The sequence below is a fragment of the Macaca fascicularis genome, chromosome 6 (genome assembly GCF_037993035.2).
Source record: "Macaca fascicularis isolate 582-1 chromosome 6, T2T-MFA8v1.1".
Lineage (NCBI taxonomy): Eukaryota > Metazoa > Chordata > Mammalia > Primates > Cercopithecidae > Macaca > Macaca fascicularis.
This window is the reverse complement of record NC_088380.1, coordinates 122156228-122211937: the sequence shown is the minus strand read 5'-3', so window position 1 is coordinate 122211937 and position 55710 is coordinate 122156228. Positions and strand designations below refer to the sequence as shown.

General features: G+C 37.7%; 2 protein-coding genes across 2 annotated transcripts; both read left to right on the top strand.

Annotated features, from left to right (window-relative positions):
* Window positions 1–2924: 2924 nt before the first annotated feature.
* On the top strand, window positions 2925–14121 carry TMED7 (transmembrane p24 trafficking protein 7). Its single transcript, XM_005557548.5, has 3 exons — window positions 2925–3357; window positions 6989–7234; window positions 11155–14121. The coding sequence occupies exons 1-3, from the start codon at window positions 3166–3168 to the stop codon at window positions 11389–11391; spliced, it is 675 nt and encodes a 224-aa protein (XP_005557605.3). The 5' UTR covers window positions 2925–3165; the 3' UTR covers window positions 11392–14121.
* A 9124-nt stretch (window positions 14122–23245) lies between these two features.
* TICAM2 (TIR domain containing adaptor molecule 2) lies at window positions 23246–46787 on the top strand. Its single transcript, XM_015451416.4, has 2 exons — window positions 23246–23654; window positions 44117–46787. Exon 2 carries the CDS (start codon window positions 44176–44178, stop codon window positions 44881–44883), a length of 708 nt encoding a protein of 235 aa, XP_015306902.1. The 5' UTR covers window positions 23246–23654; window positions 44117–44175; the 3' UTR covers window positions 44884–46787.
* The last annotated feature ends 8923 nt before the right edge of the window (window positions 46788–55710 follow it).

Below are 55710 nucleotides of genomic sequence, written 5' to 3'. Positions count from 1 at the left end.
GAACATATCATTCCAATCTGTATCTTTGTCTTCAATATGCCATTCCCCTCCTCCCACTCTGCCCCCTGTATCTTTGTGTCTGTGCATCTGAAATCTTCCCTTCTCTTATAAGGGGTATTAGTCCATGTTCATACTGCTATGAAGAAATACCCAAGACAGGGTAATTTATAAAGAAAAATAAGTTAAATGAATTGACTGTTCCACATGGCTGGGGAGGCCTCACAATCATGGTGGAAGGCGAAGGCGGAGCAAAAGCACATCTTACATGGCAAAAGCACATCTTACATGGCAGCAGGCAAGACAGCGTGTTCAGGGGAACTGCCCTTTATAAAACCATCAGATCTCATGTAGCTAACTACCTGTTACAAACATGAACAATGCATTATACGTGCATTATATGTTTATAAACACGATTGGTACATTATAAACACGAATACTGTTTTATGGGAAACATAAACAAATGGGAAAAACCTGCCCCCATGATTCAATTACCTCCCACCTGGTCTCTCCCATGATACATGGGGATTATGGGAACTACAATAAAACCATCAGATCTTATGAGACTTACTCACTATCAGGAGAACAGCATGGGAAAAACTTGCCCCCATGATTCAATTACCTCCCACTGGGTCCCTTCCATGACATGTGGGGATTATGGGAACTACAATTCAAGATGAGATTTGGGTGGAGACACAGCCAAACCATACCATAAGAATAACAGTCTTTAGATTTAGGGCCCACCCTAAATCCCAGGATGACCTCATCTTGAGGTCCTTAACTTAATTACATCTGTGAAAAGCCCTATTTCCAAATAAAATCATATTCACGGAGTGGAGGGGTTGAAACTTTGAACATGTATTTTTTAGGGGGACACAATGCAACTCACCGCACACATTTACATAAATAACACCTTTTAATAAAAATATTTTCCAAATAAAAATTTAGCAAGAAGAGTGACCTTATTTTCATAAATCTTTCATAATCTAGATTTACAGAAGAAGCTGGGTGCTCATTTCCTTTGATATTCACTCTGTTGTGCTGTTTTGGTTGAAATATATAATGAAAATCCAGCTTCACACAGATCATTACATACCCTCTGACAGCGTTTCAAGAGGCCTCTGGGGGTCTTCAGAGCAACACTTGAGAACCACTGCTCTAAAGCATATACTCTATAAATATATGTAAAGTGAAATTTCCAGGCGGTGGCTATATATTCCAGGCTATATATATATATATATATGCACACACACACTGAATATAGGTGTGTGTGTTATGTGTATACATATATTCTACCTTATTAGATAACAGCACATTGTTTTCCAACTTAATTAACCAATTTGCTTTTTCACTAGCAGTGTATAAGAGGTTTTGTGGCTCTGTAAGTTGACCAATATCTGTTACTGTTACACTTAAAATTTTTGCCTATCTAGCAGTATGTAATGTATTGCATTGTGATTTTAATCGTATTCATCCTTTTGTGTCTGTTTGTTTGTATTACCATTTGATGTATGAAGAAACTGAGGTTTATTTAGAAGATCAATGTTACTTGTCCCGGGTCACATAATTAGTAAATAAGAACCCATGTTTTCTCTTTTCGAATTCAGATTTCTTCCTACTCACTAAGACAAATAATGCTTCGGTTTCTGGCCCATTTCTCAGGAAGGCTCAACCTTCCCCAGATCCCCACCCAATAACTAAGAACCTTGACTTCAAATCTTCTCCCCTCATTTCCCCACTGTGGAGACTTTGGGCACTTCAGGCGGCTGGAGGACTGCACAGCAGCCCTGCATCTTCCTCCCTTCATACCCCACTACCCACTCACCCCTACTCTCACCCTCTCATTTCCCTGTCTGACTGCTTTCTATCTGCCTCTATTTCCTTTTCATAAAACCCTCTACTCATCTTCTGCTGACTAGACCCTCATCTAATCATTTAAAAAGGAATAATATCTAATTCGTGTGTATAATGTATGAGAAAATGTATAATGCACTATAAGAATCATCACCTGTTAGCTGTTATTATTACTTATTAATACTATTATTTTTAAGCACTTCAACACAAATCAGTGGTGTGATCATAGGCAGTTACTCAATGTTTTTGATACTCAATTTTCTCATCAGTGAAAAGGCGTAATAATACCTTATGAGGTTGTTTGAAGGATGGAATGACATAATATATGTAATGTGCTCAGCACAGTGCTTGATGATAAGGCGTGCTCGAAGACGTTTAATTTATGTAACAAAAATTCATCTAGTGCTTGCTATGTACCAACCACTTCTAAGTAGTTTTTCCAAATATTGAAACTTTGTAATAATTCTCTATGGTAGGTGTTATTATCTCCATTCTACAGACACAGACTGAGGCAGAGAGTTTAAGCAAGTGGCCGGACGTCACAGCCAGTACATGGCAAAACTCCTGCAGTCTGCTCTTAGAATTCGCACTCCTTGTCCAGCTCCTGTCCAAATATTTATTATTACTTATGAGAAAACTCTGCAAATTGCAGAGGGCTCTACCACCAAAGATTAGCACCCTAGGGCAAAATGAGCCCTTTACCACTCCCTCGATGCTCCCCAGCGCTAAGTTCCCAGCGGAGGTTGCAGTGAACCCAGATGGCGCCACTGCACTCCAGCCTGGGTGACAGGGCGAGACTCTTGTCTCAAAAAAAAAAAAAAAAAAGCGAGTGAGTGGAGCGTAATTACCCTCGCCAATAGCCTGTAACCACCGCGGCCGCCACTCCCCTTTTCCTGGCCTCGCTCCTCTCCACCCACGACTCTGGCCCCGCCCCTCGTCCCAGGCTGCGACGGAAGAAGAGCCAACGCCTCGCGGGCTTCCACGTACGCACTCTAACGCCTGTCCCCGGAGGAGAACACATCCGGGTCACGGGAGCCGGTGTCTCAGGCTCCGCCCCTTCCCCCCCAAGGGCTAATCCCCACTTCCGACCCTCATAGTCCTTTTCCGCTTCTCTTTCACCTCTCCTGGTGCGCCCCTCTGCGCCCCTCATAGGAACCCGGAGGGTAGCTCTGATCCCGAATCTCCCACAGGCGCGAACCTGCTCTGCCGTGTATCTTTGCGGGGCGGCCTGCGCTGAGGCCTGCCGCGCACGGTGAGTCCGCGCAGAACTGACCCTGCGTCTTGCAGCTCGGTTGAGGCCGCCGACTTCTCGGGATGCCGCGGCCGGGGTCCGCGCAGCGCTGGGCGGCCGCCGCGGGCCGTTGGGGCTGCGGGCTGCTCGCACTGCTGCTGCTGGTGCCTGGACCCGGAGGCGCCTCTGAGATCACCTTCGAGCTTCCTGACAACGCCAAGCAGTGCTTCTACGAGGACATCGCTCAGGGCACCAAGTGCACCCTGGAGTTCCAGGTATCAGGGGCCTAGCAGTCCCTGGGCCCCAACTCGCGGCTCCAGGGTTGGGGGTGTAAGTTGAGGGATGGCACTTTCCTGTCCGTGTTAACCCGTTCTTAGGCTAATTCAAAAATCGCTTCCAGGTAGCTGATGCCCAGCATTTGACTTTCCTCTAATAAACCTGGAGTGAGAGATGTTAAGACCGGATGTTAAAATGTATGAATTCCAGAAATGCTCCCTCTAGCATTTCTTTCCATTCTCATATTTAAGGCCTATTGAACTTCCTTCCTTAAAATATTCCCTTAAAGAAAATCATTTATATTCTATAGTACCCAGTGTCAACTCTCTAATCCACACTTCCAATTTAATTGAATTTGAAGTATTTTATTATACTACCTTCCAGAGACTGAGTTTGACCTCTGAGAGCTTGTATAGACATATATAGTCATAAAATGTTAAATGCAACAATAAAGGTACACACTAGGTATAGTGCTGGCAGAAGACAGAAGGATCATTGGGAAATTTAGCTGAGGAGCTGATATTAGAGCTGAGTCTGCAAGGTAAGTAGCCGTTGTTCGACAAGGCAGCAGAGGAGAGAAGAAGGGGCCCTAGGCAGATATGTTCATGACAGTTCCAGCAGGCCTGAAATTAGCCTGAACTATATTGCTAACATTTGTGCATGACAGTGAAATACACTGAATAATAATAGTTTTGTGACTATAGTTACATATATTGTCACAAAACTATATATTATTAGCTTTAATGTAAAGCTATTATAATAGCTTTGTGACTGTGAGTCCAAGGGCTTTGGGGGCAGTTTGTACCAGTTTGTCAACATTATTTATTGGTAACAGTGAGATTGATGATTTGCTCCTGGTCTTGGTGAGACCACACCCCCAACACAGAGCTCTGTTGTTGAGACTAGCTTCATAGCAGGAATATGCCTATGTGACCAGCGAAATATTTAAAAATGTGGTCAAGACTCCATTTTGTGTTCCTTGGTTCCAGGGTGTTTTGTTTGCACACTTGGGTGGTTCCAGATCTGAGCGAGTATGTGTCTGGCCACAGACCTAACAGAGGGAAGACAAAGGAGCCCACACCTGACCTTTTCAGACCTCTTGCTGTGAGACAGCCTTTGGCTGTGATGTTTTATATTCTTTTCCTTTTGGGACTCTTTTCAGTCCCAAGTTAAATTCTTAACCACTTTATTATACTACCTCCCAGAGACTGACTCTGACCTCAGAGAGCTTACATAGACATATATAGTAATATAATATAAACTGTAGATTTATGACATTATAACATACAGTAATAAACTGTAGATTTGCAAACACTGTCATTTTGAGCCCTGTGATTCTTCTTTAGCAAACCCTGTTGAACTGCACCGTCAGTGCAGATGTAAAGCAAAGACTTGTTCAGAGAATTTCTGGTAGTGTGGCATTTTGGGAACATAGAATGAGTAAGGCTGTGAATAAAAGAGGTTCTGAAGCTACCTGGGAGGAAGAACAGTGAATAGTATACCATTGTTAACAGGTTTCGATTTTTCTGCAGGCCACAGGTAATTATCAAAAAGTTTTTAAGTGATTGCTCAGTGGGGAATGAGGAAGGATGAGGAGATTGGCACCCCTCCTTCCCAGGAGACATTTGGCATCATGTTAGAAGGGCAGCTACCTGCATCTAGTAGGTAGAGACCAGGTATGCTGCTTAACGTGCTGTAGTGCACAGGACAGTACAGGGTCCTACAACACAGAATTATTCAGCTCAAAATGGGAATAATGCCAAGGTTGAGAAACCCTGAGTTAGAGGGAGAAGATATTGGGTAGTGGGAAGACCTTTTAGGAAGTTGTGGCAATAGTCCTGTCTGGATTGTGGTTTAGGAATGCGATGAATTTGAGAGGGCAAAAAGATTGAGAGATTTGTGTGATCGTATGGATAGATAGGGACACTTGGTTTGGGATGATCCTCAGTTTCAATAGTAGGTGATTGGACAGGTTTAAAGGGATACTTAACAAGATTACTTGTTTTAAGTTTGATGGAAGAGAAGTGGGGTGATGATAAGTTCTGGTCCTATTCAGTTTGTATGTATGTGTTTGATTATTCAAAATACAATGGTCAGGTATGAATAATTCAGTATAGTAAAATGAAGTTATTATTTTCACTTGGAGAAAAAGTTACTTTTTGGTGAGGATGGGGATTGGTAAATCTCCAATTGATAAGACATTTTTATATCAAAACATTTTATCTGTATATTAACATTTACATATTTTTACAGTTTCCTAAGTGCATAATTATTTTCATTTGATTATCAAAATGATCTGTAACATAGTTCAGTTAGTATCTTCTCTCTTAAGTGAGAAAAGGTCACACGTCACAGATCCTTCTTTTAAATCCACAGTTTGAACTCTGTTCTACTGACCTAGAATGTCAGTATGCTAACCAAGAGGGTTCAAGGTTGAAAATAACAGTCTTGTGCTACCCAATCACATGGTGGTTTGGGAACCCTTCATTCAACCCAATGTCTCTTCCTAATCATCTCTTTCACAAGTGTATACGTTTCCTCTGTTTCTTCACCTCTCTCCACTCCCTCTTTCTTCCTACTCAGTTCTTTCTCATGTAAGGAAGCCTTTCTCTTTAATCCTTTCCCCCTTTTGTCTCTTAAAATACTTATCCAGTTACCGCAGGAAAAATCTCTCCCTCCTCTGTTCGTACAACCCAAATGGCTGGAAGTGTAACTGATTAAGCATAAGCCCTTGAAAGTAGTTCTGCAGTTCTGTTCAGAACTACCTCCAGCCTTCCATTCAGTATGTTTGCCCTTAAGTACTGGCTTTCTAAATAAACAGACTTGTTGTCCTTTATGTTACTCATTTTTGCTTTAATGACAAGTGTTTCAGCAATATTTTGTTTAATCAGTTATGTGTCTCCTGAAAACAAGGTTGTAAATGATTATATACTTTTAGAATAGCCCACTCCATTACTCAACTTGTGTAGTTCAAAACAAAATATATATCAAATTCCATATAACTGACTATAAAAGAACTTAATAAACACAATCCACTTGTAATTTGGCAGTAAAATGAACTTAAGTTCTATGATAGAAGTATGAATGGGGTGTAATCCTAAGGACTGGCCTACCTTATTACTTCACTGTGTGTGTGCTTGGATGATGCTAATAGGAAAGTGGGTGAGAAAATTTTCAGAAGGAAAATATTGCAGACAGTAAGCTTAGAGGTTAAGAATATGACTTTGGAGTTCAAGTTCTGCCTTTCCCACTTAACTGGATGAATACTCTTAAATGGGTCGCATATTTAACATCAGTTTTTCAGTCTGTCAAATGGAAGGAAAAAAGTCTCTTGTAGGGTTGCTGGGAGAATTAAGTGATCTAATAGAGCTACATTAATTAGCACAGTTGTCTGGCTAGTTCAAAGTGAATAAAAGTTGGAGGAAACTTGTTCAGTTTCTGTAAAGTTTAGTTGAAGTAAAATCTCCTCCCAACTTCCATCCACTGGTGAACATTTAAAAATGTAAAATTGTCTGTGATAGTAAAAGTCCTTTGCCCATTACCTTATTGCCATTTTATTAGGAAATCTGATTAAATCTGATTAATTTTTCAAACTTTTCACAGTAATTTTTTTTTTTTAATCTCTTACAGGTGATTACTGGTGGTCACTATGATGTAGATTGTCGATTAGAAGATCCTGATGGTAAAGTGTTATACAAAGAGATGAAGAAACAGTATGATAGTTTTACCTTCACAGCCTCCAAAAATGGGACATACAAATTTTGCTTCAGCAATGAATTTTCTACTTTCACACATAAAACTGTATATTTTGATTTTCAAGTTGGAGAAGACCCACCTTTGTTTCCTAGTGAGAACCGAGTCAGTGCTCTTACCCAGGTAAATAAAAAAAATCAGCAATATAATGTTGGTATATTTAAAAGGAGGAAAAAAGCATAATTTAATATCATGCACTAACTGATGAGCATGGAGTTTCGAGACTAACAATCTTTAAAATCTATCTTAATTCTTACATAGTAGGCATTTCACAGAGAACTTCAAACTTCTATAGTGAAAAATAATGTTGAAAGATTTTATGAACTTTTAAGTGTAAAGAGAAAGAAGCATCAAAATGGGAGGAAGATCACTAAGGTAGAAACATCAGTGGTAAAAGAAGTTTGGGAAGGCTGAGCAGTGTTCCAATCTTCTGAAGCATTTTCTTTAATCCCTAAAGGAATGTTGCTGTCATACTCAGGCTGGTATAACTGGAAGCAAAATGATGCCTACATTAGTAGAGAAATAATACCACATGATAGCCTTTATACCATTACTTAGTGTTACTCAAGCTGCTGTAACAGTAACTTGTGCTGTAACTTTAGGTGAAATATTGAAGATTAATGGTAAGTCATCTCACAAAAATAGTTACAAAAGCTAAATACGGATTTATTTTGGAGAAATAGAGAAAGCGTAAAAAATTCAAACCCAGTGAACAGCTATTGCTTAGGTGATGAGGACTGCTCTCTATTTCTAGTTCAAATACAGCAAAATCCAAAATGCTTCAAAATCCAAAGCTTTTTTTTTTTTTAGCTCCAACCTGATGCCACAAGTGGAATATTGTACATCTGATCACATGACACATCATTGAACATATCATATACAGTTGCCTTAAGGCTACATGTATAAGGCGTATATGAAACATAAATGAATTTCATGTCTAGACCTGGGTTCCATCACAAAGATATCTCATTATGTGTACGTAGATATTCCAAAATCTGAAGTTCCAAACAATTCTGGTCCCAAACATTTTGGATAAGGGATACTCAACCTGTATGGGCTTAGATCATATCTAAAAGTTACTCAATTAGGCATGAAAAAGAATTATTTACCACTTATTTGTTAAAAATCTTAAACCGATATTTTAGCATTCCCAATTTCTATTTAGTCTCTTGGCCAAAGTCATGGTGAAAGAGACAGCTTTAAGAATGTGTAAAAGCCTTAATTCATAAACCTGTTGTAAGAATTAGCAAGATAAATTCAAATACTCTTAATTTTAGAAATGTTCTCTTTATTTTAAGGTCCTGTGGGAAAGACACTTTGCTTTGTAAAATGATATTTCTTTGGGGCCATTACCTTAACCTGTGTCCATTGCTTCATGAATTTTAACTTATATAAGGTGGCTTGTTCTAAAAACCTAAGTGGGTAAATACAAGAAATGAATGGTAATAAAGCATTTAGTATCATACCCTTCTTTATCCATGCTACATTTTTAATTTTTCTTAGTCTTATTTTTCTACTTTCAAAAAGATAATGTCTCATATAATAGGGATAGTTATAAAGCAACTTTTCATACTTTAAAATGGAAAATTACCAGCTAGGAATGCAGAATAAATGATAAAGAGTTTTACTCTCACCATTTTTTGCCCATTGATAAAATGATAGATTTAGAGTAGGCAATGATCACCAGTCACTACCAAAACCATTAAGTAAAAGGCTGGTGGGGAACTTAATACTGAGTGGATCAGAGTGAATGATCTTTCACAAATGGAGAGACAACTAGACATTATGTGCCTTATGAATAATTTGCAGTAAGAAGTACACAACACTGACTACTAGGCGTTCCCACCCAGAACATTGCACCTGAATCCCATCAAGTCTCTAGCTCTAAATGCCAGTTTACAAGAAATACAGAGGATAAAGGAATAGCATGGGAATGCAATCAGCAAAATCCAGTAAGTGGGAAATGCCACAGGATAGGGGTAGATGGCAAGGAAAAAAGAAAAAAACAAGGACAAAAGCCTAAAGATTAACGAAGACTTGTATCAGCCAAATGATTGTGTTAACCTTACTTGGATTCTCATTTGAAAACCAGTTTTGAAACAGTAGGGGAAATTTGAACACTATTTCCTGACTTTAAGGAACTGTTTTAAATTATTTCATGTGTTACAATACTATTGGGGTTATGTTTTTAAAAAGTGTTACCTTTTAGAAATAAAGTATAAAAGTATTTGTAGCTAAAGTGATAAAATATCTGAGATTTGCTTTAAAAATAATCGGGGAAAATACGTGGGGAATGTAGATGAAGCAAGATTAGCCATATGTTAATCTTTATTGACATCATGGAGGTTCATTATACTTTTCTCAATACTTTTGAATATGTATGGAAGTTTTCACTGTAAAAGTTTTTTAAAAATCACATCTCAGGCCAGGCGCGGTGGCTCACGCCTGTAATCCCAGCACTTTGGGAGGCCGAGGCGGGCGGATCATGAAGTCAGTAGTTCGAGATCAGCCTGACCAACATGGTGAAACCCTGTTTGTAATAAAAATACAAAAATTAGTTGGGTGTGGTGGAGTGTGCCTCTAATCCCAGCTACTCAGGAGGCTGAGGCAGGAGAATTGCTTGAACCTGGGAGGTGGAAGTTGCAGTGAGCCAAGCAAATTTTTCATTCCTAGGGGCCCAAAGCAAGGACAGCAAAACATTTGACTCTTCTAATAGGCCAATGCAGTTTGTTGGCCTCATAATTTCTTACATTTTTTTAAAAGCACTTTTAATAGAATATTTTAATAATTATTCCTTTCATACTTACTTTGGCAGAACTTTATTAAACGTTATTTTCTAATGTCTATATTCCTTAACTAAAATTAAACTTAGATTTGTTTTTAAATACAGGTTTGTTGCATAAAATAATAATAAAACATATATTTTACCTAGGATTAAGTTTGCAGCAGTAGAAAAATATTAAACCATGGTATACAAAAAAACTAGTCGCTTAACCTTTCTCAAAACAGACGGTATAATAAATGTATAAAAAGGCAAGCGTTATCAGCTAAAGGTTCACAAAGTGATTACACAGTGAAACTGAAACTTGCATCCTGTTGGGAACATACATTGGTTTAGTTGACTGGCATGAGGGAAAAGGCTGATTTAACAAATAGATAAATGTAAAAAAAAAAAAAAAAGCCATTCCTGTTCTTACATATCCCTTTCAGATTTAAAAGTTACCTAACAATTTTGATGTAGCTGTTTTAAATATAGTTGAAATAACTGACTAATTCGGCCTTTTTTTTTTTTTTTTTTTTTTTTTTTTTTGAGACAGAGTCTTGCTCTGTCGCCCAAGCTGGAGTACAGTGGCACGATCCTGGCTCACTGCAAGCTCCGCCTCCCGGGTTCACGCCATTCTCCTGCCCCAGCCTCCCGAGTAGCTGGGACTACAGGCGCCCGCCACTGCGCCCGGCTCTTTTTTTGTATTTTTTTTTAGTAGAGACGGGGTTTCACCATGGTCTCGTTCTCCTGACCTTGTGATCCGCCCGCCTTGGCCTCCCAAAGTGCTGGGATTACAGGCGTGAGCCACCGCGCCCGGCCTAATTCGGCCTTTTTTTTTTGTACTGTGCTTTATTTTTATAGATATTTGGGCTTTGATTTATATTCTCATTATTGATGAGCTCACTGCCATTGTCTTCCTCCTAATTCTTGTTTAAAGAACTTGGGCTAGAAATTCTGTAGTCACCAACCTTAGCTGATAAGTATTTCTGCTATTGTTAGCTTTGTGTTCCATCTGCCCCCTTACTGATGCCATGGCTGTGATATCTCAGTTCGGGAAAACAGCTGCTTCATGAGATCTCTGGCCTTAACAGTTGTCCTAGTGAAAATGAGCAGGGGGGTTTCATTGCAAGGACAACTGGCATAAATGTATGAATGAATGCCAGGTTAGTAGCACGTTAGTCAAAAGAGGAATTGAGATCAAATTGAAAGAAAAGCTGAATATGATAGATGAAGTCTACAGAAAGTATCACACATACTGACTGAAAATATTTCTCTGCAGATGGAATCTGCCTGTGTTTCAATTCACGAAGCTCTGAAGTCTGTCATCGATTATCAGACTCATTTCCGATTAAGAGAAGCTCAAGGCCGAAGCCGAGCAGAGGATCTAAATACAAGAGTGGCCTATTGGTCAGTAGGAGAAGCCCTCATTCTTCTGGTGGTTAGCATAGGGCAGGTATTTCTTTTGAAAAGTTTTTTCTCAGATAAAAGAACCACCACAACTCGTGTTGGATCATAACTACGTTTTGAGAATTGATGCACCATTGCCACTGTAATATTGCTGTCCTCTAATTAATTTTAGGTACTGAAGAACTTAATATTGGCAACATTTTTAAAACCTTACTCATACACTTGTTGGGAGGGATGTACAATGCATATCCCCAAACTGTGGAAAGGACACCTTTTTTTATTTGTAAAGGTGGAAAAACTTTGGAACTCATTTTGGGCTATTCATGTTAAATATTCAACACCAATGATCTACTCTGTTCTGTGTTGTTTCTATCTACTCTTCGCACACTAAACCTTGGTATTTTGATTCCTTTTAACCATTTAAAACTACTTTCTTATAGGTAGTTGATATTTTAAAAACCTTAGATTTAATGTCTACATATGTTAAAGAGGAAGAAAATTGCCTTTTAATTGTTAATAAGAAAACCAAATGTGATGAACTGTAGCCCAAGCCCTATTCTGCACTGTTCAATTTTATGGAGGAAAAAAAAGTCTACCATAGGAATGTTAGTTAATATTGATACATCATGGTAAAATTTATTTCTCACTAGCTTAGAAAATGTCAGACTTTTGTTTTTGGGGTTTATGATTTATAACCAGCTATGCTATTTTTTCATAAAGGCATTTGTAGCACACACAAAACATATGTTTCAGTAGCATAAAAGAGTTTATACAGGCCTTAAATATCAGACTGTTTGTAACAGGTAGAAATATTACAGAATAATTTCAGACACTACAATGGGGGCAAATGAAATAGGAAAATTTTTAGTGAGTTACCTGTACTCATTACATTTTCAGTGCTTTTACAAAGAAAAAAGGTGATATGTTTAATTTTAACATTTTAATTGGCTGACTCTTGCCCTTACATGACTTTAATGTCTTTGTGAGTCATTCCCAGCTTAAATTAACAATTGTTAGTATTAGTATCACATAAGTGCCGTACATTTTATCCTCATGGGTGTGATGCACTGAAAAGTTAGTTGCTTTCCTTTTTTCTTTTTTTCTTTTTTTTTTTTTGTCTTGCATATTTTATTTCTGTAGTTTCTGGTTAGCTACTCTAAAGTGATTAAAAAATTTAGAATGCTATGTGTTTCCTATTTGGTAATCTTCATCGACTGTTCTTTATTTAATGAGTATTAAATACTGCATATTCTATAGACTATAGGGTTTACATTGTGTTTGCACCTCATAACTTGTATAGATTGAGCTGATTGAAATAAGATTTTGTTCCAAGTATTATCTGATAGAATACAAGATGATTCAAAATTATATAGATATTTAAAGCTTTTCTGCTGGTTTTTTTTTTTTTAATTGCAACTACTTTTCTGCCATGCCTCTCTTCCCTACCCAAAAGTGATGAGTTCTGAACAAGACAAGACTGTCATATTGTAGAGACTTTGATATGTGATACCATGGAATACTGATTGGATAGCCATCCTAGTCACTTACCAATACTGACTAGAAGTTAACTCTTAATTCTAAGCTATCTTAAAATACATATATATACTTCTTGCATGGAAGAGCAAAACAAATTCAAGTTGTCATACTTGGTAATTTCAGATGCCGCAGTATAGCAAAGGGTGAACATGTTTTCAACCCTTTAATTTTTTAAGATATTTGAAGACCAACTAACTACTCCTTAATATTTATCAATGGATTAAGAAGTTTAAGATTTTGCAGATTTATCAATTTGGGTTTTTGTATTGAGGTTGTCTTGCCTCTTTATAAGTGTCCCTTTATATTTAAATTTGAAAGTTTTAAGCACTGATGTTAATGTGATTGATCAGCATGGGCATATGTAAAATGTCCTTTTCTGGTTGCCTCTCTGTGCTATTGTGTTCAGATACTTATACCATAATTAAACAGTAAGGTATAGATCTTGCTGAGTTTGGCATAGATAGTGCACTCATTTAATCTGTGCCTCTCAAAACTTCAGAATATTAGAATATTACCACAAATAATTTTTGGTGAAACTATTGAGATATTAAAATTTTTGAAATCACTGCTGTTACCTGTTATAGAAAATAGTGTGGGCTTAGTCTAGTCTCTGTGTAACTGGTTACATTTTGATGGTTGTCTATACTCAACTGGATATGTATATGTAAATTAGAAAATACATACCTATCCAGACATAAATGTTAAGTAACCTTTTTTTCTTCCTCCAACTACATAATTTGTAGCTCATCATCTTTCCTTAATCCTTTCCTAACTTGTTGCAGCAGTTTGAACTTCCCAAATATTTATGTTTGGACATAATGGCTCAGAATACATATTTGAACATCATAGTTGTATATATTTTTAAAGTAGAATAAATAATGGAAAGCAACTTGATATACAAGTTTATACTAAAATTTCAACTGTGTGAAGATACATTTTAAGGTATTACTTTGCTAATAATCTACACATTCTTTTTTCTATTAAAGAAACGGTTTGTTGTTCACAGCTTTCATCCAAGCTTGGTGATAATCAACTTTGAAAATACAGTGGACTGAAAAGCAAATTTATTCTTTCAAAAATTTCATTTAAATCTCTGTACTATGCATTTTTGTTTCAGTTTGTAAATGTGTAACATTTGTAGTTAAATAGGACAAAGCAGGCCCTATGACTATTGTTTTCAAAAAATTAAATTAATATATAAATAATTCAGAGGGGTTTTTCATTTACTTTTGAAAAGAAACTTCTTTAACAGGATTGCACCTATCAGTTTCTTGTAGAATAAAAAAAAAAATCTTTCAACAAACTGACTTCACTTGTTTCTGTCAGGATTTAAATCTTTCTATAGCTCCTTATAAACTTAAAGCCTGGAGTACAGTTCTGTAATGAGAGTGATTATTTATTTGGTATTTTATTAAAATATCTGAGGGACTGTCCAAGAAAGAAGGTGAAAGAGAAATACCACATCTGTACTGCCTAATTGGTAACCTTCTCTTTGCATTCCTTACTGAAAGTTTGTGTAGGTGAAAAGCAGTTAAATCATCAATTGCTCTAAAGAGGTCTTAATTTTTAAGTGAATTAACTTTAGGTTGTATAATACCCAGTTGTATCAATGTTTTTCTTAATAATGTAGTCAGAGGGGACAGTCTGGTTCCTGGGCACAATTCTCCAAAAACAACAGGGAAATAACTGTAAATATAGGTTAACATTTATTGAATGCCTACCTTGTGCTAGGTGCTGTGCTGAGTATTTGTATTGACACATTTAATCTTTGCAATGTTTCCATGAAATGTATTATTTCCATTTTACAGATGAGGAAACTGAGGCATAGAGGGGTTAAGAAATCTCATATCACACAGTAATTGGCACAGTTTGAATATGAACCATAGCAGTCTGGCCCCAGAGCCCTCTTTCTCAAGCACTATGCAATATTGCCTTACAAAAAACCAATTAAGGATAGTTCTCTGAAGGCTTAGCTATCTTGAATTCACTACAGCTCAGTAGCGGTTCAGTGCTTTGGCTTTGAAGTCACAGCCAAGTTCTAGTCATGGTTGTGTGACTTTGGATTTTATTAACTATATATTTCTGTTTTCCATCTGCTGCTAAGGTGATGCCATCTGGTATAATGAGAATGAAATGAGATGTTTATTAAACACTGAGAATCAGTGCCTAGCATATACAAGCATTTAGTAATTATATTTTTTATCATTAGTCTAATTCTGGTCTCTTGATCTTTCTTTAGTTCCTAAAGTCCTTACTATGGCTTCTATTCATGTGACTCTTACATGAACAATACATGACACAAATACAGTGTTTGAATGCCTGTCATGCACATGATGGTCTGCTAGAAGTTTCAAAAATGAATAAGACCGACTGGGCGCAGTGGCTCATGCCTGTAATCCCAGCACTGTTGGAGGTCCAGGTGGGCGGATCACCTGAGGTCAGGCGTTCAAGACCAGCCTGGCCAACATGGTGAAACCCTGTCTGTACTAAAAATACAAAAAGTAGTGGGGCATGGTGGTGCATGCCTGTAATTCCAGCTACTTGGGAGGCTGAGGCAGGAGAATCACTTGAACCTGGGAGGCAGAGGTTGCAGTGAGCCAAGATTGCACCACTGCAGTCCAGCCTGGGCAACAGAGCGGGACTTGGTCTCAAAAAAAAAAAAAAAAAAAATGAATAAGATAGTCTGATCTCCAGGAACATAACCTAGATGGTGTAGATAGGATAACTGTATGAGCAACTAATGTTACACAGGTAGTGAAGCAGAGTGGACTCTAAGGGTCTAAGGTATTTACAGGGTGCTAGAGGAAGAGAATATATAGGTCAAAAGACTTATTTCTTAGGGAGTTTTACATCATCTCCCCACAGTGGAAGCCCTGGTTATGTGACTATGCCAGTAATTGAGTGGTTTAATCTCCAGTTTAGGGATATGGGTATTAACCAGTCCCTCTTGCTACAGATTAAAAGACATATTCTTTAATTTTGTTAACAATAAAGGTGATGTTTGATCTCCTGAGTAACTTCTCCATCTCAGGAGTTTCCAAATTCTGGAGGAAAATACAAGGATGTTATCCTATTTTTATCATTAAGAATCAGCTTCCTTCCTGAAATGTAGGTACAAAAGTGACACTGGTCTGGCATATGCTTTTTAGTGCTGGATGATTCCTAATGATCACTACTATCTTGAAAAGGCAACAGCATAAGAATTTGATTAATAATTGTTCAAAGAACAAAGTCTACCCAGAATTTCATCATTCTTTTTGGTGTATTTCAGTTATTTTTATAGATACAAAAAAAAATTTATTGTTTAAAGAAATTGGTATTGTACTTTCTATAACAAATTTTTACACTTTTACATTTGTGAAATCTATCATATAGAAGAGAGCATTTAGCGTGTACAATCTAATGAGAAATAAAGTTATAAAACAGATACTCATATATCCAATGCTCAGGTTAAGAAATGTAACATTGCCAATACCTTAGAAAAGCTCCTATGTATCCTTTCCTGGTCAGTTTCCTGAATCACCCCAAGAGAGAGAACCAATATTCTGCTTGTAATGCAAATAATCTTTTCTTTGTATTTTTACCAGTTAAGTATACTAGTTCTCACGCTTTTTAAAACATAATTTCTAAACCATCATAAACTGATACTTTCATAAATACAAAATCATGTACTTGAATGTATTGGCACTGTCAGATTACTATCAGCATTTCTAAATGTTTATGAATGTTTACTCACTTTATATGCTTACCTCTCCATCAGCCAATGACAGTTGATCAGTATGGGATCAATATGGGACCACACTTTGAGTAGTACTGATGTCTGCATTCCTTAAAAATAGTCGAAACAGGTAGAAGTAAACATTAATAAAATTTAATAAAGTATTAAATTCTATTTAATAAATAGAAATGTCACTTTTTTGTGACTTACTGAACATTTAGTACCATCCATGATGATGCATATGACTATAGTTTTTGTTACTGTGTTTATTATTAATATTACTACTCTTGTGTATTTCTTCCGTGAAGGTATTTGGAGCATTCCACCTTTTTTGCTATTTTGAACAAAGCCACTATGAACATCCTTGTATATATGTCAGGTTGTACATGTGTATGATCTCTTGAGAATACATCCAGCAGTGGAATTGGTGGGTCATAGGATATGTGTATCTTCAAATTTACTAGGTAATACCTAACTTTTCCAAAGTAATTATGTCCATCAGTGCTTTCACCAGCAGTATTAAAAGGTTCCGCATTTGGTATTGTTAGACTTTAAAACTTTGGAAAATCTAGGCTTGTAATGGTACCTCATTGTTGCTTAATTTGCATTTCCATGAGGTTATTTTTTTCTACAAATTTATCTAACATTTGGATTTCCCCTTTTTGCAAAATTGCTGTTTAAATCATTTGCCCATTTTTAACAGTTTTATTGACTTTTTTTGGTTAATAAAATTCCTTCATATACTGAGACTACTTAATCATTTGGTTATAACTATTTCCAATATCTTCTCACAGTTATTTACTTTCTGCTCCTAGTGAAATGTATCCATCTTCTCTATTTTTGGTGTTTTTGTGTCTTATTTAAAAACTACTTCCCTCTCCTTAGGTCATGAATATCTTCTGTACTGTGTTCTAAAATATGTGTAGTTTTGTCTTCCACTCAAACTGAATTTTGTTTTATGGGTGAGGGTAGGTATCCAGGTTCTTTTTTTTCCCCTTGCTTCTTGAAAAGTCATCTTTCTCAATTGGTTGAACATGCCATTTCTGTCATCTATGAAATGTTCATATTTACATGAATCTATTTCTGGGCTCTCTTTTATTCCATTGATCAATTTGCCCATATATCAGTAACACACTGTCTTAATTACTAAAGCTTTTAAAAGTCTTGATATTTGGTAAAATAAGTCTTTTTATACCTTGTTCTTCAAGATTTTGGTTGTGATCATTTCTTCGCACTTTTATACAAATTTTAGAATTTCAACAAAACAAAATTGTTAGGATTTTGATTGGGATTGTATTTTATCTGTGAACAAATTCCAAATTCTTTACAATAGTACATTTTTTGGTGAGTTAATGTTGTCTTTCCATTGTATCTTTGAATAAAGTCTTATAATTTTCTTCATAGAAATACTGTATACATATATTTTGTTAATCTTACTTTCTTGTATCTTTATGTTTTTGATGCTGTCATCATAAATGATATCTTTTAAGTTTTTAATTTTTTGTTGGTTTGTGGGAATACTTTTTAAATTGATTTTTCTATTCAGCAACCTTGCCTACTACTAACTTCATTCTACAAGTCTTAATATCTAGCATTTTAGTTATTCATTAACTGCAAAGTTTTTTTTTCATTATCACTACTACTCTTTGATCCATAGATATTATTTGGAACTATAATTTCCAAACATGAATATTTAAGTTTTCCTTTATTGTTGATTTTTTAACATAATTGAATTGTGATCAGAGGATATATTCTCTATATGATTTAAATTCTTTGAAATGTGTTAATGGTTGCTTTATGGCGTAAGTGGCTGGTTTTTATAAATTTTAGGGTGCTTGAAAAGAAGGTTCTACAGTTATTTATGTTCATTAATCATTTTAGTCGTGTTCATTAATCATTTTTCAAGTCTTCAGTATCCTTAGTGGTGATTTTTTTGTTTTTGGTATATGTCTCTCGATTACTAAGATAATTGTGTTAAAATCTAGCTAGCATGATTTTAGATGTGTCCGTGTGATTCTTTCAGTTTCTCTCTTTTTCTATTTTGGGGACATACTGGGATACAAATGTACAATTGTATTTTCCAGGTTAATTGAAAGAAGCTTTATCATTACAAAATTATCTTTATTTCCACTAATAAATTTTGCCTTAAAATTAATTTTATTTGATATTAATGTAGCTATACGAGCTTTCGTTTGACTATCACTTGTGTAGTATATCATTTTCCACAGTTTTACTTTCAGCCTTTATATATATTTATTTTTTAGAGGTGCCTCTTATTTATATCATATTGCTGTTACTATTACTATGTGTCCTATCTGTCCTGTGTTTCTTTTTCTCTACTTTTTTTTTGATTGTTGTTGTTGTTGTTGTTGTTACTCCTTTTTTTCCTCTAGCTATTAGATCGGAAGTTGTGTATATTTCTGTTCATGGTTATTCTAGAAATTTCATTATGCATCTCTGACTTACCAAAGCCTAAACTTGCCCAGACTTCTGGGCAGTACAGTAGCCTTAGAACACGTTAACTCCATTTACTGTCCTCCCAGCTTATATACTGTGGTTGTCACATATGTTGTATCTCTTTAAATGTAAGTCATTACTATTGTTTTATATAGCTAATATTGACTTAGATTTACCCACAAATTTACCACCTTTCTTACTCTCCATTCCTTGCTGTGTCTTTGAGCTTTCATCTGGAGTAATTTTTCTTTTGCCTGAGTATACGTTTAGAATTTACTTTAGTGCAGTTCACCTGGTGGCACATTTACTTTGTTCTTGTTTTTTGAAATGTCGTTATTTTGCCTTCTTTTTGAAGGACTTCCCCCTGCCCCCCACTTGACAGAATTCTAAATGGATGGTTATCTGGAAAGGTAAAGATAACTTTCTGTTGTATTCTGACTTCCATTGTTACTGGGAAGAAGTCACCTGTCAGTCTATTGCTCCATTGAGACTAATCCATTTTTTTTCCTCTGGTTGCTTTCAGGATTTTCTCTTTGTAATTATTATTATTATTATTTTATTTTATTTTATTTTTTTTGGAGTTTCATTATGTTGTATATAAGGGGATTTTATTGTATTTTCCCACTTGGGCTTTGTTTGGCATCTTGGATCTGTGGGTTGATACGTCAGTTCTGGAAAATTCTCAACCATCATTGATTTGTTCAAATTTTGTTTAGAATCTTACATCTGTATTCATGAGAGATGTTGGTCTGTGGTTTTCTGTTTTTGTAATGTCTTTTGTCTGATTAGTATGATACTAATGCTGGCTTAATAGAATGATTTCACAAGTATTCCCTCCTCTTGAATTTTTTTGAAGAGTATGTGTAGGATTGGTATTATTTCTTCCTTAAATGTTTTGGTAGAGCTCACTTTACCATTGAAATCACCTGGACATGAAGTTTTCTTTGTGGGAACATTTTTCACTATACCTTTAATTTCTTTGATAGATGTAGGGCTTTTAAAATAAAATGTTTTATCTTGACTGAGTTTGTCTTTTAAGGATTTTTTCCATTTCATCTAAATTGTTGAAGTTGCTGGCATAAAGTTGTTCATAATCTTTCCTTAGTAACCTTTTAATAACTGGTATGTCGTGTTACCTCTCTCATTTCTAATATTGGTAATTTACATCTGGTCTCTTTTTTCTTGACTTACCTGGCTAGAAGTTTATTGATTTTGAAATCTTAGTAAACCATCTTTTGGTTTTATTTCTGGGGGAATAAAGTACCATAATCAAGCTTAGTAATCCTTTTTCTTACCTTCCTCCAGGATTTTGACTAGATGGGATTCTTTGTCTAATGAAGTGACCTAAACCTTCATTTCTACAGAATGGAGCCGTTGATAGGCCTGTCTTGTTGCAGTTTTCCACTGACTAGGACTGTTAGCACTAAGGGGCATTCCGGTGAATTTCCTAGTTTCCAGATATAGCCTTCTTGTTTCCATTGTATAACAGAAACACAGTTTTCCTCTGATAACTGGAATTAGCTATGCTGGCCAGTCCATTGAGCTGCTTTTCTGTTAGTTTAATGGCATGAGGAACCTCAAAAGACCAGGGCCAGTCTCAACTCCTAAATCATCAAAACGTGATTCTTTTTCCTGAAGGAAGTGTTCTACTCTTAGACTCTAGAATTTCTAAACCCACCAAGCCCAACATTTTGGGAATGGGAAGCAAAAATTATTCATGTAGATTTTTAGGTATGCTATTGAACAGAAACACTCCTTCTACCCTTTGGCTCTGAGACCTGTGCATCCTGGTAGTGGGGAGACCACTCCATATACTGACTGCATATTAAATTAATATACCACATTCTATGGGATAGCACCCTACCTTTTCATGATGTTGCCTCCCAGATACCTCTGTAACTGAGCTCTCATTTTGCCACTCAACCATTCTATCAAGCTAGCTACTTCTAGGAGATAAATCATGTGTTAAAACCATTGAATTCACTTCCATTGCCATTAACTGCGTACCTGGTTGGAAGAAATGTTTTTGGGATTCCTATGCAATGGATAAAACCCTCAGAAATGTGAAGAATATTAGTGCCAGTGGAAACACTGCAGGCAGAGAATGCAAATTCATACCTTGAATGTGAATTATCTTTGTGTGAAGACAAAGTGCTACCTATTTCTTATGGAAATTGCCCAGTGTAACCATCATGTTACCGGGTTGCCAGCAAGTCTCATTGAGAATAATGCCATATTAGGAACCCAGCCGTGGAAATATAGTCACACTCCACATTGTTGCCAGGTTGGACACTCAGCAATGATAGTAGCCAAATAGTGTAGGTGAGGAGAAGACCATACTATTGAACCTCCATCATTGCTTTGATGGCCGCTTGGTACGTGGGCCCATTAACCAAGCCCTGGATTGGCTGGAGAAAGACTGACATCTACCAGACAATTCATCTTGTTCCCCTTATTACTGAAAATCTTCTCCACCTGATGTATCCTATTAGGCACTTATGTGGGACATGAATATCTTCACATGCCCTCACCACTCCAAGAGGGTTATCTGTAAGCCTCACTGACAGATCTTTTACAAATTTTCCATTTTGTTCTTTCCAATAACCTAAAAGCTGGATGATCCATTAGACACTGCCTATAAGTCAGTATATTTATCAGTTTGTCATGTCGTCCCCGCCTTTTTTGAATGTGAATAACCAGGTATGTAACTAGCATTTGCCCACTAGGAAGATTCCCTGTCCCCATTACCATAGATCTGAAATTGTCTCACTTCTTTACATACCTGTCCGTCTCCCAGATTAGACTATAAAATCTCCATGAGAACTAGGACTGTGTCTCCTGTTCACACAATATCCCTAATGCCTAGCACATAGAATGTACTCTAACCATATGTGGCATGAGTGATTGATGCATTTTCTTGAACATTTGGAGAGAAAATGTTAAGCAATTAAACTTGTAACCAGTTTAAGATTTTTTTTAGTACATGTGACTGTATTATGAAGAACAATGCAAAATTTGGAGCAATTTAAAAAGATGAAACAGTTCAAGTAAATTTGCCCATGATACTAGTGACTTCAGGCTCTTTTATGTATGCAACCTAAGTGATGAATAGGTAAGTATGCGTTTATGGAATCTCATTGGTGGTATTTCAGTGGAAAGATTTGAAAAGCTCTGATTTTGATGGGTTGCCAGAGAAAGAGGAACAGGCAGAGGAAACTGAAAGAAGAATTTTAAGAAGCAGGATGAGCATAAAGGCAAAGTGGGGTTGTCAACATCAAGGAAACAGTATTGGGAGACAATGGTCAACTCTGTCAATCGCCAAAGAGAGACTCCCAGGAAAAATGAGGGCAACAAAAGATCAATGGATTTAGGAGGCCACTGCTTACCCAGAGTTTAGGTAGAATTGTTGGGAGGTGCAGTGGTTGGAGAATCAACTGCATGAATAATGAATTGTGTTGACACGGTACATAATACGGTATTTCTGACTACATTGTGGCATTTCACCAAGTAATTACTACCTGAAGTGCCTACCTTCAGTAAGCCATCCTGTTGTTGGATGGGGAAAGAGAAGGAGGAAATAACTCTTAGCTTTACCTGTACTGTGCTGAGACCCAGGTATGAACCTTCACTCCCAATTTGCTATCCATGTTCTCATCCGATGTTCAGTAACTGGGTTCTCCTTTGGCAGAGTAGGTATTGCCTGAGAATTAAAAGGGGAGGGGAGATTTCTGAACTGGAGCTCTTAGGTTATGACTAGGATTGGGTGCCTGAGGAAGCAATGGAGAGCTTTATAAGGCTTCTTATGCTTCATTTACCTAATTGCTTTTTTTTTCTCTCCTGATATTCAGTGGAGTTCCAATCTGTTCCGTTGTGGAGAACGAACCTGAGAAAAGGGATCTTTCTCAGGGTAGTTTTTGGGGGCAGGGGCGGTTGTGCTGCACACCCTAGTCAGGGGTATGGTTGGCTGCAGGGGGGTGAGACAGCCGCAAAGGGACAGGAAATGTCGAGACTATCTTAGGGAACCAGGAGAGTCCCTGTACCTCTGAAGGGTCTAGGGTTTGGTCTGTAAGGAGCAAACATGGTGGAATTCCTTTCTAGATTTTTCTGGGCCTCGAAGTCTGGTTTTTGCGGTACATGCCAAAAAAGAAAGGGCAGGGAGAGTCCACTAGCCTCGGTGACAGTTCCCCATTGTGGTTTCCCCTCCTCCACCCTTCTTTGCGAGCTCCTTCCTTCTGCCGAGAGTTATCCCGCCACATTAACCCCTGACTCGCAGCTGGACCGCCCCGGCCCGGAGCGCCACATCCCGGGTGGGGTCCGCTGCGGCACGCAGCAGCCCGGCCGGCCGGGAGTGGCCCTTCGGGAGCAGCAGGGCGGGCGTCAACAGCAGTCAGGCCTGGCGAGAGGCGACCTCCAAGGGCTGAGGCAGCGCGTCTCCAAAGGCGTGGGGTCTCTGCTGCCCGCGACCCACACGCGTCCCGACTCCGCAAGCGCGGCGGGGAGCAGGCTGCTGTGGTCTCGAGGACTGGGTTGCGGCCCGCAGTGTAGGGGGCGGCCCCAGCCTCTCGACGCCCGGGGCAAGACGCCCACCGCCTGGGGCGCTCTCTGGGCCAGAAAGGAAGACAGAAAAGCCACGGGCTAACCGTGGCGGCGCTCGCCTGCAGGCAAGTACCGGGCACGCTGGCGGGGGCCAGGCCGCCAGGGGCGCGGGGTGGGCTGGGGGCCAGGCCGCCAGGGGCGCGGGGTGGACTGGGGGCCAGGCCGCCTGCGCTACCTCCCCAGCCCACCCTACCGGACGGCGCGGGTGCTGGCGCTGCTGTCCCCAGTGGGGGCGGGCGAGCAGGCAGGCCTTTCCGTCTCTTGGGTTACTCTGAAGGGAAAATCCGCACAGCTGTCTGCCTTTTTGTTTCATTTTGACTAGAAAACCCATTTTCGAAAATACACCTCAGAACCATAAGCAAATAGCCCAGAGTCTTAAATGCTCTAAAGGCTCTGGATGAGCCCCTGCCAGGCACACTGAACCAGTGCTGGAGGTTTTGGCGTGGGTTTTTCCTACTTGGCTTTTTGTCCAAAGCTAATTTGGATAAAAATAGTTTGACTGGCAGCTGTGAGCTATTTTTCAGTATATTAGGACCTCACCAGCTTTCCATGGTAGTAAACTTTTTTTTAAAAAAGAAAGTCTTTTAAAATATTCTCACATTATTTTTTTAATTTATCCTTTTAATTTTGGAAAGCAAGGGTGAGAAAGGCTATATGATCTGGAGGTAAAAATACACCACTGTATAGAGTTGAAGTGTTATCCCCTGAACCCGCATTGCACGTCTACAAAGGAGAAGAACTTGTCCTTCTCCAAGTGTTTAGTATTCCTTAGATTAGTGTTTTTCAAACAAGCCTGATGGGAAGACGCATTTGGGACTTTTGTTTAAAATGCATCCCCCCTACCTCTGAAAGTTTAATTTGGTAAGCTTGATTTCCAGAATCTGTATTTCTATTTTTTTATTATTTAATTTCATTTTATGTTCTGAGATACTTGTGCAGGTTTGTTACATAGATAAACGTGTGCCATGGTGGTTTGCTGCACCTATTAGCCCATCAATCCTTACATTTTAATATTTTGAAGTAGGTTGGTTATCAATGGAGTTAAGCCACTCCATTTATATTTCATTCAAGTCAGAAAATAGATAAGCAGATATAGGATACTGACACCTGCATTTGAAGCAAAGTAAATGTGACATGTACATCTTACTGTATGGAACTTGAAGTACAAACCATGTTTACACTGTTGAATCATGCACACCTATCTATCTGTTGAGTCATTTGTTCCTTATGATATTCTTAAAATGTATTCATTTAACAAATATCTGCTGTTAAATCTTTTGTCTTTAATCCCCCTAGACCACACATCCCATTCTAGGTCCCACTCCACTACTTTGCTTCTTTTTATAACAAACAAACAAAAATCGTCTTTGAAAGATTTACCTCTAAGTCTCCATTTTCATTTCCCCTGTTTCTTCCTACCCCCTCTCATCTGAGGCTTTTTGTCCCCATTACCCCCTACATGGACCTGACATTGCCAATGGCTGTCTTGTGAAATCCCATATCTGTGCACAGTTCTTATCTTTCCTGACCCCTCAGTAGCATTTGATCACTCCCTCCTCCTTAATATTCTTTCTTCTTTACTAATGTTCTGCACTAATATTCTTTTTTCTTCACTTGGCTTCCAGGTCACCACATTCTCCTGCATTTCATTCTGCTTCTTTGTGTCTCCAGGCTTCCCCACCACTAAATCTTAGTATGCCACAAAATTCATTTCTTGGCCATATTTTTCTAGCCATACTTTCTCCCAGGACAATTTCTATCCCAAGGCATATTCCTTGGCTATAAATAACATCTATCAGCTAATGACTTCCAAAATTTTATTTCTAGCTTTACTGTTCTTCTGAGCTCCAGATGTGTATGTCCAGCTGGTTACTCAGCATTTCCATTTGGAAGTCTGATAGGCATTTAAATTTAGTATGGACAGACAGAACTACTGATGCCACACTCACCAAGTTCTCCCTCTGTCTCCCCTCAGCTCCCTCCCCTTATCTCAATAAACAGCCTCAGTTACTGCCATTCAAGTAGGCCGGAATTCTAGGAAATTACTCTTGACTTCTCTTTTTAGGTCAGACCCCGCATCCAAGCATCCAGCAAATTCTGTTCATTCTATCTTGAAACAAAAGATCCAAATCTGCCCACCTCTCCGTCTCTCTGTAAGCTAAGCCACAGTCCTACCTACATGATTGAGAAGTCTCTGCCTCTGCCCTTCCTCCTCTATAGTCTTTTCCAAACAGCAGTGATTTTTGTCATACATACTCAGAACTTTCATTTCCCTTCAAAACCTTCTCATCAGAATCACAAAAAACAACAACAACAAAAAACAAACAAAACACATACACACACACACACACACACAAACAGACTTACAATGGCTTTAAAGCCCTGTATGATCTAGTCCCTGACTACTTCTCTGAACTTATCTTCTGATTTCCCTCTCACCCACTCCACTGTAGTAACACTGATTGTGCTGCTGTTGCCTTTGCCTGCAGCAGGTCTCTGCTAGACCATTGCACACTGTACTCCCTCACTTCTCTGTTAGCATGCTGCCTCAAAGGTTACTGTGCTATTGCAGCAAGATCTGTTTTGCTGCTGGACTTGTGCGGTAGGTTGTTATTAAATACTGAATGCTACTCTCTAGTATTCCATGAAGCTTATGGCACCTTTAAAACATTGTTGGTTGCTTGAGTTCTCTAATATTAAAAATGCACAACTATTTTTCTTTTTAGCCTAATTTTGATAAGATAGACAATTTGCCTTTAAATTCTGTGTTTTTATAAAATCTCTTCCCGATTTGGAGATTTGCCCTTTAACATCAGTTTTCATTTTTAGATACAGAAAATGGAAGAAAAATATCCAGTTCACTAAAAGGGATATTTGGTGGGGGCCAGTTACCCCCTCACCCCCACCAATAGGGGCAATGGGAAATAGGAAGCAATAATCTAACATTTGGAGACTCTTTGAATGGTACCAGCAACAGGTAGTTTATGGGAAGAAGAAAAATAAAGACTCTTGTTCAGAGAAGAATATACAAGTTTCTAAGTTCTGCAGTGACTAAGCCAATATCAGTTGTCAAGATTTTATAAGATATTATATACATTCAACTCTTTTTTTTTTTTTTTTTTTTTTGAGACAAGGTCTTGCTGTGTTGCCCAGGCAGGCCTTAAACTCATGGGCTCAAGCAATCTTCCCACCTCAACCTTCCAAATAGCTGGGACTAGAGGCACATACCACTGCACCTGGCTCCAGTTCTCCCTTGAGGACTATGTAGAAATGAAAAACAATATTTTCATCTTTATGAAGAGGTGTAGCAACTAAAAGATTGTTTAATTTATAATCCTTATTTCTCATTTTAATCCCTAGGAACTGGTTCTGTTATCAGTAGCACAGGTACTATTGCCCCTTCTTTTAAAGGAAAAGAAGAAAATTCCTTCTCATTTTAGAATTAGGATTTAAGATACTTAAATAAATATTTCCAATATGAGATTAAATAAAATAAGTAGATTTGGAATATGGAACAAAGAGAAGAGTAGGAGGGTTAAGCGGAAGCTAGGAGTGAAGTTACTAATAGCATCAAAACACCTGCCATAAGCTTCTGTCTATTGGCCAGAGCGCTCATTAATCTGGAGCTTCCTAGCAACTGAGTGAAGAGATAGGGTCCACAAGATGAAAAAGCAGTGCCCAGGTAAAGATCAGATAGAAGCATTTTTTAAACATTGACTTGCTCAAGGACCTGTTTTAGATACTATGAAGATGAATGTTCTGTCTTCTGGTACTTAAGAAGAGTATTGGAGAAGCCCTATTTGGTTTAGAGTTAGCAAACCCAAGCTCTTGGAATATTTGCATATGAATAAAAAACAGATGAAATAGAGCTACACCTGGAGATAGGCTAAACTCATTTGGAATGTACAGATAGAGCTTGTAAGGAAGACACTTACCAAAGGCGTTGGAAAAGATATGTATGTATAAGGAAGTTACTATTTAGATGGAAATCAGATCGACATAATTGACATAATTGTTGACAATTACTGACATAATTGATATTTATAAAAATATAAAGCCTAGAAAATGAATTTTTATTTACTAAAAAACTATTTTTTCAGATTGAATGATCATCGTTTGAAAAAGTGAACATGTATGTGTCTATATATGTACATGTGAAGAACATATGTGAGTTCTTCACATATACATACATGAAAGAATACATATATACACACACATTTATATATTCTTATGCTTATACCATTCACAGAGTATCAATGTTACTTTTTTGGTATTCACTTGGCCCATGAACAACACGGGTTTGTATTATGTGGGTCCCCTCATATGTAGATTTTCTCGAACAAAACATGGATCAAAAATGCAGTATTCCAGGATTCAAAAGCCACACATATGGAGAAGTTACTTTTCGTATAGGCAGGCTGTGCAGGCTGACTGTGAGACTTGCGTATTCTTGGATTTTGGTATATTCAGGGGTCCTGGAACTCCTAGAATCAGTCTTCTCTAACCTTAAGTATACCAAGAGATGACTGTACTGCATTTTGTTTAACAAAGCTGAAATCGTATTCTGTGTACTATCTTATAGTCAGTTCTTTTTGCTTTAATTACATTTCATTTTCGTGTCATGAGAAGCATTTTCTCATGTCATTAAAATTATAACATTCTAAACATTTTTAATGGTTTAATAGGATTCAGTCATATGAATAATGTGACATAGTTAATATTGTCATTCCCCAGTTTGGGGATATTTTGATTTTTACCTCCAGTGGAATTTTAACTAGCTTATGACACTATGTACAAGATCTCTTATGATAATAAAATATAGTCATCTAACTCACACTTCAAATTTGCAAGAAAATATCTCCATAGATTTCATGACAGGAGAAAGCTAAGCCAGTTTGAGAAACTGACAAAAAGGTCTGTCAACCTAGATAACAGAGAGAGAGGCTCTCTAAAAGAAAGTAATATTTATTCAGAAATGGTCATTGCAGTGGGAATATGTGTTCCATAGTAAATTGTGTGTACTCAGGGAAGTAAAGGCAGACAAAAATTTTCAAAGTAAAAATGAGGAGGTTTACATAATTGTTTTGAGATATTATTTTTGGCTTGTGGATAAATAACAAGGGTGGCACCAGTCTGAAGTTGGACAGGAAGTTGCTGGGCAGATGTTCTCGCAGAAGTACTTTTTGTATAGGACTGTGATGGCATTTGTGCAAGGTTCTGGTTTTTGTGGAGACTTTTTTTGATAATTCTGGTTACTAGGCATATACGTATAAGAACCTTTCCTTCATGGCCTTCCCTGGCTCTGATTGTCTGGTTTTTTAACACTAGTGACTCGATTTTGGTTTTGACAACTCTCACAGACCCATGAAGACCCATGTGCAGGGAGCCAGAGGAACAAAGTGGAGAAAAGCATGAGATGGGGTTGGAGCTGAAGTAGTCAGGCTATGCAGGATATTATTTGTCATATCAAGAAATTTTTATATCAAGCACAGTAGGAAGCCAATGCAGGGTTATTATAAATGGGAGTAAGTCAAATCAGATGTTTTGAAAGATCATCCTTGCTGTTGAGTGGAGAATAGATTAGACTGACTGAGAGTAGGGGACCAATTAGGAGGCAACGCAGAGACCAGGGTAGAGACATTGATCTAGAATGAAAATGTGGTAGAGAGGAAACTTGAAACGATTTGAGATTGTCTGTTAGAGTTAGATACACAGGACTTGGTGATCACTTGGAAGTGTAGGAATAGGAGAGTAAGAGGAAGGCGTCAAGGATACCCCAGGTTTTGGGTCAGAACAGGACAAATGATAATGCCATTTACCATGATGGAGAAGTCTGGGAAAATGAGGTCCAAGCTACCTTCCAGGTCAGCAAGTAAGACAAATTAAGAGTGCTGTGCAATACATATTATAAGAGATGTGAACCAGATATTATGGATATACAGAGAATGAGTACTTAATTTAACTTGGAGATAAAAGGAAATGCAATCCTTGAGTAGTATCTTGAATCATAAAAAGGAGCTATTCATGTTGATGGTTGGGGAAGGGTATATTCTAAGATGGAACATGGAGGTAAGACATGACATTTGGGGAAACTGTAAACAGGTGGATATTAGAAGTCTCAAGAGTAACATGGTAGGAGCAAATGTTATGGATAAAAGGAGAGATTGGATCATAGAGGGCCTACAATGTTATTCCCATAACATAGAGTTTTTCTTGAAGGCATTAGCGTATTATCAAAGGGATCTTTAAGCAAGAGAAAAACAGGATCAGTTTTCCATTGCAGAAAGATCTATCTAGAAATGATGTAAAGAGGAAAGAGACTGGAGGCAATGAAACTAGTTGAATATTATGGGAATCTGTAATCCTCTAAGGAGGAATAATATAGGTCTTGAACTAAAGCATAGGCAGGGAATGGAGAGAATGGGAAAAGAGACAGATATGTTTAGGAGACAGAGTTATTAGCAGGACCTAAAGTTTAGTGGGTGGAGTTGTGGGGAGGGTTTGTTTGAATGGGTGAAAGAATATGAGAATAATTTCTAGGTTTCTGTCTTCATAGGTAAAGAGGATATTAGTATCATTGACCGAGGCAGAGAAGATTGAAGAGGAAAGACTGATTGACTGATTGATTGGTTGATCCATCTGTCTGTCCATGTGTCCATTTACCCTATACTTATTGAATGCCTATTATGGCCCAGGTACTATTAGCTTGACCCAGTAAGCAAACTCTGGTCAACAGAGGGAATGACTGTACCAAGCCCCGTTTGATATCTATCACTCATATTAGTTCTTGTGGCCCAGTCTCCCTTGGAATCATGTCAGAGCCGTGTGCAGAGTCAGGGGTGCTACAAACCTAGAGAAGGGAGTGCTGTTTGGAAACAAGTCACAGACTGAATTGAGTCTGTATCTGTCATCTCAGATGGGGATGAGCTTGTCTCCTAAAAAAATCTCCTAAAGTCATGATACGCCTTTAGCCATCATTTATTTCAGTTTATCCAATTGTGAGTCAGTCCTCCTCCTCCCAGGCTGCAAGGGTATTTATGGTACCTTCTTAATGCCAAAAGATTTCACCAATTCCTAATTGCCTGCTTTTGTATCCTCTTTTTTCTGTGGTCATTTCCTGAAAGTACTTTTAGCCAAAACATCTATATTTTTTTTCTAACAGGTCTAGCCACTGTCACTTTTATGTAGACGTTATGCATGAAAACTGTTTGCTAGAAAACAACATTTTGGCACACAGTATAAACACCTTGTCAAGCTGCCATTCAGACTGATGAAAACTTAGTAAGTTGAATAATTTTGTATTTCTTGGCTAAGAGCCAGTGACAGAACTTAGTCTCCTAAGCTGACTGATCTACTAGCAAAAAATGTATAACTCTGCAATTTGGTATTTAAACACACATGCTTACATACATTTGTTTATTTAAAATTATAAAAAGACATCTAAGACAAACAGTGCTCTCATGGATTGGTATTGCATAGGAAAGCACACAACCATATGTGTGTTTGGGTGTATGTGAATATGTATGTATACATACACACACTTTTAAGCAAGCATATGCAAAGATGCACATATTCAGTGTAATTTTAACACAGAATTGGGATCATACTGTAAGTATTGTAATATATTTTAATTTGATCACTTTTAAAAAAATAAGTAGATAATGTTACAAAGGTCATTTTACTCAGAGGAAACACATTTCAGGCATGGATGAAGTTACAGAGCTGAGAAGGCTGAGTATCCTGGCAGAAGAGAAAAGGACCAAGCGTGATACTCACATTTTTGAAAAATGTTTTTATATAGTAATAACATAGAACACAAAAGTGCATAGAGCAAAGTACATAGTTGAATAAATAAGTAATCACCCATGTAACCATTTTCTGACCTACAGTCATTTTTCCCAAAGATTTTTTCTTTTCCCCGCTACTCTGCAGTACCTCTTTTGTTGTACATCAAGTGTCTATATATGTGTGAATCTGTTTCAGAGCTCCTTATCCCATTCTATTAGCAATTTGTCTAACATTTTGCCGTATTACATTGTCTTCATTATTGTAACTTTATAGTAAGTGTTGATGCCCGATAGAGCAAGTCCTCCCAACTTATTCTTCCAAGTGTATTGACTATTCTTACCCTTTATATTTCCATAGAAATTCTGGAATTGAACCTGTAAAACTCAACTTAAAAAAGTCTTGTTGAGATTTTGATTGGTATTGCATTGAGTCTATATATCAATTTAGAGAGACTTGGCATCTTTACTATATTAAATATTTCAAATAATAAACATGATATATTTGTGCATTTATTTAGTATTTTCCTTTTATATTTTATCTCACTAATATTTCTGCGTGGAAATCTTGCTCCTTTTTTTGGTTAGATGTATGCCCAACTATTTGATATTTTTTGATCTATTGAAAAATGACATTTTTTGTAATTGTATCTTTTATGTTTGTTATTGGTATTCAAAAATACATTCAAATTGTTTATGTTGACCTTATTATATTCATGTTCTTGCTAAACTTGCTTATCTTTTAGTAGTTCTGGTAATTTTTTAGATTTTCAGATGATAGAAGACCCTCTTATTGCCAGTTTGCTAAGAGTTTGTATAATGAATGGATGTTAAATTTTATCAAAAGATTTTTATTTTTAATTGTCTATGTGATTAGTTACATTGATTTTTTTTTTTTTTTTTTTTTTTTTTTTTTTTTTGAGACAGGATCTCATTCTGTCAGCCAGGCTGGAGTGCAGTGACAGGATCTCGGTTCACTGCAACCTCCGCCTCCTGGGTTCAAGCAATTCTCCTGCCTCACCCACCTGAGTAGCTGGGATTACAGGTGTGTGGCACCACACCTGGCTAATTTTTGTATTTTTAGTAAAGATGGAGTTTTGCCATGTTGGTCAGGTTGGTCTTGAACTCCTGGCCTTAAAATGATCTGCCCACCTTGGCCTCCCAAAGTGCTGGGATTACAGGCATGAGCCACCACACCCAGCCACAGTGATCAATTTTTACCTGTCAGATCAACCTTGCATCCCTAAAATAAACCCAACTTGGTTGTGATGTATTTTCCTTTTTATAAAAAGGATCCATTTTTCTAATATTTTGTTTATGATTTTTGAAGAAATCATGAGTTAGATCTATAATTTTCGTTTTTGTAATATTCACATCAGTCCTTGGTGTCATGATTATGCTGGCTCATAAACATGAGTTGGGGCATTTTTCCTCTTTTTTAATCTTCTAGTTTTATTATTTTTTTCTTTACATATTTGATAGACTCCCCTGGCTACCATTTGAACCTGGAGTTTTCTTTTGGGGAGATTTCCAATTATGAATTTATATCTTTAATAATAATTGAGAGAGAGGATTAGGAAGAATAGCTAGTGGGTGCTGGGCTTAATACTTAGGTGATGTGATGATCTGTGCAGCAAACCATCATGGTACACATTTACGTATGTAGTAATCCTGCATATCCTGTAAATGTACCTCTGAAGTTAAAAGTTGAAGAAAAAGAATAATTGAATTCAGGTTATTTCTTCTGTGTCTGTTTTGAGAAGTTGTGTATTTCTAGGAATGTGTTTATTTCATCTCAGTTCTCACTTTTGTTTATATATGCTTGGTCATAATCTTTTTATTACATTTTAGGGTCTGCAAGATCATCACTGAGATCCCATTTTCATTTCTGACATTGGTTATTTGTGCTTTCTTTCACTGTGTATATGACTCTAGATTAGCAGCTATTTTCTTTCAGCACGTTAAAGCTATCATTTCTCTTGAGAAGCATTCTTATTGTTGCATCTTTTAAGGTAATCTATTTTCTGTTGCTATTTTTAAGACTTTTTTCTTTGCTATTGGCTCTTAGCAGTTTTACTGTGTTGAAGCTAGATGTGGTTTTCTTTTTATTTTCCTTGAGTTTCATAGGACTTTTAAAAATGTGTGATTTGATGTCTTTCTTTAATATTGCAGAGTCTTCACATTATCTCTTAAATTACTGCTTTGGTTTAATTCTCTCTCTTTTCATTTGGGACTCCAATTTACATATTTGTTATACCTTCTAATTGTATAGTTGTCCTGTATAGCTTTTACCTGCTTTCTTGTATTTTACATTCTTTTTTTTTTCTCTGCCTTAGTCCGAAGGGTTTTTTCTAGCTTGTTTTCTAGTTCGTGAGTTCCTTCTTCTGCTGACCTAATCTAACGATAAATCCACCCATTCAATTCTTAATTTCAGTGACTATATTTTTCAGTTTTAGATTTTTTTTCTTACCTGCCATGCCTTTTTAAGTTTGTAGTTATCTGACAAAATTCTCAATCTTTCCTCCCCTTGTGCAATCATAGTTATTAATAAAAGTTTGAAATCTACATAGATTTATTTCTGTTGTCAGCTGCATTTGCTGGTTTTCTTGTCTTCTTCCAGAGAGGATTTAATTTTTGCTTCTGCCAGGTTCCTGGCAACAGTAACAATCTGTGATCACTTTAATCTGATTTCAGTGATGGGGGTTATTAAAAAGAATGCTTCAATTCCTGGGAGGATCAGTCTGTTTTTAGATCACCCTTACACCTAGGTGTAGCCTTCAGGGTCCCAACCCAAAGCACGTGACTGGAATCACACTTTTGTCTCGTTAGCCATGAGGGGCTGTCAAAAAGCACAGCACCAGCTTTCTTCTTCTGGACTTGAAAAATACTCTAGGGGGAAAGTTGTCTCTGGGTTTCTATCTTCTGGATTTGTGTTCCATAATTCTTCACTATGTCAGTAGTTCTCTGATGCTTCAAGCCTCTTTTTTTTTTTTTTTCTGTTTTGTCTAGCTTCTCTAGTTATCCTCAGCAGTAGCATTGATCCAAATTACCTAGTCCACCAGTACTAGAAGTGGAAGCTTCCAATAGCCACATTTTGATATTTGAGAAACAGGCCAAGAAAGAGCATTTAGTAAAGGAGACTGAGAAGGAGGAGATGCGAGAGAGACAGAGACATGATGATATAGTTAAATGGATCTTGGAAAATGCCTTTCGTGACTTTAAAGCCATAATAGAGAGTTAGATAACTTTTCATAGGAGTTTTTTCCTCTTTCCATTGTAGCCTATACCTTTGGAAGAGAAAGATAAGATGATGGTTCTAAAGGGAAAGATATAAAACAAGTACGACATGCAAGTAAAAGCAGGAGAGCAAAAGTGAAAACAGAAGAACCTGAAATATCTTAAAGAAAACTGATTGTCAGCAGCTGAGACATCTGTATACATCTGTAGCTAATAGATAGGATATGGATGGGTAATAAAGAAAGTGAACTTGAGTTTTTAATACAATGTATCCCCTGAAAGGATTTCCCTCGTTAAAACAAAAACCAAACTAAAGCAATTTAGAAAATGTACATTAATATTGCTTTCTGTCAATAAGACAACCAACTTGTACAGAAATTTCTGAATCCAGGTATGGGAAGCACTATGGAAAGTTTTCATATTTCATTTCTTGATAGATAATGGTCCTTTTGTCTACTTTGTAATCTTTTCCGTTTTCCATATTATGTATAATGTATATGTCATATTTATATTCACATAACTTTTTCTTTTTTTTGAGACAGTGCCTTGCTCTGTTGCCTAGACTGGAGTGCAGTGGTGCAATCATGCCTCACTGAAGCCCCAAACACCTGTGCTCAAGCGATCTTCATGCTTTTTAAATTTATTTATTAAATGTTTTTTGTAGTCATGGGGTCTTGCTATGTTGCCCAGGCTGGTCTCAAACTCCTGGTCATAAGTGATCCTCCCACCTCGACTTCTCAAAGTATTGGAATTACAGGCATGAACAACTGCGCCAGACCCTATATTCACATAGTTTTTTAAAAGATGTAGCATAATTGATCATTTTGAAAATCCAACAAAATATATTTTGATTGGTTACTTTCTATTCTGGTTGAGTCAATGATTTATATAATAGGGATGATCAAAAGCTATCTGTTTGGCTGTCTCTCTAAAGCAACAGAATTCTGTCATATCTTTGGAGCTGTCTAATTAATTTATTCATTCAAAAAGCATTTCTTGAATGCTAACTATATGCTAGGCTCTGGGAATACAGTGACGAATAAGACAAGTTGATCCTTGTTCTGATCGAGTTTACAGTATAGAGGGAAAGATGAGAAACTAAGCAGATAACCATACACATAAATAATTAATTCTGATTAGTGCCATGAAGGAAAGATACAGAGTGCTAGGCTTTGATAGATCCCGTAACTCTAACCTTTCTAATGCAAGCTCTAATAGCTAAGAATGAAAAGTATAGGTACTGGCTTACTCTAACTGTAAATAAATGCCAATAGGTAATATTTGATATTTGATAATCCTTTTATTTAGGCTGGGCCTTTGCCATCCTTATTGATTCTCTGCAATCCCCCAAAGAAAGAAAACAAATGACAGCTGATTCTCAAGAATGTTATTTCAATCTAAGATCAAGATGGACTCAAATTCTACTCATTCTGTTCCTGAAAATACTTATTACCCTAGATGTGATTTTTAAATATTTCCAGTGTCTAAGAAGTCTAAGAATAGTCTACATGTTTCTCATCTGGCTGGCACAGATCTGTTCTATTGTGTCCTGACAGCTCGGCAGAGCTTGGCACACTCCCGTGCTGTAGTTGAGGAATCAGCAAACTTTTAGTAAAGGGCCAGGGAGTAAATATTGTAGGCTTTATGGGCTATATGATTTCTGTTGCAATACTCAACTCTGCCTTTGTAATATGAAGTAAGCCACAGACACATACATCAATGAAGGGACATGTCTGCCTTCCAATAAAAATTTATTTACAGAAGCAGGTGGTAGAGTGTGTTTTGGATGTTGTATCAATCACAGTTTAGTTGTGAACAACAGAATCTACTCTAGCTAGTTTAAGTAGAAAGGTATGTATTATGAAATATTACAAGATGTACAGTATTACTGGGAAAGTTGAAGAACTGCACTCTAGGTTGAGTTTCTAGAAACACCTCTCAAAGCCACATAACAGATTTGTCTACTCGCCTGGGGCTTTTGGCACACTCAGAAGCCTCCTGCCAAATCAGGAAGCAGCTAGCTCCTTAATTACACCAACTCTACCAGAATCGTAGCCAGCAAAACAGGTGCTTCATGTTCTACCTCCTGGCATATTTAACTCAGACATGTAAGTACATCCGATTGGTGAACTTAAATTACATTTAGGAAACCTAGCATCGAGGGAGTCTGGGAGATAAAAGTTTTTAGTACTTGTGGTACATAAAGTACAGGAAGATACAGTAAAAAGAGACAGGAATAAATTTTGGATGAACAAATCTCTAGTAGATACTGCAGCAGATCCACAGAACACCCCTTTGGCTAATTAACGTCATGGACACCCTTCTTTTCAAACCTAAACTTCTAGACAACAGCAATAGCTGTAATGGTATGCTATCTCCCAATATGATGCAACTCTCCTTCATATAAACAGAAGTGGACTCACCCTCTCTCTAAAAGGTACAACCTGAAGTCCCATAGGTCACTGTATCATCTGTAATATTCATCACAGACATTATCCTGTGACCCAGCACACTCAAGAGTTAAGTGTCCTATTCCTCTTCAGAAAAGGAGCAGTGGTGGAGAGACAGAGCTTACCCAGTGCCCAAGAGGATAAGACCTTAATTCTAAGAAGCTTCTACACATGTATTTCACCCTCTTTCTCTTTACTAGCAAATTCCCTTCAGTTTGTAAGCATTCCAAGTATTTCTTCTCTTAATGAAAGCCTCTCCTGGCCCTGCATTTAGTTGTGTGAGTATTGGCCTTTCTTTTCTCTCTCAGCCAACCTTTTCCTCTGAATGTCAAGGTGCTAAATGCAGTGGATGCTGACTTCTTGGCAGCCATGGGTGCTGACCACTGCTGAAGCCCTCTCCTCCCTTGGCTTTCAGATCCCATTCTGTGTCTGATTTTCCTGCTACTCCTGGGCCACTCCTGCTCCATTATGGGCCCCTCACCCTGCATATGCTCTTCAGTCATTGATTCTGTCTTTAGCTCTCTCTCCTCTCTTTTCACTACCTATTCTCAGTTACTCACATGATTTAAACAAGCACCTAACTTGTATCCCCAATCCAAAATGCTCTTTTATGCCCCAGACCTACATGTCCACGTGCCTACTGGACAACTCTTGGAGGCCATGGGCACGCAAGGTCCATAGGTCCCAGACTGGATTACTTGGTCATCCCCAACCCACTTCATCCTGATTATATTGCTTTTCTCAGTGAATGGCACCACCATCCACCAAGTTACACAAGGCACAAGCTTGGAAGGCATCCCTGACTCTTCCCTCTCTGCCACCCCCATTACCTCCTACATATCTTTGTCTCCACTATCACTTCATCTGTTTGGGGCTCTGCTTTCTCACCTATACTATTGTAGCAGCCTCTTAACTAATTGTTCTCCCAGTCTAGCATCTTCCAGTCCTGTAGCCTAGTTTCTTTGCAAACCTAAACTTCCAGACAACAGCAATAGCTATAATGGTATGCCATCTTCCAATAGAATACAACTCTCTTTCATATAAACAAAAGTGCACTCACCTTCTCTCTAACAGGTACAACCCAAAGTCCCATAGGTCACCATATCATCTGTAATATTCATCATCAACAATTTTAGGACTACTTTAACCTGCATCAAGTCAGACCAGATCACTCGTATTTAACACCTACCAGGGGCTAGCTGTCTGCCAGCATGATGAAAGCCAAAGTCCTGAGCAAAATACCTTAGGTTCCTTATAAGGAACCTCTTTTAATCTAGTTTACTTCTCCCCTGCTCTCACTTCTTTCCCTTCCTCTCTACCTCCTCCTTCGTGGACTTGAGCCATAAATATCTGGTGCAAAATGATTCTAACATATAGTCTTTGCCCTCTGGTACCTCAGTGTTTTTTCAAGTGCTGTTTACACTGCCTAGAAAATGTCCACCTGTCTTTGTCTTGCAAGTGTGAAGTGTCCCCTGCTGCAGATGGCCCTCCTGAGTGCTTTCATGGCACCTGATACGCTGAATAAAGCACCTGTGCAGTGGGTCCTAATTGTCTTATTTAATTGTCCTGGCTTCACATCTCTAAAACCTAGCATGTTTGGCTGCAGAGTGAGTTTCCAACAAAATATTTATTAATAATAAAACATTAACAAAACTTATTAATTGAACACAGGAATCTTGATTTTACAAATATTTGCCACAAGATGGTGCTGTTCAGATATGAAAGAAAAAGGCTCCCCAAGGCTGAAGGATTCAGTACCAGGTGCAATTACTTTAAATATGTTACAATTTTAATATTGCTACATTCATCGGTCACCATACTTGACCATCATAAGCATTTGAAGTCAATTAAGTACTGTCTTTCTCTTGAATTGTTTTCTTTCCTTAGCAGCTGGGGTACCCTCTCTTCTGGTTTTCCATCAACCCATCAACCTTCCTGACTAGTTCTTTTCTGCCTCCTTTGCTGGTTCATTCTGTTCTATTTTGTTTGTCTGTTTTTTTCCCAACACTCTACTTTTATTAATGGTTTTATTAATGGTTTATGAATTGCATGTTGTCATAGCAGTAATGGGTAGAAGTGACTGACAAATTGCCATAAATCTAAAATAAAGACAGATCATCAACTATCCAAAAATCATTTGTAACATGATACAAATAAAAAATCACTGCAGGAATAGTTAATCTTAATAATAATGACCACAATAACTCCACCTTCATAATGTTGGCGTGCCATAGGGCTCAGCCTTTCTTTTTGTATCTGTACTCACCTCCTTAAAATCCTGTGTAGTCTTTCATGATCTTATATTGTCTTTTTCAAATACTATCTATACAAAGATAAAGGTCAAATATGCATCTCCCCATTGGACCTTTCTCCTACACTACAGACTGTATATTCAATGCCTAGTCAACATCATTAGCAAATCTTCTCAGTTCTACTTTCAAAATATGCCCCAAATTTAGCCACTTCTCACAACTTTTGCTACTGCCATCCTGGTTCAAGTCATCATCATGTTACTATTGGGTTTCTGCAACAGACTCCTAACGAGTGTTCCTGCTTCCACCCTTCCCTTCCTGCCTTCTATTCGCAATGCAGCAACCAAAGTGATCTTACGAAAACTAGTCAGATCATGTCACGCCTCTGCTCAAAATCCTCCCCTGGCTTCTCCTCTTGCTTATCTCCTTCTTGGCTACCCTTGGCTCCCTCCAGCCCCACGGCACCCCTTTGCAGTTTCTATTTTTTCCTAATAGTGTTTGGATCCTTGATTTGTCTCTAGCCTCCCTTTTTTATCTAATTCTGTTAATTTATCTCATCTTTGCTATTTTTGTTTCATTGATTACATATTCTTTTTAGTACCTCCTAGAGCAAGGGTACTCAAAGTGCTTGTCCATGATAATCTAAGACGCATGCACCAGAATGTAAACCATGCTGCTTCCTGCTTTGAGAGTGTCTTGCTAGGAAAAAAAATGTCAGCTGAACTAAACAGCATAATTAGTGATGTAGTAAGAATTGGTAAGAAACAGTTCAGAGACTGGCATCTTGTTCGTGGACTACACTTTGAGTAGCACCATCCTAAAATGTAAACATTTGTTGTATAAATTTTTTAGCTTCTTTGTTACATATTTAATAGCAATAATAGCCGCTAACATTTATTGAGTACTTACTATGTGCCCAGCACTATTCTAAGCCATTTTGATCTTCATAAACCCCTAAGGATAGGGACTATAATTATTTTACAGATAATGAAATCAAAGCAAAACTATATTGATTAATTTATACAAAATCACAGTTATTTTATAGCAGGAAGGGGATTTACACTCAGGCAGTCTTATTCCAGAGTGCATAGTCTTCATGAAATGGAATTTTAAATCTGTTTTTGTATGCTATGATTCTTCTTTATATTCTTTTATATTTCCTGTAATATTTTACATATTTACCATAGCATATTTGCCATTTTTTTTTTCTTTCATTCCTCTTCTGTTTAATATAGAGAATTCTACTTGGGTCCTCTTTTGCATAAATATAAAGTGGATACATTCTGGACTCTCCTTCCTTCTTATCTCAGATAAGATCTTCCCTTCAGAACTTTAGTTTAAGGGCACCATTTGGATTGCTTATGTTTCTTCACATTCCTGTTTCCTGAGGGGATGGATATGATTCACTCTGTTGGGCTTTGGTGAATAGTAATTGGTAGTTTTTGTCTTATGTCTTTTCTGGGGCAAGGGATAGAGTTGGGGTGTCATTCTATCAAGTTATAAGTTAAAAAAAAAAAAAAAAAAAAAAAAAAAAAAAAAAAAGCTTAGCCCTATGGAGAGCAATTTGACCAAATGAATCACTGTTCCAAATGGAAATCCCATTGGGGGAATTGTTCTATAGACAAACTTGCGCACATATGAAATGCTTTTTGTACAGAATTATCCATTGCAGCATAGTTTGTTCTAGAAGTAGACTGGAAACAACTCACATATCCAAGAACAGGGAATGATTATGGGATAGCCACATGCTGCATGATTATGTAGTTGGAAATAAGAGGAAGTTCTCTATGCGCTGTAATGGAAAGCCCTGCAGATATAAAGGGAAAAAGCAATGTATACTAATGTTTATCTATCCACTGCTGTTTGGCATTTATATGCCATGTATATGTATGAATAATGATACTTTTTTTGAAAAGAATAACAAGAATATTCTTTCAAAATATTCTTATTTTGAATTTTGGGACATTTTTGAAAAAAGGAAAGAAAAATAAGAATATATGTTCATAGAGAAACAGTGGAAAGATGCAGGAGAAACTGATAAAAGTGGTCACTAGCAGGAGACCATGGGGATAAGTAACAGAATGGATGGAGACACACCACCACCTTTTTTAAAAAAAAAGTAAATGAAAATGTATATACATACACATTTTAATTTTTATGAACAGTGGTCTCACATGCTTCTCCCAAGTGGCACCCTCACTCTCCTTCCATTTAGCTGAAGTAAGGAGGTGAAACCTAAATTTTTTAAGCCTGGTGTTCATTGTTCTGATGGAGGAGGACTTTAAAGGAGGCTTTCCAGGATTCCTTTGGCCAACTTCAGGTTTCCTTCAGCATGCCATGCCTTTCCTTTGTTCCAATAGAGCCCTTTTTATTGATGGAGTTAATCAGCCCACAGTGAAGCACAGTCACGTCCTCTCACTTCCTCCCAGCCCTGGGAACCACACTGCAGTAATGAATCCTGACCATCTCTCCATGTCTGAGTCACAGTGATGTTATGAACAGCACAGCTTTCCACAGCTTGTTCCCTTGGCAGTCTCCTTACTCCCTCCCTCCAGATTAGAAGGTTATAGTGAAGTTTTATAGACATTGCCACTAGCTTTTTTCTCTAGGTGTGATTAGGTGGGTGACACTGCTTGGAAGTTGGAACAATGCATCATAGATTTCTGAAGTCTTTTGCTCTTTTTTTGCTAACTGGCATTTAAGAAAAATAAGTCGAAGTTGTAATTCTTTGTTTTTATTTTAAAAGATTTTGTGATCTGCCTTGACACACTATCTTACCCTAGAAGTTTTTCATATTCTTTATAAATGGCTGTTATATTCCTTCAAAGCACTTGTCTGTACCAGCTAGTGACTAAGATAATGGTGTTGAATTCAATGATAAGTGTAGATCATTTTAACTGACAGAAAATAGATGCTTCTGGATGGTTTAACAATTGTTTTCTCATTCAGGGGAAACTTCTTTCTGCAACTTTGCATAGCAAAAATTTTTATAATGCAGGAACAAAAGTCAGCAGTGAATCCTAATCAGTGAAGAGAGTCTAAATTAATTTGGTTTTATTATTTTGGATGTATGTATGTCACATTTTAGAGTTATTATGCCTTAGAATACCTCTCGGTAACTAGCACAATATACCATGGAGCAAGAACCTAAAGTACAGACAGAGTGAATGACAGGGAGTGGTCAGCAGTTTCCTCACTAGTCAGAGGCAGCTGCAAACATTTTTACTCATATACATTAGAATGAAATTCTCTATGTTTTTTTCCTTGGTTTTCGTTCCCATGACACTTTTCACCACTTTTGTTGAACAGTTTCTTCTAAACCTGAATTATTTAGGCATATGTAGCCATGTTACTTATGTTGTTATGAATGTTATAATTTCTTCTTGAGGTCTGGCCTTTGCCCATAAAGAATAAGTAAAAATGCTCTGGAATATAGCCTGTGGCTCATATTTGAAAATATGAAACCTGTATTTATATATTCTAAATGTTGTCTTTTGATAAAAGAATTCCCCTTGAAACTGCCTGTTTAGGGGGTTTTATTAGGAATATTGCCAACGTTTTCTGAAGAGTTATTTAAATTAGATTCACATAGTGTACTTTTCTTTCACAGTTGATCTGGTTCTTCCACTCTGAATTTAGAATTTTTTTTAATAAAAGAATGAGTCTAGGCCAGGCGCAGTAGCTCATACCTGTAATCCCAGAGCTTTGAGAGGCTGAGGTGGAAGGATTGCTTGAGCCCAGAAGTTCAAGACCAACCTGGGCAACATATGAAACCCCATCTCCTCCAAAAAAACAAAATTAGCCAGGTGTGGTGGTGTGTACCTGTAGTCGCAGCTACTCCAGAAGCTGAGATGGGAGTATGGCTTGAGCCTGAGAGGCAGAGGTTGCAGTGCAATAAGTTGAGATCACACCACTGCACTCCATCCTGGGCAACAGAGCCAGACCTTGTCTCAAAATAAATAAATAAATAAATAACAACAACAACAACAAAAAAAAAAACAAGAATTGAGTCTAGACTATAATCATTCTTTGTTGATTTCACTGGAGAAAGTCTCAAGTCTTTGTTTCTAGAGTTCACTTCCAAACTGAGATGTTAATTTTTCCCTAGGTGAATAAATATATTTTCTTCAGTAGCTACAGAATTTATTGGAAAAAGATATTTCTTACTTTTCACACACTCTTATTATAATTTATTCTCCATTAGGTTCACCATCACCATAATGCCTGACTCCTGACAAACAAAAAAAAGCTCTGAACCAGTGAATCCTGGACATCATTTCACTTGACATTTCGGATTTTCCGTTTATGTTAAGTCAGTAGAGATGCTGCCAGTCATTGTTAGGATATTTGTGTTCTATTTTGTTGGTGCTTGATACGAAATATATTTATGCTTAATATTTGAATATTCAGTTTCTTTAGATTTTCCTGTTTCTAGTCTGCATGGTAATTTGATAATGGAGAAATTAGATTTAAACTGCATAAAAAGATAGAGTGGTACCTCTCACGAAAATACCAGCGTAATTTATTTCAATCTGGAGGTTTGTAGTGCTAATGTGACGCCATTTACATTTTCCAAATATCTCCTATTAAATTGGACCCTTTATTTAACATACCCTTCAGCTGCCTCTGAGAGCCCTTGTGAAGCTTACAAAAGGCTAGTAGTTTAGCTTCCCAATTATCTGTCATTTATGTAGTTGGATCTGTCTATTATAATCTTTTTGAGCTTTTCAGGTTGAATGAAACTTTCCATTTTAAATGTTTTGATTAAATTTATAATATTCTTCTGTTTTGTTACTTCTTTTAGATTGAAAAGAAATGCTGAGAAATACATAAAGTTTTCCTCTTCTGCCTTGGATATTTATAATGGGTATCGGGAAGTCTAAAATAGATTCTTGCCCTCTTTCTCTCTCTTGGGGTAAAAGGCACAGTGTGGATACAAGTCCAGGATATCATGAGTCAGATTCCAAGAAGTCTGAAGACCTATCCTTGTGTAATGTTGCTGAGCACAGCAATATAACAGAGGGGTCAACAAGAAAGCAGGAGGGAGCTCAAAGCGTGGAAGAGATGCTTGAAGAAGAAGCTGAAGAAGAGGTGTTCCTCAAATTTGTGATATTGCATGCAGAAGATGACACGGATGAAGCCCTCAGAGTCCAGAATCTGCTACAAGATGACTTTGGTATCAAACCCGGAATAATCTTTGCTGAGATGCCATGTGGCAGACAGCATTTACAGAATTTAGATGATGCCGTAAATGGGTCTGCATGGACAATCTTATTACTGACTGAAAACTTTTTAAGAGATACCTGGTGTAATTTCCAGTTCTATACGTCCCTAATGAACTCTGTTAACAGGCAGCATAAATACAACTCTGTCATACCCATGCGGCCCCTGAACAACCCCCTTCCCCGAGAGAGGACTCCCTTTGCCCTCCAAACCATCAATGCCTTAGAGGAAGAAAGTCGTGGCTTTCCTACACAAGTAGAAAGAATTTTTCAGGAGTCTGTGTATAAGACACAACAAACTATATGGAAAGAGACAAGAAATATGGTACAAAGACAATTTATTGCCTGAGACGAAACATATAACATGTGGCTGGGTCCTGTTTTGTAAACCAAATGATTAATCTTCACTTGAGAAAGCAGTTTCTAGGAAATGTTTAAATAGAAGAGAGTCTTAGTCTTAAAGAAACCTATGGAGCACAAGAAAGATAAATTTCTGCAGGACAATCTATAAAATTGTGGTACTTTTTGATGTTTCGGTAAACTTGACATTGTCAGTTTCAAGGACTTTTCTTTCACAATTTTCCTAGTTCATGGATATGAAAAAGGAATTCTCAATCCATATTCCTCGTACTGAACCTTGAACAAGAACTTGTATGACAGACATTTTTAAAAATGTGACAACACTTTTATTCTCTGAATTTTGATCTCAAAGGACACAGAAAAAAAATGGCCCCAGGAGATCTGATCACACTTCCTCCTGAGACGCGTCTCAAGGATGTTGCAATAAGCTTTTGGGTACTGTCACCTAGAAATATGAATTGCCAGAATAGAACATTTAGCATATTGAGTGTTGATGCATATGAAATCAGAAATAGATGTGAGAATGGTGGAACTTTCTAAAAGAACCCAGTCAAATGTATTTTCTGCTGAAATCTGCATATTCAGAGGCATTTCCCACCACCGATTCACAGCCCATTTGATAGTGTGGTAGTCAGGGACTTCATGGAGTGGTGTTCGGACATCCCCTGGGGCTTAAAGCTCTTCATATTAGTCATCATCTGTAACTATGGCTTTATTTGCAGAGCTTCTAAAAAGCGTATAACTGTGTGAGTGGCCAGATACTCACTTTTAAAATCAATAACCTCTCTTATGGAAGCTTTAAAGAAGTTTCCCTCACACACAATCCTCTTCTCAGGAAGTATTTCTCATTTAGGTCTTCAAAGTAGCCTGACTGTGTGCATGTGTGTGTGTAATGGGTTATTTGTAAAGACTTTGGATAGAAGGAGATGTATTTTATTACCTCCTGTTCTAGAGCCCCATGCTTCTAACAAGCCAGAGAGGCCCCAAACAGGATTGTTTCTTTTCACCACAGCCCTTCTGCCCATCTGAGACTGAGGGAGTATCGTCCACTTGCGATCAGGGATGGGGTGGAGAATGAGTCATGTCATGTAATGAGAAAAGCACTCTTCAGGATCATGAGACCTGGTTCTAGTCCAATCTCTGCCACTGAGGATGAATGTAACTGTGGGCAAGCTATTTACCCTCCTTTATATGTGAAATGAAAGGGTTGAATTGATGGATCTCTGAAGGCCTTTGTCCTCTATGAGGATGTGAAAAACTAGGAACCACAAAAGGGAACAAGCAAAAAAGTTCGGATTTGATAAAGTGATATATAATAGTTGCAGAAGGCTTTATATATGCTTAAAATGAAAATATCTTTTTTGTATATTGACAGCATAATTGATTTTTAGTGCTGTCATTACACTTTTAAAGTCACAGAAAAAAATATACATGCTTACTCAGGTTTTCTTAAAAATAAATGTTTATAGAGATCCTTGAGTAAAGACATTTTGCTTAATTTCTTTCTTCTTATCCCCACTTGTATATCCCCTACCAGTACTGGGATCTGCACACATCTTTCTGCAGTTACCTCTTCATAGCCATGAACCAAAGCGTTCTATGGGGAGCATGCAAGTAAGTCAAGCCTCCTATTCTGTTAGCACTTACTAGAGGAGGAGATTGTTTTCATTGCATGGCGACATTTTCTTAGCCTTAGTGTTCTGATAGTAGCTGACTACTCACTTCTCTTTTTCAGTTTTCATAGTAAGTATTCATTTTTTTGCCATAATGCTTCCTGTAAAGCCAATTTTATATACTAATAAAACATGAACTGCCCACTCTTCATGTCTGCCAAACTTGGGGCAATTGATGCTAAATGGTATTTTTAAAATAAATGTTTTTATTTACTCTTGACTAAACTTGTTTATTTTCAACTCCAATGAAGATTGTGGAAGAGTGTTTTGAAATGAAGCATCGATTTGTACTTGATAGCGTACCAGACACAATGTCTCACCCAATTTGGAGTTCCATATTTTTTTATGATGAAGAAAAATGTTAAGTGCTGAATTATTATATATGTTGAAATTATCAATTGTAACAAAATAGCTAAACTGAGGATGAAAACAGGTAAAGGTGTGGGCTTAGTCATGTGTTTGTGTGTTGTGTACATATGTGCATGTGCACACACACATATCTAAGTGCATACACATATCAGGAAATCTGGGAAATTTTGCACCATGCTGAAGAGCTTTCATTTTGAGTACTCTTTGGGCCTTATTGCCCGCCCTGGAGCTTTACAGGGAAGAACCTGAGTTGAGTCTTATGTATCAGTTAGGAAAACCCCATGCCACATGGCCTAAACCATAAGAAAAACCTCTTGTTAACAAGAGGTTCACCAAGGTACAGGGGCTCAAAGATGTCATTAAAAACCCAGTCATATACTGAAATATTACTGAGTTCTAAAAAGGAATGAAATTCTGATACATGTTATAACATGGGTGAACCTTGAAAACATTATGCTAAGTAAAATAAGCCAGATACAAAAGGACAAATATTATATGATTCCACTTATATGAGGTAGATTCACAGACACAGAAAGAATAGAGGTTACTAGGGGCTGGGAGGAGGGAGGAATAGGGAGCAATTGTTTAATGGGTACAAGAGTTTCTGTTGGAGGTGGTGATGGGTAATGGTGATGATACACAACATTGTGAAATGTACTTAATACCACTGAATTGTACACTTAAATATGGCTAAAATGATATTTTATGTTTTTACATATATATATATATATATATATATATATTTTTTTTTTTTTTTTTTTTTTTTTTTTTTTGAGACAGCGTCTCGCTCTGTCGCCCAGGCTGGAGTGCAGTGGCCGGATCTCAGCTCACTGCAAGCTCCGCCTCCCGGGTTCACACTATTCTCCTGCCTCAGCCTCCCGAGCAGCTGGGACTACAGGCGCCCGCCACCTCGCCCGGCTAGTTTTTTTTTTTTTTTTGTATTTTTTAGTAGAGACGGGGTTTCACCGGATTAGCCAGCATGGTCTCGATCTCCTGACCTCGTGATCCGCCCGTCTCGGCCTCCCAAAGTGCTGGGATTACAGGCTTCAGCCACCGCGCCCGGCCGTTATATATATTTTACCATGGACAAATTGAGTATCCCTTATCCAAAATGCTTGAGACCAGAAGTGTTTTGGATTTTGGATTTTCTGATTAGAGATGCTCAACTTGTAATTAAAAAAAAAAGAAAAGGTGAAAAAACAATCCCAGGTTCTTTCCATCTTTTTGCTCTGCCATTCTCAGTATTTCAGTTGAGCTCCCTTCCAAGGTGTAGCCTGACTGCTCCAGTGTCCGACACCGTATACAGACACGACAGGGTCCAGCCTAATAAGATGATGGGAGTGGTCCAACCATGTGGAAAAAAAAATTCACTGCATTATTGAAAATTGTTGATACCCAATAATAATAAAGAGCCATCTGACTCCCAGCTGGTTCCATTATTTCAAAATTCTCCCTACCTCTACCCTAAGTGGATACCTCCTAGCCTCCCTGCCTCCCAACATCTTCCAACACCAATTCTGAGTCAGACTACCTGGATTTGAATTCCACCTCTTTCCTCTATAAATGATGTTCTTAAGCAAGACATCTAACTTTTTTGAGTCTTAATGTCCTCATCTAAAAATAAAGATCATAAATACCTCCCTGAAAGGTTATTTTGAGGATTTAATGAGCTAGTGCCTCACATATAGCTACCATATCTATGCTACTAGAACTATTTTTTATCGCCTACACACATTCAATCTGCAGCACGGGTTGGCGGGGAGGAGACATATGCATTTTTACATACCCACAATCCTATCCTTGGAAACCTCGCAACTTTTAGGGAACAGATTTTAGACAAAGACAAAGGAAGATGCCAGGCCTTGTTCCCATGTGCAGTACAGCCCCTAGTTGGCCACTGAAAAGCAGAGGAGCCCCCTTGATCAGCAAGAGATGTGTGAACTGTTAATGATGAGAATGAGTGCAGAGGAAGCCGATGGCATGAAGGATGCAAGAGCACAGTGCCATGATTCTAACAAGTAAGTAAAGTTGGGCCATAAACTAGAAAAGTAGGAAAATGGAGTCTAGGAGTGCTAGCTTTGAAGCCAGTTAGGAGGAAGAATGGCTCAGACCTGGATGCCTTCAGTGGAGTTTTGTGGCTCCTTACACTCAAAAATGCTGGATCAGCTTTGTATTCATTTAATTTTGGAGGGCAGGGGGTGTAATCCATTTAATGTAGCTCTTTTCTGGGGCTTAGCAACTCCCAGATAATTTTGCCTTATTTGGGAATAGGCTGTATGAGTTTAGTTACACTGTTCCCCCTGGGTTCAGTGGAGAAGGGAGTAAGAGTATCACTAGTCTGCTCTGCTCCTTTCTTTGTTAAGTTCCGCCTTGAATTCAACAGGCTGTTTGCTGGGGTTAACCCTTTCCAGCACAAGTCAGTGATATTTTCCACTTCAGTCCCTCATCCTTCAATTTTGCAGATCCTAATGCATTGGTTGGCAAAACCACCTCACAGCATAGAAGATAACATCACTAGTCACAGAAATAACTTCCCTGGGCCCTCTCATTTGCAACAGCTCATTCCTAAGGCTCAATCCCAGTTCCTGATGATGGATGTTGTTCCAGCCTGAAAAGCTTAATCACTTCCTCTCCAGGAACAAATACGTAGACTAGATTTCACTGAGTTATCTGTCTGCCCAGCAAAGGACCCTACAAGAAAGAGATCAAAGTGGTTTCCACAGTCTTGTTGCAAAGGAAATCTGAGTTGAGGCCCAAGTGTCCAAAGGGTGTAGAGTGGCTCAATATTAGTATCTAATTCAGGAGAATCATTTCAGTGCAGGCAAAGGATCTTGGGTCCTTTATCTGTACATTTTGCAGGTAGAAAACCTCAGTGCAGGCAAAGAAACCACATGTCATGCTGTGGAGTCAGGCTATTCCCAACTGTAGAGAAAGTCCATTGATAACGTGAGTGTGCTGGGGCTGGTCCCAGGGCTAGTGAGAAGCTGTTGCCATGCTTACATTGCTGGTAAGGTGGGATTCTGTGTGTTTGCCCTGAGCAATCTGCGCTGCCTCTGTGAATTTCCTCCTCTTCTTAGTCTTACACCGCCTGGTCTTAGGTCACCTGCTGAGCTGTCACAGAAAGCGACTGTACCCTCCATACCTGTGGATGGTCTGAAGGCCAAGGAGGAAATTTCAGAAAGCTGTCAGGCACTTGATGAAATGAAATCACAGCATCTGGAAGTTGATGTGCTTAAGCCAATGACTAGGAAGAATGAACAAGAGAAGTGGTGGTGGTGTCCATGGACCTGATGTTTCTTATGAGATTCCAAGTAGAAAAATTTATTAGATTTTGAACACTTAACAGCTGGATAAGGACAACTTTCATATATATGTATATATGTGTCATATGTGGCAATCCTCTTGTCAATTAACATATTAAGTTTGGATTGAGGTAAGTAGTACTTGAAAGTACCATTAATTAATAACTCAGAGCATGAAAATTATTTGATTACAAGCTCAATGAGGCCAGGTGCAGTGGCTCATGCCTGTAATCCCAGCCCTTTGGGAGGCCAAGGTGGATGAATCACGAGGTCAGTAGTTCAAGACCAGCCTGGCCAAGATGGTGAAACCCTGTCTCTACTAAAAATACAAAAATTAGGTGCGGTGGCAGGTGCTTGTAATCCCAGCTACTCAGGAGGCTAAGGCAGGAGAATTGCTTGAACCCGGGTGGCAGAGGTTGCAGTGAGCCGAGATCAGGCCACTGCATTGTATTCCAGCGTGGGCAATACAGTGAGACTCTGTCTCACAAAAAAAAAAAAAAAAAAAAAAAAAGCAACTCAACGAATTACCTTGTGGAAAAAAAGAATGACAGTTGCTCTCTCTTCTCCTTTGCCAATGAACCTCCTCTCACAACTGTTTACTCCAACATCTATACTCCTTCACAGCTCCCTTCCTTTCTGGCGTGAGCAAGAACTGTTCTGAGGAAATCACTTCTTTAGTTGGTTTAACCCACTTCTATTTCTTTTCAGATAGAGTGAATTCTGAGTCATTTTACTGTGAGGTGAATAATTAGAAATGCTTTTATTAGCAAATAACAGGAACCTGCCTTTAAGCAGTTTCCAAATCTAATTAGAAATGTTCCTTCCAGCTACCTACTCAAACTACAGGTTTAAAACAAGAACATTGTTTTTCTCTATTATTTATGGGGACCTCTACAAACTAGCTCCTTCCAGAGGTTTTTCATGTATATACTGGACAGGACACATAACAAGCTTCACAGATTTCTGTATGTTTTATGTCTATTTATAAATAACGCTATCACATTAAAATGTTCTAAAATTAGATTGTAGTGCTGGTTGCACAACTCTGCACATATACTAAAAACTATTGAGTTGTATACTTGAAATGGGTAAATTTTACGATATGTAACATATATCTCAATAAAGAACCTAAAAAACTCTAAAGCAAAGTTGGCAACAAAATGCTACAGTGATTTGGAAACACGATTTAGCAATGACTAGTAATGTTGAATATGGGCATATCTTATAAATCTAGGAATTCTACCTCTGGATTTGTATCCCAAAGAAACTCCCTCACCCATACCCAAAGGAGCATGAGTGAGAAGGATGCCTATGCAGCATTCTTTGTAATAGGTGAATAACGGGAAACAATCTAAATGTCCTTCAGTAGAAGGACGCAGGAATACATTATGGCAGGTTCATGACATCAATACTATAGGGCATTGAAAATAACTAAGAAAGCTGCATGTAAGAATATGGGTAAATTTCTAAGATGTAATGCTGGGGAGAATTGAATTATAGAATAATATGGACAATTTGATAACATTTGTATAAAGTTTTAAAATATATAAGACAGCTCCATATCTTTAATGGATACTTACTTTGGTGATGGTATATTATTTTCCATGCTCTCCTATATGTTTGAAAAAGTTCATAATTATTTTTTAAATTAGCATACACTTGTAGTCATGCTAAGTGCTATAGGCATTTCCTGCACATGCAATGATTTGAGGAATTAAAAAAAGATGAAGACTGTCAATGGGTAGAGAAATATATGCTTGTAATAATATGTTTCATTTTTTATCATCTACTGTATTTGGCACTTAACTTACATTATCTCCAGTGTTCCCAAGATTCCTACAAGGTTAGTCGTACAGTGTCCAATATTGGGCCAAGAAACAGACGCTGGAAATGTAATACACCCAAGATACAGGCTGGTAGATGATGGAGTCATTGAAATATCCAGTGGCCTGGCTCCAAAGCCTGGTGGGTCTTAGGCTTCATAATGGTGCTTCTCAATGTACCTGTCTGCTTTTCTCATGGTGGAGAAATTAGGAGAGGTCAGCAGCACAAAGAGAAAACCATAGCAATTTCTAAGTGAGAAAGAAGCAACATGGTGAGGTTGCCATAATTCTAGTCTTCTTTGCCTAGTATGCACAACTCATGACAGAGAGTCTCAGGAACTATGTGTCCTAATTCCACTGTGCTGCTGTGGAACTAACTTTTCTAATCTTCACTTTCCTCCAGAAGATTCAAAGTATTGCGGTAGCTGATTTCTAACATTTTTCTAGCTGTATGATTTTTTTCTGAGCTCTGAGAACTAAGGTCTCTGCCAGTTCTAAAATGCTTCCCTCCTTTTGTTGTACTTTCTTCACTTCAGCTTTTGAACAAGCATCACTAAGCACTATTCTGTCACAAACTCCATGACCTTTGGAAATGGAAATGATGCTCTCTTAGTACACCCTGTCTATGTCTAGGGTGAGAGGAGGATGTCAGTGTCATTTAGCTCTGAACAAGAAGTCCACTATGTTTGGCATGATAATTTAGAGGGTCGCCAAGTACCCTTGTTTTGTTTTGCTTTATGTACTGTATTTGCTCATACTAGATGATGCATTGTTAAATGAAACACTGCTTTGATTTAGAGGGAAGAAGAAAAGTGGGGGACATAATAAGTGGGACTAGTGTTTATTTCAGGAAAAATGTGTTGCTTAGCTCCTGGATGCATAAAATCATGTGCATCTTTTCTGTGTTTCAGAACAAAGATGTTCAGCAATATAGGAAGCATTAAAAAAAGGAAATGAATGCAGACATTTACATACACTGTGATTTGTGAGTTTCAGAGTGGAATAGATCTAGCAAAAATTATGTTTCATGCTTAGATTTTATGTAAAACTACTGTGATATTGAATGCTATATGTTTTGATGCGAGTACAGCCTGTGCAGCACCATTATTTGGGTTCAATTTTAGTTGTACCATTTATTTGTTGGGTAACTTTGGTCAAATTTAGTTAATCTTTCTATGCTTTCGATTTGTGAAGTGGAAATCATAGAAATGACTACCTCAGAGTTGTTCTGGAAAGGAAGTGAGTTAATAGAGATAAAGTACTTAGGACAGAAGGAGTAAGGCATTCTTAGAAGTTGCTTTCATCTTGACCTTGCCTATTATTCAAGGCTGACTGCTAAGAGACTAGTTAAGCAATTAGATCCAGATCTTGATAGTTGCCCTATTTTTCCCCTTCAAGACCATATGTGTTACTTTCCTCTAATACATTTGCCTAAAGCCAAAGAACAATCCATCTACCCCTTAAGAATACATTTATTGCTTTTAACTTAAAAAATACATAAAGAAAAGATCTCTGTAAGGATGAGCTCCATCTTATAGTGGGCTTCATCTAATTGCCTCCTTCTCGTCGCAGTGGCTGATGCAGTCAGGCATCCAGTCACTGGTACACAGCTGAGAGAAAACTCAGGGCTGGTGTTCTAAAGGGGGTGACATAAGGATCTGTAATCACTGACCCAGCGACTCCAATACTTTCTTTGTTTCCCTGAGTTTTATATTTGCCCAGAACTGGAAGGCTCCCAGCCATTCATTCACTGGTCAGTTCTATGTGTGTGCTGTAGTAGCTACTCTGTTGCTAGCAACAAGAAGAGGGAGGTGAGGACAGCTCTAGGCCTGATTTTCACTGCCAAGGAAATTCTGGCACTGGTTAGTGCCCTGCTACATGGTTGGCATGGAAAGTAGAGAATTCAGACTACCTAACAACTGAGGACTTAGGGGAACAATAGGTCCTGGTTATTTTATTAGCCTTTCGCTGAGATATTTCTTTTATTCTTCTTTGGACTGCCCCATTAGGACCCAAGCTATTTCTTGTGGTTGTAAGGGTCTATTCAACTTAAAACATTTAATTTAATTCTATTTAATTTTTTAAAATAGTTAATATATTCAAATGCCTCAAAATTCAAAGAGTACAATGCAGCAACCCTGTTTCCATTCTCAAAGCCATTTACTATTACCAGCTCCTTTTGAGTTCTGCCAAGATGCCTTATGCATATACAATCAATAACATATGTACATATATACAAATCTACCCATCCCCATCTATCTCAGAGGTCATCCCATACCAATGCATGAAGAGCTTCTTCATTTCGTTCTTCTTATTGACTGCCTGGTACTCAGTTGTTTCAATGTATCATAACTTATTTTAACTGGTATCCATTGATGGATGGCTCTTTATATTGTTTCCAGTCTTTTGATACTACAGTGCCTCTGTAACAAGTAACCTTGTATGTGTGAAATTTTGCACATGTATAAATGAATATATCAGTAAGATAAAAGCCTAGAAGTAAACATGCTGGGTTAAGAGCATGTGTATATGAAATTTTTATAGATACTCCACAAAAGTTGCATCAATTTACATTCCCAGCAGCATTATATGAAAGTGCCTGTTTTCCCAGAGCCTTAGAAGAGTGTGTCACCAAACTTTGCCAATCTAAAGGTAAAAAACAGTGTCTCACCAGGGTTTTAAACAGCATTTTTTAAGATGCAAAGTTGAACATCTTTTCATATGTTCAAGAGCCACTGGTATTCCCTTTTCTGTGAAATATCTGTATATACCCTTTGCCTAAGTTTCTTTTGGATTATTGGTCTTTATATAACTATTATATGAATAGGTGCTCCTAAGAATAGGATCTCTTTATATGTTGGATAAATTAGCCCTTGTCTGTGATTTGCAGATATTTTTCATAGTGCAGGTTTAAATGTTGCTTATGTTAGTTTTTTTCCCCATGGAGATATTTTTTATTTGTAAGTAGAAGAATTTATCAGTTTTTCTTTTATCTGAGTTTTTTCCTAAGCTTTATAATATGCTTTAGTATCTGAGAAAGCTTATTTACCCTTATTGTTCTTCAGTTTCAAAATTTTCTACTTCTATGCTTACTATTTCATATGAATGTGAAATATTAATTTTAATATATTAATATAAATATGCTTATATCGCGATAAAAATCCTTTTATTAGGGCTGCATTCCATTTATAGCTTAGCTTAAAGAGATTTTATATCTTTATGTTGCTGTGTCTTTCTATCTAGGTACCTCTTATGCCAAAGGGCAACACAGATGTGCCATCTCTGGGTGCTTTTAACAAAAATGCCAAGCTTTTGTATATGTTATGTGTGCCAAGTGCTTAAAGCAGACCTTGCACTAGTGCACCAATAGTTTTTACTTTATGACTTCAGCAAAACATTTTGACACTGTATTGTGGCTATGTCTCTAAAGTTAATAGTAAACATTTTTAATTTAAAAATATTAAGAACCTTAAAAATATATATTTGAATAATTCCCTTCCAAAGCCAGAAAATTAGAGATATGAAGAAAGCATTGTATACATGTGCTTATATTATTTTTAACATAATAACAAAAATTAGAAATGATGTAAATGCCCACAGGTGAAGATTTGGTTAAATTACAGTAATCTTTATCTTGAAATGCCTTTCA

Excerpts from the sequence above, each read along its gene's own strand:
- TMED7 (XM_005557548.5), top strand. The coding sequence starts at position 3,166 with ATGCCGCGGCCGGGGTCCGCGCAGCGCTGGGCGGCCGCCGCGGGCCGT. Across the intron at positions 3,358-6,988 it reads AGTGCACCCTGGAGTTCCAG|GTGATTACTGGTGGTCACTA; the intron begins GTATCAGGGGCC and ends AATCTCTTACAG. Across the intron at positions 7,235-11,154 it reads GAGTCAGTGCTCTTACCCAG|ATGGAATCTGCCTGTGTTTC; the intron begins GTAAATAAAAAA and ends ATTTCTCTGCAG.
- TICAM2 (XM_015451416.4), top strand. The coding sequence starts at position 44,176 with ATGGGTATCGGGAAGTCTAAAATAGATTCTTGCCCTCTTTCTCTCTCT.